General features: G+C 35.6%; 1 protein-coding gene, 1 long non-coding RNA gene and 3 pseudogenes across 2 annotated transcripts; 4 read left to right on the top strand and 1 right to left on the bottom strand.

The window, feature by feature from the left end:
- Window positions 1-4,501: 4,501 nt before the first annotated feature.
- On the top strand, window positions 4,502-8,551 carry LOC133791812 (uncharacterized; annotated as a pseudogene).
- Window positions 8,552-11,410: 2,859 nt separating this feature from the next.
- Window positions 11,411-12,861, top strand: LOC133791811 (ureide permease 1-like; annotated as a pseudogene).
- Window positions 12,862-19,224: 6,363 nt separating this feature from the next.
- On the top strand, window positions 19,225-20,389 carry LOC133791810 (uncharacterized). The gene is made up of 2 exons (XM_062229724.1): window positions 19,225-19,412; window positions 19,465-20,389. Exons 1-2 carry the CDS (start codon window positions 19,225-19,227, stop codon window positions 20,387-20,389), a joined length of 1,113 nt encoding a protein of 370 aa, XP_062085708.1.
- A 24,828-nt stretch (window positions 20,390-45,217) lies between these two features.
- Window positions 45,218-46,629, top strand: LOC133791809 (thioredoxin H1-like; annotated as a pseudogene).
- Window positions 46,630-49,154: 2,525 nt separating this feature from the next.
- LOC133789696 (uncharacterized) lies at window positions 49,155-50,766 on the bottom strand. Its single transcript, XR_009873663.1, has 3 exons — window positions 50,574-50,766; window positions 50,176-50,251; window positions 49,155-49,373 (listed from the first exon to the last, which is right to left on the bottom strand). It is a non-coding gene; the product is annotated as an uncharacterized LOC133789696 (long non-coding RNA).
- Between the last annotated feature and the right edge of the window lie 21,323 nt (window positions 50,767-72,089).

The following is a 72,089-nucleotide window of genomic DNA, read 5'->3' as shown; positions in this document are numbered from 1 at the left end:
CCCCAAGATTCCATGTCACGGCCCGCCTCAACCAGAAGCCCCAACCCCCAAAACAGGATATGTGCGTCGCAGCCCAATCTATGGTGTGACGCGACCCACCCTTCTTCCTCACCTCGTAAGTATTCTAGAGGGTCGCAGCTCAGCAAGAACAATGCCGCATCCCAACCCTTTGAACCCAGAAAAATCCTCCATTTTCACCACCAAAACCAAGCCAATTTACCCCAAAATTATTCCAACAATCCAATTCAATCACCACAGAAGTTCTAATATAGTCTCAGCAGCAAAACCTAACAAGAAGCTAGCTTAAAACTTCATCAAATCCCACACTAAATCTTCAACCTTAAAGACTTAATAAAACTAAAACCCAGCCAATAAGTTACAGAATTTAATGGTTAGAATCATAGTTTAAAGCTTACCTTAGCCTCTGCTTGAATCAACAAGTTGAAACTGAGCTAATCCCCAAGTTTAGAGCTCCAATTCCTAGCTTAATCTTCAGAGTTTCCCCTTGGTATAGTTTAGAGAAAATGAGAGAGAGATAAGTGTTTGGGTCGGTTTCCTAGTTTCTGAATGCTTCCTTAGTTTTGTCTTACTTAACCAAGTCACTTAAATTACCTTCAAGGCTCGGGGTACCAAAAATTTCCCCAAGGGAAAAATGGTAAATTTCCCCAATATTCCCTCCTAAACGTTCTAACTTCAAATATATCCCCAAATATTTATTTTCATAACCCGATAACCCCATAAAACATCTAATGCTCGGAATACCCCTTGACTCGCCCCGAGTCTGGTATTCGACCCCGTTGTGACTTTCTAGCTAAACCGCTCCCTAGGATTGTCCCGGATCGTGCAACATGAATATATTACAATATTCACAATTATTACATTTATGTCCTGAATGGGATAAAATTACAAATATGCCCCTAATAACCAAACGGGGCCCACATGCATATTTAATTTACCTAAGCATGCATTTCTAATCACATACTCATCAAATTCACACATTAACATAATAAACCACTTATTGCCCTCCTGGCACGCTAATCAAGGCCTTAAGCCTTATTAGCAAATTTGGGACGCTACAACTATCCCCTCCAGAAATTTTGTCCTCGAAATTACCTGAACAACTCGGGATACCGCTCCCGCATATCCGATTCAAGTTCCCACGTCGCCTCACCTCCTCAACCTTGTTGTTCCTCCACAACACTTTCACCAAGGCGATGGTCTTGCTCCGCAAAACTTTATCCTTACAGTCGAGAATTTAAACCGACTTCTCCTCATATGATAGATCCTGGTCCAGCTCCAAATTCTCATAACTCAGTACATGCGTCGAATCTGATACATACTTCCGGAGCATGGACACGTGAAAAACATCATGAACCCCTGATAAGGCTGGAGGCATCGCCAATCTATAAGGTACCTCTCCAACCAGTTCAGATTCTCAAAGGGGCCAACAAACCTAGGGCTAAGCTTGCCCCGAACACCAAACCGTTTAACTCCTCTCAAAGGTGAAACCCTAAGAAACACATGGTCACCGACTTGAAACTCTACGCTCCTGCGTTTCAAGTCTGAGTAACTCTTCTGGTGACTCTGGGAGGCAAGCATTCGAGCTCTAATCTTTTCAATCACCTCATTGGTCCTTTGAACCATCTCAGGACCTAAGTACCTCATCTCACCCGTCTCATCTCAATGGATAGGTGATCTGCACTTCCTCCCATATAGCATCTCATACGAAGCCACTCTGATAGTCGCCTGATAACTTTTATTATACGAAAACTGAATCAAAGGGAGATACTTACTCCAAGATCCCCCAAAATCTAGTACACAGGCTCGTAGCATGTCTTCCAGTATCTGAATCGTCCTCTTAGACTGTCCATCTGTCTGAGGATGATAAGTGGTACTAAACCGTAAATGCGTACCCATAGCCTTCTGCACACTCTCCCAAAACTTGGAGTTGAAGGTGGGGTCTCTGTCGGATACTATCGACCTCAGAGCCCCATGAAGTCGCACAATTTTCTTCACATACAACTCAGCATATCGATCCACAGTATAAGTCGTCCCGACAGGTAAAAAGTGGGCGGACTTGGCATACCTTTCCACAATCACCCACATTGAATCATTCTGTCCCACAGTCTTTGGCAAACCAACCACAAAGTCCATAGTGATATCCTCCCACTTCCCTCTGGAATCCCTAGAGGCTGCAATAACCCTGCCAGCCTTTGATGTTCAACCTTTACCTGCTGACAAGTTAAGCACTTGGCCACATAATCCACCACATCCCTCTTCATTCCCGAACACCAATACAAGGCTCTCAAATCTTGGTACATCTTCGTCGTACCTGGATGTAAAGAATAGGGAGTGGTATGAGATTCATCTAAGATCTCTCGCCGGATATCAGAATCCATCGGAACATAGATCTAACCCTTGTACATCAGTAATCCCATCCCTGAGAAAGAAAAATTTTGTTATAAACCTAATTTCGAAAGAAGGAAAAGAGGAGGGGACAGAAAAATCACACTTTTTTAGAGGACAATTTTGGAGAGCAAGGGATACATCGTGGAGCACCGCCAAATATTTTCAACAGTTCTTTTTCTTTTACCTTAGAATTCTATGTTATTTTCCATTGTTTATGTTTAGAATGATGATTATGGACTCAGTTTTTTATTAGGTATTTTAATTGAGTCACTGGAACTCCTATTATGATCTAATGCAAAGTTGATTTTCTTCTTAAATTTTTAAGTCTCTTTCCTATCTATGCTTATTGTTTGATATTTGATTGGCCATCTACTATCATAATCTACATGTTTTTGAATAAAAAATATGAAAAGTGAGATTTAAATATGCATTGATAGGTTAGACATATGCGTAATCATAGAATGAGAGTATCGTGATTGTTTATGTGACATATAAAGATTGTGAATGTTAATGCTTCCTAGTTGATGAATTTATCATAGAAATATAGAAAATTCTCATCTTGCTCGAGGTTTGTAATTCGTAACTTGATTATAAACTTCTTTTGACAAATTGTTATCTTGATAAGAAGGAGAAAAGAAAACTTGCATTAGTAATTGATAGGAGGAATAGTTGATGAGATTAAAACCCCTAATTATTTGATCTTGAATTAATTTCTTGTGTTGCTTTATCTTTCTTTATTCTTGAAATTTACAATAGTTTATGTTCTTGTTCTTTACAATATTGTTAACCAAATAGAATAAAAAAATATTAATTGTTTGGTAATTGATGATTCAGTCCTTGTGGGGCGATACTTGGTCTTACGAAGATTTATTACAAATCTGTAGCACTTCCTGGTTCTGGTTCTTATATTGTGCTGATTGGTTCTGGGGCCATGCTTTCTTTGTTTTGTTGCATCTAGTAGAAGCTTTGAATTAGTATGTGGATTACGTGATTATGTAAGGATGAGAATTTGGAACCCTATTTGTAACTTGTAAGAGATGGGTTAGATTATTGTGGGAAAAGATTCATTAGTTAACTTAATAGAGTTGGTTATGATCGAGTTTAATATGATCCTAGATATGGACTGGTTAGCCAAGTGTGGGGAAATGATAGATTGCAAGAAAAAGATGGTAACCCTTCGGCCTAAGGGTGAGGATCCCTTTGTATTTGTTAGCACTGTGCATGGACCCCGTAAACATATGATATCAGTATTAAGGGCTAGAGATCCATTGCAAGGTTGTTGCATATGATTCTTAGCTAATGTGGTGGATAACACTCAGGTCGTGCCAGTGGGAGTAGGACAGGCTAGATTAGTCTGAGAGATTGTGGATGTGTTTCTAAAGGATATGTCAGGGTTACCTCAGCACATCACTACACAAAATACCCATTTCCATAACACATCAATATAATACTAATAAAAAATTATTATGAAATAGTATTATATTGGGCAACTTACTGAAAAAAGGGCAGTAATATTTAGTCATCCCGCCACTTAGCTTTTTTTTTTTTTCATTTCCTTCAACATTTCTTCAACAAAGAACAGACCCATTTCCATCAACATTTTGACACAAAGAAGAGACCCATTTCTTTGGCTTGGTACGGTCTCCGAACTCCTCACTCTCTCAAATCTCCTCAAATCTCCTCCATCCCTCAAATCTCCTCTCTCTCTCTCTCTCTCTCTCTCTCTTTCGTCTTTCTCTATCTCTCTGTCAATTTGTTTCCAGTCATTGGGCTTCTTGGATTCATTCTTCTCTTCAGTCTTGGCAAGCCAGGTAAGTATTTAGTTGTAGATGTTAGATTTATCAGCTTGAATCTCATAGAATCTATAAAACCTGTGGTTTTCAAAATTAATTTTCGATTTTGCATATTGCTGGGGTTTTCTCAATCCGAGGCCTTGGTCTATCAGTCTCATTTCAAGCAACTCCGATGACATGCTTGCTATTTGACCCTTATTTTAAGGTATATATTGCTGCTCTTTTTTGGGAAACTTGTTTAAGTTAAGAACCTAAAATATTATCATTTTCTTTTTTAGTGTTCCTTGCTACCTCTTGAATCCATGATACCTAGGCATGGAATGCATCTGCCTCAACTTTGGCAGTCATGTTGGATGGACCTTCTTCAGTTTTTTTGCAGGTAGCAGAATACAAGGAACCTTCAAAATCTGTATCTTTCACAGCACTTTCAATTTCCTTGGGGCATATCTTGATGTAGTTGCATCCAGGTTTGAAAGAAAGAGCTCTTGGCCGTACACCATTTTCCTTAGTTTTTTAATTGGTCCAATAAACATCATCTTTAGATTCTCAAGTTTTAAATTACAATTTCCACATATTTCTGGTGTAGGTATTCTTTACTTGATTCAGCAGGAAATCCATGGTAGATTGCTGGTGTCCTTGTTCAAAATTCTCATGCTTTTGATATCATCCACACCGTATAATTCATTTCCTATTCACATTATTTTGTTTAAATACATGTCTTTTTTCTATCTTTTAACCTCCAAATCCAATGACAGGTTTACTATTATGCATTGCTTATTGAGCTGCTTAAGCTTGATGCCATTCAATTTTTTTAAATAAAATGTCTCTTGTTGCCTGGGTACCTGGCTACTATTACCGTCATTTAGGACATGAATTATACTATTATAAAAATTGGGAATTTAACAACTTGGTTAACTTAAGTTTAATTAAATTTCCACTCTATTTGCTAGCTATTTAGACACCAGGGAATAGTATTTAGAATGTTGCTATACCTGTAGGTTCAGGATGCTCTTGCTCAAAGTGACTTCCTGCTTTATCCTGCTTTTTTGTCTTTTCACTAAATCCTATCTTTACTTATTGCTATTTTGTATTACAGATATTCAAGAATGACTGCTGAATTGTTGCCAACAGTTATAACATCTATACAAAAAAGGATTGAAGTCGGTTTCCTATCAAAAATGACCAGACAGGTCTACTGGTATGATTCCCTCTCTGTTATAACAATTACATAATTTTATTCACTTCATTGCATGCCTCAGTCATTGCAATTGGATTTAGTTTTACAATTTATGAAAGATAAAATAGAAGCGAATAGAAGATTTGAGTAGTATATTGTCAAGCTTTTATTTATTAGACTAACAATGTGAAATATTTAATGTTGTCTTTGAGGAAACCATTTTGCTCTAAGCATTTATTCATATGCAATTTTACATTCATATTTGAAGATGCATTGAACTTTTCTCACAGTATGTACGAGTATCCAAATCTCTACTGAGGACATTGCGTGCGATGAAGCAGTTGACCATCAAGAATTTCTAGATGATGAAAAATCTCAGTCTCTGAATCAATCTTGTGATTCTACAATCGTGGGACAAATGGTAAATTTTTTTAATGAAAAGTGTTTACTTTTTATATGACATGCAGTCGTGGTCTATTATTATATATATTGTTTCATATGTGAGATCATTTTAAGTAAACAATTTTTTTGTATGAGCTTTTCAAATATAGAGAAAATTACATTGAACCACCTTACTTGTGCCAAAATTACAATAACACCTGCCGAAATACAACACCCTGTAAGATTAAAGGAAAAAATAATTCAAGCACTCTCGACAAGTCAGATTTGACTAATATTTCATTTTTGTTGTTTTTTTTATACAATTTTTTTTATTATGAACCACTTCTAATTAAACAATAATTATTCATTTAAATTAAAGAATGATATAGCTGAACAATTGGACACATTATTTAACATAATAACTAGAAAAAAGTTTATATATTTCTCTCTCTCTCTCTCTCTCTCTCTCTCTTATCAATGGTGGTTCTAATTTACTTTTGTACTTACGTATCAACACTTTTCCATTTATTGTAGGAGTCTAGCCATGCTTTACCACCACGAATGGAGACTATTTTTTCTCCTTATTTGGAGTCCATTGAAGTTCGTAGTGAAGCAAATAAGGACAGTGATGCAGGTTTGAGCATTCAATACTAACCAATTTCTTTAGAAGCAGTTGTAGAAGAAAAAAGAGAGTAAATGCATTCCAAACAATAGATATTCGTCCTAGCTATATTTTAGCTTAAAATTTATCAAACATAAAAAAACTGTTATTTTATGCTTCTTGTGTAAAGCTTATATTTGATTTGATGTTCTTTCATTTATCACCAGTATGTAGTGACAAGTATCCCAACATTTCTTGGTTAGAAGCAGATGAAAGTGATGATAATAGAAGTTCAAGTGACTATCAATATTGTGATGTGTCAGAATTCTACATTTCTGACATGATCGTGTCAGACTTTACCTTTGGCAGAACTGCATTCAATGATATTAGCGAATCAAATTGCTTTGCTAATTACGAGCATCCAGAGCCAAACATGTTGTTAGGTGTTGCTGAGCAATTTTGTGTTCTACCTTTACTAGAGGACTCTATTAGAAGCAGTAGTGCCAATGATGAGAAATCAGATGAACAAGCAATGATGGATCCAATTTCTAATCCATTTCATTGCCCAAGGAAACTTCAAGAAGGAAGCTTATAACTCTAGTACTTGATTTGGATGGTAAGTGGATTGAATTGCTTGTATCAAGTCATTACATTTATTATTCTGATTTCTGGAATGGTCATAATTTTCTAGTCAGTTTGTTAATTGATTTACTACTTCCACCATGTTATCATAATTCAGAAGTGTACATATTACTTGAAAAATATAGGTAATTTTGATGATAATTTTAGGTTCTTTATTGAATTAACCAAATTCAAGGTATCTATTATATATTGCAAGAGGTCCCTACATGGTCATGAACCATTGAAGGTGAAATAGTTGAAAGTAAGATAATTAAATTTGTTGTGGATTTACCATCCAAAGCCTATTAATTGGGCCATGTCATTGTTCATGAAGTTAATTTAATGGCTTAAATTAAAATACATATTAAAATTATAAATACATATATGACAGTTTTATTTCCTTTTTTTAACAAGTGTTAATTTTATGAAGGGGAACAACCTTTTTCCTATTGTTTTTACTTTCCCATAAAGGAATATCTGTTTGACTATATGATTGATATTTAACCTCCCATTTTCATACATGTAGAAACACTTGTCCATTCTACATTGGAACCTTGTGAAGATGCAGACTTCACCTTTACTATTTTTTTCAACATGAAAGAGCGCACTATGTATGTCAGAAAACGACCTCACGTCAAAATATTCTTAGAGCGAGTTGCTGAGATGTTTGAAGTTATTATTTTTACTGCCAGCCAAAGCATATATGCAGAACAGCTCCTTGATATTCTAGATCCAGATGGAAATATCATCTTTCGGCATGTATATCGTGAATCGTGCATCTTTTCTAATGCCAATTACACTAAAGATTTGATAGTTTTAGATATTGATCTTGCAAAAGTTTCTATAGTTGATAATTCTCCTCAAGTATATCTCATGATGAATTTGCAAAAAATCTCAAGCTTTGGTTCCTTCTTTAATTTAGATGTCTAACCTTATTTCAGTTGCATTTTATGCTATCCTTTTCATATTTGGTTACTGGGGTTTCAAGATTAGTTACACCATACATTTGATGTTAAATGTGCCTTAGGATAGAGCTATGAATTCAGCATTTTTGTAGGCTTATCATAAGTAGAACATGCCTTGTTTTAGAGCTACAAAGTCAGTGTGCTTTTAGTGAAACGAGCTTCTAAGAGTAGGCAATAGGATCCTGTATCGTACATTGATACGAGCTAATGTCTTAGTATTACTCAAAAATTTATTGTTCTTCCAACCTTGGTATTTGTAGGAAGTGGTAACAAATATTAATCTAATGAGAGAGAGGCAGGGGAGTTATAAGGAAATTTTATTGATAGAATTGAGGTAAATTGAGGAAGGAAACAATTTTTTTTTGCTCTATGTCATGTACTTTAATTCCTAAGCCTTGGTCTCTTTTAATCCTTTCAGGTGTTCCGCTTGCAAGTGAATAATGGGATTCCCATAAAGAGTTGGTTTGATGATCCATCGGACTGTGCACTAATTTCATTACTTCCTTTTTTAGAGACCCTTGTAGATGCAGATGATTTTCGCCCTATAATTGCCAAGAAATTTGGTAATGAGGCATTAGAGCCCTTGCGATTCTCATTTTCTTGAGTATAGCAGCTCCTTATCCCTTACCTATTTTTATCAAAATTTGGCATAATATATGTTTTTTTTTCTTCTTAGAGCTCTCTAGATATTAACTATATGAGCTATTATTTGCGTTGCTGTTAAGTTACTCTATTGCTACTTTCTCTTGTCGTCTCAGCTGGGAACTCTCCGGAATCCTCTCTCTAAGTGTTGTTCAAAGGTAATTTTAGGGATTGTCTTGTTAAATTAACATATACAATCAGGTTTTAAGACACTGATATGATTGCAGTATGAAATTTACTGTTGGTGTCTAAAGTAATACAATGACTTTTTCTGAAATAACATGTTGAATGCATTTTATAATTTAACGTATTTTTGTTTGTCTAATTATATGACATATTGAACCTTTTTTTTAACCTTTTGACCACATATATTTATTAGACATTATTTAACTTTGTTTGGAAAGCATCAGTATGTTTGTATTATAGCATTTAATTTATACAATTTCTCTTGCTTTTTCAACTATAACATGTGCTTTTTTTAATCTAGTTGAGAAGCCCTGTTTTAATATATAATAATTAGTTTTTAATAAAAATGAAAATAATATTAATAAGTAGTGATAATAATACAAATAAACAATTGTGGAAAAGGAAATCAGACTATAAGAAAATAAAAATAAAATTTCAAAAAAAAAAAGCTCCTATCCTTCATAGAATCTTTTACATCAATTAGCCAAAGAGCTAGTCTAAATTTAATTTTGGCATAAAAAATCCACATTGTCTTCAACATCTTTAAATTTTCTCTTATTTCTTTCTGGTCATTTTCTTGATTCTGAATGCATAAGAATATATGTGAACATGTTGAGTTTTGACACTTGAATTCAAGTATTCAACTTTTCTAATGTGCAAGTAAATACGTGTATATATTTTTACTTACCTTTAAATGCTCATAAAAGGAAAATCGTTCTTTTAGGACGTATGAGACTGTGCAGTGTCTTGTGCAAGTTTCTATATACTCTTGTATGTACCAATTTGCAGTTACATAAGAGAAAAAGAGATGGAAGAGGAGCTATTAATGCAAAGATGTGAAGAGGAGGGTAGAGGTAAAGAAAGACAAAAGGCTCTCTTGGAGAAGGAAGAACATAAATGGAAGGAGATAGAAGCTTCTCTCATATCCTCTATTCCTAATGCTGGAAGTAGGGAAGCAGCAGCCATGGCAACTGCTGTTCGTGCAGTAGGAGGTGATTCTGTTCTTGATGTTTCTAGCATTGCTCGCAGGATATTTTCAACTCAATTAGCTCGTCGAGCCCTTCAGGTTTGTTTATTATTATCACTATATAAAAGTGTTTAAGCTGTGTAAGACACTTGAGACTCTATAATTAGTAAGTTATACATCAGCCTCTCTAGCATGCTATTGCTTAAATTTTCATGTTTTAAATCAAACAAGATGTGGTTGCATTAAAGCTCATTATTTCTTTCTCGAATCCACATACTGTCCAATGGGGTTTGAATCTTAATTAGCCATCTCAATACTGACTTGAACAAATAAGCTCCAACATTTTTTTTTGGCCCTAAGAGCATGATAATCTCCAATCTTACCTTTGTTTTTAAGTTGCTGAAATATTGTTAAGAAAAATTTAAGGTGTGTGCTTTTGTTCTTACTTGGACTATGTGACAATTGGAAGATGTTTCGACTAGAAAAGCAAAGGTTTGAATTCAGTTTTCTTATGCTATTTTTCTGGCATGCATGTTAACTATCTTTTGGTTGAGACAATTTATTCTTCAAAAACAGAATTTGAGCATAAACATTATGTTATTTTAACCATTGCTATTATACCAACTTAATTTACACTTTTAAGCAGCAAACTTCCAGCTCAGATGCACCAAGAAATCACACCTAACATTAAAAAGAAAGAAAGAAAATACAACTTAAAGTTGCTTCAAATTTTACGATAAATATACAATCGAAAAAGTCTTTGACTATAGTATTAATCCTTCTATATTTGTAGGAAATAGAATATTTCCCACTTAAAGTAATTTACCTGAACAAAATACACTGAACAAATAGTTTACCTGTGGTAGTTGTACTTGACCTTTCATTTGGGCTTGCTTGATGTATTGTATTTGAGTACCTTAAATTTGTGCTTATTTGTGGCAATCATACTTGGTCCTTATGTGTATTTGGTACCTTGATATTTTTAGGAATGAAACGAATTGGGTCTCTTTCTAATTTTATTTGGTGCCTACTTTTGTAGAATTTAACATTCATGAGATTTCTAAATACTATGAGTTAACTATATTCATGTGGTTTTCAAATACTTTTGCACATGTAGTTAGTTAGCTCTAACTATAATATAGGTTCAACTATAGTTAGTAGATTAGTGTGGTTAGTTTCCTGTTAATCACTTCTTAGTTTCCAGCTCCTTTTTCCATCTCTTTGTATCTTTGCACTATTCAGCTATAAATAATAAAGTCCCATATCTTTGGTACATTTACAGAGATCATTTTATCCAATTCATTTTCTATTAAGTACTCATATGTGTGTGTGATGGTAGCGATCACACAGGGGGGCCTGTTTGGAAGTATGAAATGTTATTATTTAATCACAAAGGAACACTGATGATACCATGTAGTACAGTGTGATGGTGCTCCTTCCTATGATGATACCATCTAGATAATGACCACCATTGATTACTAAGGCATGCCAAAGGCTTTTGTCATATTTTTTTGGCCTATGTAATTTTCAGAGATTACCCCCAAAACAAAAGCTTCTGTTCTCCTTTTTATTTTTTTTTATTTTGTATTGTATTGTATTGTATGTATTTTGTTTCGATTCATGTTAGGGTCATTGGTGCAGGATAATTGGCCTTCTGTGATGTTTGTAATGGCAGGAGGGGTGGTACTTAGCCTTGGAAATCTCTCAACTCAGTATGCTTGGGCTTTTGTTGGCTTATCAGTCACAGAAGTGATCACTGCAAGCATAACAGTTGTTATAGGTCCTTTCTTTCATTCTCTCTCTCTCTCTCTGACAATTTCTAAATGTTGATGTTTGTCTGTGTTGCTCTTATAGATATTGAATTTTTTCCTTCTGTTGCGATCTTTAATGGTGACAAGAACAACCTTGAATTACTTTTTAGACAATAGAATTAGTAGAGTCGAGATCCTTTTCCCTGGCATTGGCTGCTTCTTGGTTGCAGTTTGCCTTGCTTCTACTATCCACTCATCTAATGCAGCTGATAATAAAGAAAAGCATGAAGGTTTTTCATCTAAAGAGGGGTATGTTTCATTCATTAAATGTTAAGGTTATCAAAGAATTATCTTGTTTTTATACATTTTTAAAAATAAAATCATCGAGCTTGTTGAGTGATGCAATTTTTACTTAATTGTTTTGTTTGATGGTGCACTTAAGGATAATGAGAATGAGCAGAAAACTAGTTGTACCACTATAGATGGCGCTGTAAAAGACAATAATTTTTAGTATGGAAAATCAATTAAAATTCTCACATTTAGATGAAAAGTGATAATCTTGTGTTGCAAAAATACTACACAACAAGACGTTCATCACCAAACATTCAAATCCAAACATCTCATATTCTCTATCACATTTAATAATTATAACTCTTGCTACAGGTGTTTGGGAAAAGCACTCTCATTGGACTGTCCATATGTTTCTTGGCTGGTGTTTGTTTTTCTCTATTCTTACCAGCATTCAACTTGGCAACAAATGATCAATGGCATACATTGAAAGATGGGGTTCCTCACTTGGTTGTCTACACTGCATTCTTTTACTTCTCAGTATCTTGTTTTGTCCTTGCTATAATCCTCACATCACATTCCTTTACTACCATGTGCTGGACTTACCCAAATCATCATTCAAGGCTTATATGAATGACTGGAATGGCAGAGGCTGGGCCTTAATGGCCGGTCTGCTCTGCGGGTTTGGCAATGGTCTCCAATTCACGGGAGGCCAAGCTGCAGGGTATGCTGCAATAGATGATGTTCAGGTTGGTTCAAATATATATTTTTTTCTTGATTCCAAACTTCTCTTTTGTGGGATAAACTTGTTTGTGAAAAATTTCAACTGAACCAAAATGTGCATCACATACTAATATGGACTTTTTTGGGGTGGTGATTGGCGAGCACTTCCACTAGTAAGCACTTTCTGGGGAATTCTTTTGTTTGGAGAATACAGAAAATCGTCAAGAAGAATATATATATTGCTAGTAAGTATGTTTTCTATGTTTATTGTGGTTGTTGTTGTTCTTATGGCATCATCAGGGCATCGAAAGTAGGAGTCAGCTGCATACACAGCCCTTTGCCTTTGTTTTTGGGTAGTGTTTTGTGTAAAGTAATAAGTTGGCCTGTGGTTTGATAATACCGATGAGGATGCATTAATAAACTATACGAGAAGCTGTTGTATCAATTTATAGTATTATGATAGTATTATTTGATTGATTTGATAGGGAAGATGAGAAAGACAAAATGATAATGGGGCCAATTTGAATTAATATTATGCTCATTACAAGTGTCCTCTCTTGTAAATAATTTTCATAGCATTTTTCTTGAAGTAATTTGTGATGCTAGATAATAACAATAAAATATTTCTTTGTTCATTTTATAGATGTGACAAGCGAAATAGAAAACGATACTTAATTTTGAAGGCTTTGTGTTGGGCAGTTGTAGAATATTTTGTGCTGAAAGTAGTAACTTTTCAATATGTTGAATATTTAAGATTACTTGAATACTTTAAGAACATTTTGTTGTTGATGACAGTGTTGAATGTTTTAAACTAATTTGTGGATTGTTAATATAATGTTGAATGTTTTTACTATTTGTTATTTGAAAATCAAGTTCATTTGATGATGCTAGTATATATTAGAAAGCTAATTTTAATTATATTAAAAAAAATTAAAATATAATAGAATAAATTAGTGTTATATAAATGAATATATAATGAGAATTTAAACTTATCTAAATATTAAAATAATACGAAAAATGTTTTATAATATCTATTACAATAACACTTTTTATAAGTAAAGAATTTTGTTATGCAAACTTCATTATATAACACAAATAATGTGTTATACTAAAGTGTATTATAACACAAATTTATAAGTATTGAAATGTGTTATATAATCAACTATAAATTATATAATTAAACACTTATCTATTTATTAAAATAACACAAAAAGTGTGTTATCGTTGACAATATAATAACACATCTGTATAACAATGATAAAGTGTTATGTAAAGTACTCTGACCTACGATAACATAGTCGGTCTTAACACATCAAAAAGTGTTATGGTATGTTTTGATAACACATTTTTGGTGTTATTAAAAGAATTTTTGTAGTGTAGGGAGATAGAGATGTGATTCTCTTGGTGCTAGGGATGGAACCAGTGCCTAGGGCATCGTATAGAATGACTCCAGCAGAGTTGAAAGAACTAAAGGTTCAGTTACAGGGTAAGACAGTATTCTCCAAGATGGATCTTTGATATGGTTATTACCAGCAGGGGATTGAGGAGAAGGATATACTAAAGGCTGCTTTTGTACCAGATTTGGGTACTATGAGTTCTTAATTATGTCATTTGGATTGACTAATGCCCTGGCAACACTTATGGATTTGATGAATAGAGTGTTCAAAGATTATCTAGATCGATTGTGATCATCTTTATCGACGATATGTTGGTATACTCTCAGTTAAGGATTGGCCAAGGCCAATCCTTAACTGAGAGTAGAGACACCTCGAAGAACAGGAGTTTCCTTGGATTGGTAGGGTACTACATTAGTTTTGTGGAAGAGTTCTCGAGGATCATTACCTCATTGATAGAACTGACACGCAAAAATATAATTAGAAGTTTGCATAGTTAGATGAGTGTGAGAACAGCTTCCAGAAGTTGAAGCAGTAATTGATCACAGCTTCAGTTCTGAGTCTTCCTACATATTAGAACAAGTTTATGGTTTATTGTGACGCCTCGAGACAGGGTTTAGTTTGTGTCCTTATGTAGACGGGAAAGGTGATTGCCTATGCATCACGTCACTTGAAGAATATGACAAGAGCTGGAATAGAGTTACTTGTGGGCCAGTTGGCCAACATTACACTTTAGTCTACTCTTTTAGAGAGGATCAAAGAAAAACAGTTGAGTAACCCACAGTTGGGAAAGATTAGAGGGGATGTCCTAGCTGGAATAGCTAAGGATATACAGTGTCAGGCTTGAGTTTATTGAGGTATAGGGATCGAATTTGTGTTCTGATGAATACTGGGTTCAGATGGGAGATTCCCTATGAATCTCATACTACCCCTTATTCTCTAAATCCAGGCACCATGAAGATATATTAGGATCTTAAAGCTTTATATTGGTGGCCTGGGATGAGGAGGGACGTGACCGAGTACGTGGCAAAGTGCCTAGCCTGTTAGCAGGTCAAGACAGGGTATCAAAAACCAGTAAGGCTACTACAACCTTTGGGTATGCCATAGTGGAAATGGGAGGACATCACGATGGATTTCGTGGTGGGGTTGCGCAAGATAGTGGGCCAGCATGATTCAGTATGGGTCACTATGGACCAATTTATGAAGTCAGCTCACTTTGTACTTGTGAGAACAAACAATATAGTTGACCATTATGCAGATCTCTATGTGAGAGAGATAGCACGCCTTTATGGGACTTCGAGGTCTATCCTGACGGATATGGACCCCATGTTTACTTCCATGTTTTGGGGAAGTTTATAGAGGGTAATGAGTACACAGCAAAAATTTAGTACAACTTATTATCCTCAGACTGATGGTAAATCAGAGAGGATTATCCAGATATTAGTAAGACATGCTGAGAATATGTATATTGGACTTTGAAGGGTTCTGGAATGAATATTCGTCGTTAATAGAGTTTTTCCTATAATGAAAACTACCAGTAGATTATTAGAGTGACACCTTATCAGATGTTGTATGGTAGAAAGGGTAGATCTCCCATTCACTAGGGATGGGAGGAAATATTTGGGTCCTGAGGTAGTTCAGAAGACCACTGAGGCTATTGAAAGGATTAGAGCTAAGATGCTCGCTTCTCAAAGTAGACATAAAATGTTATGCTAATTTGAAGCATAGGGACGTAGAGTTCCAAGTGGGAGACTATGTCTTCCTTAGAGGCTCACCATGGAAAGGAGTGAGGAGATTTGGAAAAAAAAAAAAGGGCGAGTTGAGCCCTAGATTTATATGACCATTTGGGATCCTGGAGAGGAACGGTCAGGTGGCCAATAGGATGGCCTTACCTTCGGCACTGTCGGCCGTACACAATGTAGTTCATATTTTCACCCTTCGGAAATATGTGTCAGACGTGACTCATGTATTGAATTACGAGGATCTCTCCTATAAGGAACAACCAGTCCAGATACTAGACAGAAAGGGCAAGGTTGTGAGGAACAAAACTATAACTTTGGTTAAGGTATTATAGAGGAACAACAAGGTCGAGGGAGCGAGCTGGAAACTGGAATCAGATATGCAAGATTAGTGTAATGTCCCAAAATCCCTAATGTGGTTTATGCTTGGATTAGGGGACCAGGAAGGCCATAATTGATTTATTATGCAATTATGTGATTAAATGCATTATTATGTAGAATATATGATGATGATAATTGCATATCTGTATATTTATGTGCATGTTTATGATTTATGGATGAGACCACATTATAATGTGGATATGTTCGAGCTATTTGACATGAGACGATCTTAGAACATAAATTAGGGGTTTGGTCATAACAGGATTAATTTCCAAGCTCGGGGTAAGTCTTGGGTAATTTGATGCTTAGTACATTATCGGGAATGAATGGGTAATGGGATATGATTTAATTATTATTTGATAATATTGTCAATAACGTGAATTGGAGGACTTTCATTATGATTATCGGGATAAGTAGGAAATGAATATTTTGCGCTTGGCTGGTTGTATAGGAATTAAATGGGCTTAGGGGCATTTTGATCTTTTGACCATGGGATATACTTAAGGTTAGTGGCTAGTTGTAGAAGGTTTAGGTAGCCAAAAACAGAGACTTTTTTCCTTCTTTCTCTCGATCATCTCTTTTTCTTCTTCTTGGCTTGAATTTTGAAGTGAGCTTGAGGATCAAAGCTTGGGAATCAAAGCTTGAGGTTTTAGGCTAGTGATTAGCCATTGTAGGGGATTCAAACCTGTGTTTAAGGTAAGATTTCAGCCATAGTTTTTTTGTTTGCTCTATTTTTGAGTTAGTTCTTGAGCTTTATAGTTTTGATCTTAGAAGTAGTTATTTGATGAGATTTTGAATGGTTCAAAGCTTGGGTTTTCCTGTTTAAATGATGGATATGTTGTGGTAATGCTTGGGTGTGATTTTGGGATTTATGAAGATTTGGGGTGGTTTGAATTGAGAAAATGGGCAGGGGAGCTGGGTTCGCTGGGTCAAGTCGCGACCAAGTTCATGCAAGTCACGACTTGGACCCAAGCCAGAGCCTCCCCTAGGCTCTGTTAGGCAGGCGCACTGCGACCCACTAGGCCAAGTCGCGGCCTGCCCCTGGTACCCCAGACAGATGCTCTCTATCTTGGGGGCGCGCTGCGACTCACTAGGCCAGGTCGCGACCCACCCTTTCCTTTAGTGCCAGGGAGGAGTTTTTTACGGGTTTAGGCTCGGGGTTTCATTTCCTAAGGCTCGCGATCAAATCTACTAACTGTTTTAGTACGATTCGATGCCCCGGGAGCAAGGTTTTAGATTATGAACCTTTATTATTTATTTTTATTGATGGGATTTCATATTTGTTATGACTAGGTGACCGCTAAGGAACTTAAAGACCTATCGTTCTCAAATGTTGTTCTTTTATTATTTCACGCTCGAACCAGAGGTAAGAAAACTACACCCAGTATGTGACATGCATGGTTATTGAGGAAGCATGTTGAGTCCTCTATATATTGATATTGATTGCCGATGGACCCAAAAGTGGGTATGTTTTCAATATGTAAATCGCAAGCACACGAATCGTTCATATAGAATAGTGATCGTGTAAGCAAGATGTCGAACCCAAAGGAGTTGTCTAAAATAAAAAAGGAAACTATTTTAAACCAAAATTAATAAATTCTAATCTAGCTCCAAAGAGTGATGAGATTTAATGTCATGAACATAAAATAAAAGATTTAAAATAAAGCTATTTAAGAGAATAAAAATAAATCAATTATGATTTGAAAATAAGTTGTAAAAGAAAGATTATTAAGATACTAGAATCCACAAAATGTAAGTTTAATAATACTTATTAGTATATTGATTCCCAAGTTTTAGTGATAGTTAAAGTAAGTCAAACTATCATTTTCCAAATAGATTTATAATTTTAAGCACAAATTATTTCTAAAGAGATAGGATTTTCCTTCACTTTTCAAAAAAAGTATAATTTCAAAGTATTTAATGTGAATCAACCTAATGAAACAACAAAAAATCAAATAACATTATTTATAAGGCAAAACATAATATTTTTGTTCTAAGCATTGGATGTGTACAATTTAATTACACATCTTACACAGAATATTATGTTTTGCAAAATGAAGAACAAAGTGCAATATTATCTAACAATCCAAAACATGAGATATTAAAGATGAAAGACATATATGAAGAAGAAAAATCCATAAACTTTGTTGCATTACAAGGGAAATCAACATACAACATAAATATTATCTAGTTACAAGTTGCTTCATCATGATCTTAATAATCTTATGAAAAATATTAGAAGCACATAACAAGAATAGAAATTACAAAATAAATAAAATACATACTTGAAAATGCTTCTTGAAAAACACTAAAATGGAAGAGAGAATGATAGAGAGAAATGGTAGAAAAGATGATGGTTACCCAAAAATTAAGCACACCCAAAATGCTCTTGAAATTACATATTTATAGACAATATGAGATTATTAAAATAATCAATTAAAATTAATTAAATTGATTAGATTAATTAAATTAATAATAATATGGCAAGTAGGGGTAAATTTGAGGGTGTCGTGATGAATTTTGTAGTGAAATGTGTAGAAAAATTGGGTCAAAAATGACATTTTAGGGACAAGGGGAAAAATTGGGCTCAAGAAGTGTGAGAAAGTGGCTAGTTGGCTACTGGTGGCAAGTGGGCCAAAGGCTGGAAATAGGCCCAGGCGTGAGGAGAAGGAAGCTGGGCCGTGGGGCTTGCTGGCAGCTGGGAGGCATGGGCCCAGGTGCTGGGCTGAGGAGCTTCGGGCTTGGCTGGAGGGGCAGGCGCTGTTGGGCCTGGAGGCATCGGGCCCAGGGGGTGGGAGAGGGCAGGCGGGCTGAGAGGGGTTTGGGGCAGCTGGGGTCTTCGGGGTAGGCCGTGGGGCTTGGGCAAGGTGCCATTTGTTTGCTTATTTCCTCTTAAAAATGCCATAATTTTCCTTTCATCACAACTTTATTTTCTTTTCTTTATTTTTCTTCTTCAAGCACCTTAAATGCAATAATTTTCCTACAAAATAAATTAAATCATTGTCAAATAATTTCAATTATAAAATAAGTCATAATAATTCTATGAAAATATTAATTAAAACTTAATTTACTTAAACATTTAAGCTCAAAAGTGAATCTTTTTACTTTTAACTTAACAATACTAATTTCAAATAATTAAACTATAACAAATTATAATAAAAAAAATATAGCAGAATAGAAGGCGTGCGACTGGTTTCTTGCTCTCGATGGCGAGGCGCAAGAAAATCATTCAGAAGCCTGGATCTAAATCATCTCCGATCGTGAGTAGTGCTAGTAAGGAAATTCTTGAAAGAGTGGAGGTTGAAGATGAGGTGAGGGGGGACCCCCTGGAGGAGATCTTTGCAGACACGTTGGACGTTTTTCAAGAGGTTGGGGAGGAGCAGTCTCTGGCTAAGTGCGATCAGGCCAAATCTGGAAATATTTCTGGTTCTTGGTCATGGGCGAAGGAAGCTGCAGAGCAAGATTTTTCAGGAATTGGCTAAAGAAAAATGGTCGAAATTTCAAGACTCCTTTGCTGCTCAGGGTGGTGTTCGACTCAATTATGAGGAACCATTGCTCCGTGAAGGTCAATTGATAGCTCAAGTTGATAAGGAAGAGATAGAAGTGGAAGCTTCTTTTTGGCAATCTGCAATGGTTTGTGTAGTTTTGGGTGCAAAACCTCCCTTAACTGTGTTTGAAGGTTTCATAAATCGCATATGGGGTAAATTGGGTATTGAAAGAATTGCTCGTATGAATGGGGGTTATACTCTAGTAAAATTTAGGGATGAAGCTACTAGAGACATGGTGTTAGAAGCTAGTGTGGTACACTTTGACAGAAAACCTGTTTTGTTGAGGCCTTGGTCGACCGAATTGGATAAATTGAGGATGGTGAAATCAGTTCCGGTCTGGGTTCGTCTACCAGATTTGGGTCTCCAGTATTGGGGCCTTAAAACTCTGAGTGTACTTGTTAGCACTATAGGTAAGCCTATGATGATGGATAAGGTAACCAAGGATAAATCAATGGTGAAATTTACTAGAGTACTAGTGGATGTTGAAATTTCTGATCGTATTCCTCATTGTATAAATTTTATAAATGAGCGGGGTCAATTGATGGAACAGGCTATAGAATTTGAATGGCTACCTACACGTTGTTCTTGTTGTAAGAATTTAGGTCATGTTGCTTCTAGTTGTAAACAGGCTCAGGAGGTTCATTGGAAGCCAAAGCAGAAAGCCTCTAAATCTGATAAAGGGGATCCTGGAGTTTCTACCAATTTGAATGAGCCAGCTCTTGAGGATAGGTCAATGGATCCTCACCTTGTAATAGCAGAAAAGGAGGTTCATCAGAATGTCAAGAGTGATCAGTTGGCTGTAACAAGAGAGTCGAAGGCATGAAAAGTTTTAGCTAAAGTTACCAGTTATTCTTCGAAAAGGCATGAGAAATCTTGGTCTACCCCAAAGAAAGTGGGAGGTGTCAAGCAAAATATTGCTGAAAACTTGACAGTGAGGGCAAATAAATTTAGTATTTTGCAGGAGAACAAGGAAGTGGTTGCAAAGAGGAGTTTACACGATATTCAGATATCTAATGGAGGGGTGTAACTTGCTTTGTTGGAATATTAGGGGTTTAAATAATAGGAATAAGCAAAGATCCCTTTTAGATTTTTGTACTATTAATAAAATAGGTTTGGGTGGTTTTCTTGAAACTAAGTTGAAAAACAATAAAATTGAGGAGATGATGAAGAATGTCTTCTTGGGATGGCATTTGTATAGCAGTGAGTCTGTGGAAGGAAGGATTCTTTTAGTTTGGAAGGATGATATAGTTCAAGTCAATGTAATTCAGGATATGGATCAGCTTATTTATTGTGAAGTTAAGATTAAGGGAGTTGTTAAGAAGGCTTTTTTGTCATTTGTTTATGGTAGAAATTCGATGGAGGAGAGAAAGGAGTTGTGGTCTCAACTAACAATTCCTCAGGCTTCAGTTGATCCTTGGCAGTTTATTGGGGACTTTAATGCTATCTTCGAATTTGATGATCGTATAGGGGGTCGAATGGTTACTGAAATGGAAGTAGAAGATAGTCGTCTTTGGAGGGCTAAAACTTTGCTGTCTGAATTGCGTTCTAATGGCTCTTTTTACACCTGGTCTAACAAACAACAAGCTGATACCAGAATCTACTCTAAGCTGGATAGGATTTTTATCAATGAGAAGTGGTCAGATTTATTTCCAGAGTCTGAAGCTCGTATCTATTGGGATACTATTTTCGATCACTGTTACTGTATTATTAAGACATTTCAATTTAATTAATCCGGGATTAGGCCTTTTAGATTTTATAATTTCTGGGTTAATCATGAGGAGTTCCGTAGTACAGTTATGGATAGCTGGTCTAAACCAGCTGGTGGTTATGGGTTACAACAAGTTATGCAGAAGCTAAAGAGGCTTAAACCTGTTTTGAGTCACTTCAATAAGAAACAGGTTGGTGATGTAGTCAAACAGTATACTGAAGCTAAGCTGAGGTATGAGAGAGCTCAATTCTTGTTGCAGCAGTCTCCTTATTCATATAATTTACATCAGGGGCTAATGATTTTGCTAGCAAGTCCAAAATGTAGGAGAGTTTTCTTCGTCAAAAGAGTAAAATTAATTGGCTGAGATTTGGAGATGAGAATACAACTTTCTTTCATGCCTCTCTTAAACAGAGGAGGAAGAGGAACAATATTTCTAGCTATATAAATGAAGAGGGTCATATTCTGGAAAATTATACTGAGGTAATTGCTCATTTTTATAATCATTTTAAAGGTTTTCTGGGTAAGAATAGTTCAGCTACTAGTCGGGTGGATTTGAACTGTTTCAAGCAGGGAAATGTCTTATCTTTGGAGCAACAACTTGATCTGATGCAACCTTTTACTCAGAAAGATGTTAAGAGAGCTTTATTTAGTATTCCCTCAATCAAGAGTCCTGGTCCTGATGGTTTTGGTTCGGGTTTTTTTAAAGCTCTTTGGAAGGATATAGGAGCTGAAATATCAGAAGCGATTTTGTTGTTCTTCGAGAATGGTGAGATTCCATCAGAGTTAAATGGGCCAATATTAACCCTAATTCCTAAGGTAGATTCTCCTACTATGGCTTCTGATTTTAGACCTATTGCCTGCTGTAACATTCTTTATAAATGCATTTCAAAGATGATTTATTTACGGTTGGCTAAGATTCTTCCTAGGATTATACACCAAAATCAAGGAGCTTTTATAAAAAATTAGACAACTTGCTCATAATATTTTAATCCTTCAAGATTTGCTTCATGGTTATTCTAGGAAGAATATTTCTCCCTGGTGCTTGATAAAGATTGATCTTAGTAAGGCATATGACTCTATTGATTGGGCTTTTTTGGAGGAGATTTTGACTGCATTTTACTTTCCTAGAAAATTTATTCATTGGATTATGATTTGTTTGACGGGTTCCTCCTATACTCTTTTATTGAATGGGAGATTACATAGTAGTTTTGAGGGGAGGATAGGTTTAAGACAAGGAGATCCTATCTCTCCTCTGCTTTTTGTGCTGGTTATGGAGTATCTCACTAGGCTCCTTAAGCTAAGTTCTAATCACAGAGAGTTTAGATATCACCCTATGTGCAAACACTTACAACTAGTGAACCTTTGCTTTGCGAATGACCTGATTTTGTTCTATAAAGGAAGCTTTAGATCAGTTCAGCTTATTTTTGAGGGATTTCTGAGTTTCTGTAGCAGTTCAGGGCTTGCTGCCAATCTGAACAAGTCCCAAGTTTTCTTTGGGGGAGTGACTACTGAAGAGGGAAGATTTCCTTTGAAATATCTGGGGGTCTCTTTGAGACCAACGAAATGGCAAGTTGCTGATTGTGGGGAGATTATTAAGAAAATTTAGGCTAGGCTTCATGTGTGGGCGAGTAGGCATTTATCATTTGCGGGGATAACTTAGTTGATATTTTCGGTTCTGCTTAGCATCCACAATTATTGGATGCATATTTTTATGCTTCCCTATAGTGTTATTCATGAAATAGACAGATTGTGTCAAAACTTCCTTTGGGGTTTATCTAACAACCGCAGCAAGTTCCATTTTACCTCTTGGTCTCAAGTTTGTCTCCCTAAAACTCTTGGAGGTCTGGGTTTTAAGGAAGGTTCAATTTGTAATAAAATCCTTATGGAAAAATTTATTTTGGCTTTGTCGTCAAAACAAGATGTGTTATGGGTGAAATAGATTGACGGGATTTATCTTAAGGGTCAATCTTTCTGGTCTTATCATCTAAAACCTGATGTGAGTTGGTACTGGCGTAAGCTTTGCTACCTGAGAGAGACTTTTCCTGAAGCTGTTTTGGTTGATTCGGCAGTGAATGGTAAGCTCAGACTGAATGTTCTACTCAGTAGAATTCTTCAGAAGAATAATGTTGATTATGCTAAGGCAGTTTGGTGATGCCTATCAGTCCCTAAGCAACGTTTTATGCTTTGGCAATCAGTGCTTGGTCACCTTCTTACTAGAGACAACTTGCTGAAGTGCCAGATCTCTGTTTCTTCTCTGTTATGTCCGGTTTGTGAGAGGGAAGAGGAATCTCATCAGCATTTGTTCTTTGACTGTTGTTTTTCGTAGCAGGTTTGGTTGTTGCTTAGAGATTGGTTGTGTTCTGGTATTTGGCCTATTCAGTTTGCTGGCTGGAAGGAGTGGTTAAAAGGGAAGCCTAAGAATATTTTGCACTGCATTTCAGTAGCATCACTGGCAGCTGCAGTTTATAGTGTTTGGTGCAATAGAAACTCTTGTATTTTTTCTTACTGTTCTTTTTCTCCTTTTCACATAGTGAGGTTGATTAAGCAGGCCCTGAAATTTAGATTAAGTGGTAGGCTGAGTCAAAAAGTCTTGAATAAGAATTGTATTTTTGCTGAAGTTGTTAGATGTTTGTAATCTGTTAAGCCTTTCGGTTGGTCCTTGAACTGGCTGTAGTTTGTTGTTTTGGTGCAATTTATTCTTTCTTTTCATCAAAAAAAAATTATAATAAAATATCTATAAAAACATATAAAAATCTAAAAAATTACAATAAGACTAATAAATTCAAAATTAGTTACAAAATTAATAAGTTACTTAAAAACTCAAAGATTAAGCAACAATTAGCATAAAAATGTGGTAAAATAACTCCATTTTGTAGAGTTATCAATTGCATAGTAAATGCATAGCAGCTTTGCTTATTTATGTATGGAAATGACTTATTAGTCAGGAAACGACAATGGTGTTTAGTATTGATCGTGAAGCTGTGACTTATCAGTCAAGTTCAGCGGTGATATGAGCACTGGTCGTATGGTATTGGATTAAGAGTCAATAACGACATTAATGTGTTTAACACAGGCCGAAATGATTAGATCTAATCACCATGAGCATGAAATGCTTGACCGACCCCAAGTTCGATGAAAACTAAAAGCGCCTGTCTAGTCTAAAGGCTAGTTATGTAGAGTCAGGGCCAAAAGGCTCAGGTGACTAAACATCACATGGCTTAGGGTGCAGAGCCCTAGAGATAGACTTATTAGTCATCTATTCAGAGTATGACTTAATAGTCACTTATCTGATTAGGGTGTGGAGCCCAAAGTGTGACTCACTATCTGATTAGGGCTGCAAGCCCCAAAATGATTACCGGAATCATTTATTGATATTACATACATGAAGTAATAAGTTTTCTTGTTGAGCCTTGGCTCACGGGTGCTATGCAGTAAAGGGAAAGAAAAGCTCACCTAGCCTTGAGTGGAAAGCTTAGGGGGCAATGTGTACATATGCGGCCGCTTGACCACCACGACCAAGGTGTTTCTCAGAGGAACTAGGGGTTAACCCTATTTTTGCCACTTACGTCAGCGGGTTGTAATTTTTACACTGTAATGACCATTTTGGATTGTAAATAACTTTATAAACACATTTATGGGCCAATGTACAATTTTATATTTTACCTTAGCCTATTAATAATAACTAGATGCACCTTTATAACCAAATGACTCGTTTAGCGAGTTAAGCATAATTTAAAGTTCACAGTAACAGTCTTGGAGTAACTAGGGCGTTACAATTAGTTTCCTGAGATTTTCAGAAAAACTTTCGATGACGAAATTCTTGTAAGGAGGGGATAGTTGTAACGTCCCAAATTACCTAATAAGGTTTAGGGCCTTGATTAGGAGGCCAGGATGGAAAATTATGGAAAATTATGTGATTATGTGTGAGTCATATTATAATATTACATGATATATATGTTTAGGTGTATTAAATATGCATGTGGGCCTATTTCTAATTAAAAGGGAAACTTTCGTAATTTGGCCCATTATGGGTATATTTGGCATATATGTGATATATGTGTGAGAACACATTATTATGTGGATATGTTTGGGTTACTCAGCACAAGGCGATCCTAGGGAGCAAGCAAGTGGTAAAGTCACAAAGGGACCAATACTTGACTCGGGATGAGTCAAGGGGTATTTTGGGTATTTAGTACATTAACGTGATATTGGGTATTGGGAATGAATATTTGAGGATATATTCAGAGTTTTGACTATTTTTCCCTCAGGGACGTTTTTGGGTACCCCTAGCCTTGGGATTTGCTTAAGATTACTTAGGCTCGAAGTAACCTCCACTACAACAAAAAAGGGCATTTGCGTCAGTTTATAACTGCCACTATTGATTTTTTGCGTCAGTTTAATATGTGACGCAATTGCCCATGACGCAAACCAGAGTGTCATTTGCGTCAGTGGGGCACTGTCACATAAAGTATTAACCAGGGAAATTGCAAATGTTTATGCCAATTTCCCTGGCCTATTTTGATAAAAAAAAATCAGCACCAGAAACAGAAAAACAGTAGTATGAAGTGAAAATTAGCAGTATGAACAGAAAAAACAACAGTATAAATTTTTTAAAACATTTATCTAGAGTTAACATTTGTGATCAAAACTATAAAAGTAATTCAGATATCAAAGTTAATATATGTAAACTTGTGTGTTCTAAATTTCTAAGTATTAAACCTACTTAAACTAAAATTTCCTCACCAACTTGCTCATTTGCTAATTGAGATACGCCATAATTAATTCAGTCCACTCATCCCGTATCTCGTTGATTTCGTCAGCCAAATATGGACTCGTATTCGTAAACTAATTAGAAAATATTTAAAATAATAAGTTAGAAATCATCCAAATAAAATTATGAACTATAATTTAAATGAAAATTAAAAAGTAAAACAATACCTCATTTTTCAAGTAGGCCTTCGGTCTAGGCTGTGAATTCAAGTCTCTAGCAAATTTCATAATGTAAAAGCCACACTCGGTTGGCCCAGTCTGGTTTCGACACTATTACAACATAGTTATCCAAAGTTAAGTATTATATTTAGTAAGTTATTATAAATATGTAAAAAAGTTGAATATGATAAGTAATATAATTTACTTACCTTAGGAACACAAACTTTTAGATTGATTGACTCTTTTAGTCTTTGGTGTGTATCATATTAATCCAACGCCCTACACACAATAGTAATATTTACCAATATATGAGTTTGAAATAAAATCATAAATTAATTAAGTAATATGAAAAACTTACATGATAATTATCTCCTTGATTTCCGGACGGAAATGTGCGTTTACAGGATCCAAAAAAGCCATCGAATGACTGTGTGGCTAAATTAATACTAACATCCAATGAAAGCTACAATAAAAAAACTTGTGTAAAATATTTATCAATAAACAAAATATATGAATATAAAATTAAGTTTACTTACTTGTTGTTCCAAGGACAAATTAGAAACTGCCTCTCTAGCTCCATCTGTAGAAACCGATCAAAGAGATTTTTAGCACGTATTTCATTGGTTCTTGCATTAATGGACACTAAAGCGAGATGCATGAAAGTGTACATGTGGTTCAATCCCTTCGTTTGCACCAAATCATCGAGGAAGCTACATATAAATAAAAAAGTTAATAAACTATTAAATTTCAAGTTAAACTAAATAAACTAAAAGATTATAAACACCATTGTACCTCATATATAATGCTAGCTCAGTCTATCCAATCATCTCATATTGTGATTCATATTGTGCATCATCAATCATTTTTGCAATATCATCAACTTCGTAATCAACAACAAAATACTTATTATTCTTAGATGGTCCTTCATCAGTGACTTTCATTCTTTCTCCGTGCAAAAACCATACTTTATAACTTTTGTCTATTCCATTCCTAAATAAGTGGTCTTTTATTTCAAAAATTGGCATCCTCACAACGTTACCACACTTAACACATGGACAAGGAATACTATTAGGAGATTGAGTATTTCTTGCACAAAATTCCAAGAAAAACTCAACTCCATTCTTATATTTCATGGATAACCTATCCGCTAACATCCAATCACAACAACAACAAAAAAACAAACAAAGCAACAAACATTAACAATTAAGTTCGTGGATTACTTAATTGACAAGTAAATAAAGGAAACAGTATGTCCAAAAAAATTGTGCAGCATTTCCCCTATTTCTATCACATTTCCCAAATTTAAAATGTGCATTTATACAGCACATGGTATACACAAAAATATCCAACTAATCAATCAAACATGCATAATTCTCAAATTACTAAATCCTAAAAAAAATTGGCCAGCATTTCCCCTATTTCTATCATATTTCCCAAAATTTAAATAAACCTATATTCTTCACATAAATACAACAAACCAATTAATCAATCAAACATGCATAATTCCCAAATTACTAAATCTTAAAAAAAAAAATTGGACAACATTTGTCATATTTCTATCATATTTTCCAAAATTTAAATAAACCTATATTCATCACATAAATACAACAAACCAATTAATCAATCAAATATGCATAATTCTCAAATTATTAAATCTTACAAAAAATTGGGCAGCATTTTCCCTATTTCTATCATATTTCCCAAAATTTAAATAAATCTATATTCATCACATAATTACAACAAATCAAGTAATCAATCAAACATGCACAATTACAGCCTTATATCACCGCAGCACATAGTCTCAGATCCTATCTCCACTATTTTACAATTCGTACATTCAACTAAGTTCAATATCTTAATTATACATTAAGGTTTAAAATATTACCTCTAATATAAAATCCTCAAAAGCTTGATCTCACCAACAAAGTTTTCAACAAAAAATGCCTACTCAAATATAACTATAAACAAAAAAATAATAAAAAAGTTAACAAAATATACAGAAAAATATATTAAAGATATATTGTAACTAAATAAACAATAAAGTGCTTAAAGAAAACAAATAATTTGGTATATGTACTCATTTATATATTAACCCGAAATGAATTTTTTTTTTTTTTAAAAAATTTTAACAAATCACATAAAGAAAAATCTACTATAAATATCCTAACTAAATCAATAATAAAATATAACTTAAAAAACAAACAATTTTAATATATACATATTTAACCAATTAAACCCAAAATTTAAAAATAAATTTAAAAAGTTAACAAAATATAAACAAAAATTTACTAATAATAATCAAACTAAACAATTAATAAAATGAAACTTATACAAAATATATACATTAATATATATATATGTATATATGATCATTTACATAAGTAAATTTGAAATTTAAATTAACAAAAGTTAATAAAAAATAAATATATTATAATAAAAAAATTCTAAAAAATAAAATATTAAAATGCAAAGTTTAAACCTAAATCAATTTCATAATCATTAATATAAAACTATCTAAAAATTAAAAATATGAAATATAGTCAATATATAAAAAAAAATCACAAAAATTAAATTTAAATCATACAAATTAATAAAATTACACTTACTTGTGTTAATTGAGCAATGTGAGTTCTTGAAGTAGAAAACCCCAAAAAACAAAGAAAGTTTATGGGTTTTCAAACTACAATCTTCAAAAATACAAAATCTATACAAAAAATTTTAAAAAAAAACTATATATAAGTTACATAAACATATATAAATCATTATTTATACATTAAAATTGAAAAAATTGATAAAAACGTACCTAAGTGAGCAAATGTGGAAGGAGGCGCCACTGGTGTGGAAGGAGGCGCCACTGGTTTTTTGGTTTTTCAAGCTTTTTCGTTTCAGAAACATTAGGTAAATGGGGTCTGTCTTGGGGACGATGGGGGTTTATTATGTATCGTCAGTGCCCCATTGACGCTGTTAACGACCCATTTGCGTTAGTGGGGCACTGACACAAACGACCCCATTAAACAGCGTCAGTGTATGTTATGACGCAATTGCCCCATCATTTGTGGCAGTGCCTAACTGTCACAAATGTTAATTTTTGGTCAACAGCGTCAGTCAACTGTGTTGACTGACGCGTTTGACTGACACAATTGCCTTTTTGTACTAGTGCTCTCAGAACTATAAAACTCAAAAAACAGTCTCGTTCTTTCTCCCATTCTGTCACTTGACGCTCGTTAGCGTTTTCGATGGGAACTCGAGTTTTAGAGCTCAGATTCAAGAAAGTTTGAGTCATGATGATTCTAGGAAAGATTAGAAGCTTGATAGCCAAAGGATTTAGCTGGAAAACAATCTAATCAGAGGTAATTTAACCTTTGAATTTCTGAGTTTAGGTTTCCTCTAGTTTCTTGACTTTTGATTTGAATTAGAGATTTGATGGAGGCTTTTGAGTGAGATGAGCTTGGGTTTTGATGGTGTTTATGTGTTGATAATGTTTGGGGGAGTTAATTCTAAGGTTTGGATTCGATTGGGTTGGATTTTGGGTGAAATTGGCTGAGAAAAACAGGGGAAATTCTTGGTTCACAGGGTCACGTTGTGGCCTTGTTCTTGGGGCACCACGACCCATGTGAACCCAGGGCCCAAGAGGGGTTCTGTTTCGGAGGTGGGCCGCGACTCTTAGGGGAAAATTACGGCAATTCCAAACAGGGCTCTCTATTCTAGGAGGCGTGCCATGACCTTTAGGGTCAAATCGCGGGTTGCCTGGGCAACTTTGGCCAGCTTAGGTTTTTTAGTAACGAGAACTCAAACCTAAGAGCTCGGGATCGATCCTACGACCCGGTTTAGTAGAGTTTGATGTCCTTGAGGCTAAGACTCGGTCTGGAAGCCTTTATTTACTCATTATTGATGGAATTCTATATTATTGTTGTGACTAGGCTATCGCTAGGAGATCGAAACCTGGATCTTGCTCGAGGGTCGTTCATGTGTAACCTGTTCTTGGACCAAAGTTAAGAAAACTGCAACCAATACGTGATATACGTGATTAGGTCTTGGCCTGAATGTTGAATATAATTTTGATTGGGCGTGGGCCCCCATAAATGTGCATGGGTATGATTATGCCTATGAATGATTGATTAAGCATGTTGAATGCTCTGTAGATAGATATTTGTTATATGATGAATGCTTGTTAGCATTATATAATTGAGAAAGGCTTGACTTATGAGTCAAGGACATTAATAGCACTAAGAGTTGGTCGTAGAGCATTAACTTCTAAGTCAAGGGCGGAATAACGTTGGTCGATATGGTTAGATCCAACCAAGAGCGCATCATACGCTTGTTCGACCCAATGGTCGTGGAAAACATAGTGCCAGGTACGCTAGGCCCGCTCCAAGACTGGTTATACCGAGAATAGGGAAAAGGGCCCTGGGGTGACTTATCAGTCCCATATCCTAGGGCTAGGCCTGGGACTTGACTTATGAGTCAAGAACGACATTAGCACGCTGAGTGCTGGTCGAAATGCATTGACTTATAAGTCAAGGATGGGAATAACATTGAGCGATGGTTGAAAAGCATTGACTTATAAGTAAAGGGCGGCAATAGCACAGAGCGCTAGTCGAAAAGCATTTACTTATAAGTCAAGGACGACAATAGCGCGGAGTGTTGATAAAAAATTATTGACTTATAAGTCAAGAGCGACAACAACGTGCTAAGCGCTGGTCGATGTGGTTATTCCTAACCAGGAGCGTGATATATGCTTAACCAACCCATTGGTCGTGCAAAACTACAGTGCCAAGTATGCTAGGCCAGCTCTAAGGCTGTGTTTTAAAGTGGATAGGGCAGTGGGCTCCGAGGTGACTTATTAGTCCCATATTCTAGGATGACAAGCCCCAGTATGATTCATTAATTATGTATTTTGGGTAAGTGGCCCATATAACACTCTAGTCATTTATATGGATAGTACGCATGCACGAGTAGGGTTATTACTGCTAGGCATGGTTATTTTTATTTGGAACATGTTATTAACAGGTTATGAGCATGTTTAAGTTTTCTTGCTGAGCCTTGGCTCATGGGTGCTTTGTGGTGCTGGTAAGGGGAAAAAAAGTTGGACCATCCTTGAGTTGGAGAGCTTATATGACGATGTGTACATATGCGGCTACTCGACCACCACAACTAAGGTTTTAAGGAGGAACTAGGGTCAAACTCTATTTTTCTTCTTAGGTCGGCTGGTTGTAACTTTTCAATTGTAGTGAACCTTTTTAAATGTATTTTGGGATCCCATGGATGGAAGTAAACGTTTTAGTGAAACGGTTGTACCTTCTGAACAAATTTTTTAACCCTAAACCATTTATCACGTTTAGTTACATGATTATGGCTAAATGACTTGTTTAGCAAGTTTATCACTATTTAAAATACACAGTGTAATGATCCCTGAGTAGTAGGGCGTTACAATTCTACTACCCATTTTAGTAGAATTCGACATCCTGAAGGCTAGAAATTTACCTTAAAGCTCTTATATAGTCCAATTCATTGATGGTTGTCTGTTATTGTGTTGTGACTAGATTATACCGCTAGGGCTCGGGAATAGGGATCGTGCTCGTGATCGCCATACACTATATGCTCGGGACTCGAGGAAAGAAAACTGCATGTGAGTTGTAATCAGAGCTTGGACCCCTGTATATGGATATGATAGTGGTTATAAATGTGATTATTCAATTAGGCATGCTTGTACATGATGGATATGATTGTGTATGATTCAATCTATATGTTTGGTTATATAAAATCTGAAAGTCTAGCTTAAAGGAGCTGGGGCCGACATCAAGGGTGCAGAATGCAACTCGGCCTAAGAGAGTCGGGGTCGGCAATAAGATCTGAGAGCTTGGCCTAAGAGAGCCAGGCCTGAACATCACCTAAATATTCAGAAGTGCCTATTGAACTTGTCTAACTCGTTGATTGCTAAATTGGATTCTTACTGCTAAGCTTGTTGCTTATATATTGTTGCTTATTTGAATCTGTTGATTTAAGTTTCTTGCTGAGCCTTGGCTCATGGGTGCTATGTGGTGCAGGTAAGGGGAAGGGAAAGCTGGACCAGCCATGAGTTGGAGAGCATTAGGGGTGGCGTGTACATTTGCAGTTGCTCGACCAACACCGAAGGATCAATAGGGTATAAAGACAAAACCTGATTATGCTGCTTTGGTCGGCTTATGTTGTAATTACTTTTGAAGTTGTAAATGCCTTGTAAACACTTACTTTTGGGATCCCATGTATAGACTCAAACTTTTTAATGAAAATAACTATTCCTATGATCAAAATCTTTAAACCCTAATCTGTTAATTATCCTTAGCTACACATTTATATTCAAATGACTTGATTAGCAAGTCCAACACCATTTAAAATACACAGTGTAATGTTATTGGCTATCCAGGGCATTACACGTTTCCTGTGGGAGGCAACGCATCACCTAGAACTGTCTGGAGGACAAAACCCCTAGTAGGCGACACATCGCATGGGCAGTACGTACGGGACCGTGCAATTATGTGATTTTCTCCAAATGATGTGTTTTAAAAGCTCTAATCCTATTGGTTAGACTTATTACGATGCCTACACTATAAATATGGGTTATTAGAGTTGTAAAGCCCTTATCACACTCTTCAACTCTATCTCTAATCTCTCTCTCGGTCTCAAAGACCAAAGTTTTCTCCAAGAATTTCATCAAGCATTGCTTGACTTGCATGAGTTTTAAGGCTTGTTTAATCTCAAATCTCATTCTACTTGGTTGAAGCTTCAAGCAATTAAGGAAGGCTTGTAATAGAGAATTTGGACAACAATATTCTTATTATGTATAAGCCTTATAAGTTCCCCAAGTTTGAAGATTCAAGTTGCTCAATACAAAATGTTGTATCTATCTAACATAAATTTTGTTTTGTGTCATTCTATTTTGTTTATATGTTGTTAAGGCCATCTCCAACCTATGCATCAAAACCATCTTCAACTTAAAAAATTCCAAATTTCCTTCTCTAACCTTTCACTAACTTTATCTTTAATTTGATGTTATTCCACTACGCAACATCAATTTCGATGTTGCACAATTTATTTGCTGCAAGGGGTAAAATTACCCATATATCCCTATGTTCAATCAATAATTGCATATGTATCATTTATTAAATATATTAATCTAATTAATCTTTTTTTAATTTTTTAGTTTTAAGTTTTAAAATATACACGAACATTATAAGAATAAATGAAAATTATACAACAACAAAATTAATTTATTTTTTGGAATACAATAATATTAAAAACATAAATTTTAAACACGAAATGAAATCAACAATAATTTGGAAAAAACAACAACAACAACAAATGGGAATACTTTTTTAATCGATACAAACAAATCAAAGATAAATAAGCTCATATTGCACTTCGAAATGTACTAATTGATCATTTGTGGAACGAATTTACTACTTTAAAAAATTAGTGCATAGTTATTATTTGTACTTTTTTATTTTTTTTATATTAAATGTAATGTTTAATTTTTATAATGTAGCAATTTAAGTTAAGTTCGTTAATAATTTTTATCTTTTTTTTATTGATATAAAATCATTACTTAATTATATATATTAATTTTAATATATAGGATTATTATTAGTTAAATATTTATTGATGATTAAAAAGAATTAAAAAAATGAATATTCTTTTTTTAAGTAAAAGTTGAAGTAGTGATTGGAGATGAAATAGTAATTTGAATTAACAATATGAAAAAAAGAAGTTAAAGTAGATTTAAAATGAAGTAAAGGTTGGAGATGGCCTAAGTATTGATTATTAAATGTTTCTAAGTTCATCATATAATCATTTAATCACTTAGTTTATTATTTTCAAGATTTGCATTTATACCATGAACATGGTTATTTGATTATCAAGATTTGCATTTACACTTTGAATAAGATTATTGATTAGCATCTAGGATTTGTATTACTGAACTATTCCCATCATTAATTGTTGATTTAGAAAGTGTAAAGTCATATATTCCCAACACAAAAGACCTATCGATTGCATTTTCTCCCAGGCTTAGAAAACTGAGTTGAACCTTGTTATTCTTGATCTTGAGTCTGAGACTTTCTTAATTAATAAAAGTGTAAGCGGACGTAGGTCATTACCAACTTTTGGGGGCGAACCACTATAAATTATGTGTGTCGTTTTACTTGATTTTAGCTCTTTAAATTATTTACTATCGTTCAAATTGACTTAGTGTCGTTGACCAAAATATTGGTCAACATTTTGGTGATTTTATTTAGAGCTAAAATCCAAGATCAAAGTCTACCTAATCCATCTGAATCAATGGCTATCACCGCTAAAAGCCAAAGCCAGAAACCACAAGGGGGAAACCCTACCACTGGACAATATGACCACCCTTCGAGCAGTCGAATTCCCCCTTTGCACCCTAGCCAGCAAGTTCCTCCACCTGGAGACCTGCCTTCACAGGGAGCATTTGGGCATGATGAGCCCTATATGGAATTGGGGAAGACCTCAACCTTGATATTGAATAGCTGAAAGAAGTCGTGGAAAAAATGTCGGAGCACTTTGTTGCCCTGCATGAGAAACAGGCAGCAGCCCAGGAAGTTGTATCTGAAGCCTTGAACAAGCAGAGACAATACTTTCAGCGTGGATGGATCAGCGACAGTGAGCCTTTGAAGCTCGTCAAGAAGCAGTTGATCGTCATAATATGGAGGCAGCAAGGCTGCTAGTCGTCATGCAACAAACTTAAGCTGTAAGACCTTGACCAATGAACCATCTACTTGCGAACACTGCCAGAGCAAGTGCTGAGGCTCAAAGGCCAGCTAGTCGAGCCCTAAAGCCTGCTCAACTAGCGAAGGTCCTGAGACCAAGTGGTTCCTTTTGGGCAAGCTCAAAGTCATAACTCGAATAGGGGAGCTCAACCAGGAGTACAAGGTCAACTCCACCAAGATGGACAAGTGCTACCCAATCGTGACCAAGGTGAAGGATGTGGTAGACAAGTGTCTAGAGTTGGAAGGCCTGTTGATGATGATGATGATGAAGAGGATATTCGATACTACCAACCCCACGACAATCAATACTATGACAATCATCATAATGACGGGCATCCAAGAGGACAATTTGTTCTGCCAAGGCCACCTGGGCCTCAAAACATCCCTGCTAGGGATAATGTGCAGCCTGAAAAACTGTTTGTCTCACCAAGGCCACATGAGTCAACAAATTGTCCTGCTAGACCACCTCTTGGTGCTCTTCGAGCAGATAGCCAAAATGTTTAGGGGAAACTAGAAGAAGTAGTGTCTTTAATAGACTTGGAAACCGGACGTGATTTGCAAGATGTCCTTAATCAGCTTCGGGAAGGCAATGGGTGTAATGTTGTGGGACCCATTGCACCAGTAAGCCCTCCAGCACCACTAAATGAAGCTGGAGCACTCCCAATCGCTGCCCCAGTAGTTGAGCCACTGGTCGCTCCAGCTATTCAAGCACAACTTGATGCCTTTACTCAGATGGTTTAGGAATTTATAACCTCCAAACTAAATGACATCGATTTAGAGATAAGGAAAGACTTTCCTTTCTCTAATTGAATCAATGCAATTACCATTCCTCCCAATTTCAAGATGCCAACTTGGAAGATTTACACTGGTAAGGAAGATCCAATGTCTAAAGTAAATAACTTTGAAATACAAATAGAACTTCAAGGAGTGGGTGATGATGTTCAATGCAGGATCTTCCATGATACTGTTGTTGACTCTGCCCAACAATGGTTCTTCAAACTAGAGCCTCAAACCATTAACTCTTGGAATGCATTTATGATACTCTTCTACAAAAATATTCTTTGTTGCTCGAACTTTACCAACCGAGCTTCCTTGTCGATATTAAACAAAGACCCAATGAACCCCTTAATGATTATGTGTATCATTTCATGCAAGAATATTCTCTCTTCAAGACAGTCAGCGATGATGGAAAATTTATGGCCATCATGTCTGGTATCATAATCAAAGTTCCACTTTGGACCGACCTTAGAATAAAGACCGTTTACTCGACCAGAGAGTTCCTTGATTGAGAAGACGAGTTTATAAAACTAGAGAAGCTATACAGAAAGTCGACCAAGCTAACCAAGCTGGAACTAGCACTACACCAACCGAGAACTCTAGTGCAAATAACAAGAACCAGACAACCAATGGTAATGGTAACAAGAATAACTGGAACAATGGTAAACGAAACAATTCTAGCAACAACAATAAGAACGAAAATAAACGAGCAAAGACTAATGATAATCCACGAGAACATGTGCCTCGTTTCACCACTTACTATACACTCTTAGGGTCACGAGTATAAGTTTTTCAAGCTACACAGGTTGAGGAGCCTTATTGGAAGCCAAATCCTATCAAGAAAGATATAAGTAAGAGAGACACCAAAAAATTATATCATTTCCATAACAACTATGGACATGACACTAATGAGTGTTACCAACTTAAAAATGAAATCGAGTTCCTCATTCGCCAAAATCATCAGGTCATGAGAAGATACATTTGACAACCCGCCGAATAGAATCTGGTTGCTACAGGAACTCTTGATGCACCAGCCTAATCAAAGTCGACCTCATATACATAAACACTCAAGTTCCGAATTGCACTATTGCTACGAGTTAATGTAAGGCTGGTCGTAAGGCATGATTTGCCCATTTTTTATGATTAACTATTTTTATTGGTTTTACTGGTTGTAAGGCACAAATTTCCTATTCTTTAAACAACTACTCGTCTTCTATTTTTCTAAATACTATGTTTACTCGTCGTAAGGCATGTTTTTTCCACTTTGTAAACGACCAGTAATTTGTCTATTTTATTGAAGGCACATTTTTCCCATTAACAACTAATCTTTTTATTTTCTTAAATTTACCGGTCATGAGGCACGATTTTGCCCATCATCACGCGACCAACTATTTCTCTCTTGTCTATGTTACTGATTGTAAGGCATGGTTTGCCCATTTTTAAACAATCAGTTATTTTTTCTATGGTCTAGACTTTGTAAAGTCAATTGTAAGGCACGACTTGCCAATTTTTAACTACCTGTCTTTTTTATTTTATAAGAATATGATTACTAATTGTAAATGATTAGTTATCTATATTTTTATTTTGTGTTTTATGGTCGTAAGGCAAGATTTTTCCCACATCAAAAAGGTTAGGAACGGTTCCTAGTGCGCAGCGAAAATTGCGATAATGGTATACAATAAAAAATTTCATATAAACAACTTTATATGAGGATCTTTTAATATGCAATATGTTAATCATTATATAATATGAAACGATTTACCTCTTGTAGCCTATCAAGAATCCTTGAATCTTTTCGTATGTATTTCAATCTTCCTATCCTTACTAGAGTACTCACACCTAGATCTTCCAAGACGTTCTCTACACCTCAAGATGTGGGTGGGAACATAGAGAACAAGGATAAATTTTGTGAATCAAAATTATTCTCAACACATGAGACTTTTGATTATATGCTAGAGAGAAAAAAGTTTTTTTTTTTTGCTTTTGTGAAAAAGATGATAGTTTTTCTTCTCTGTAAAAAACTTGTTGTTTCTAATTTCTATCATATATAATATATACATGCATTATTAGCATTATAATAATAATAATAATAATAATAATAATAATAATAAAATCAATCATCTTTTATAATAATAATAATAATAATAATAATAATAATAATAATAATAATAATAATGATGATGATGATGATGAGGATGATAATAGACAATTATCTAACATTCAATTTTAAAACCCCTTTTAAAAAATTTTATCAATTAATTAAAAATAAAAATAAAAAAAAACCAATATCTGATAAAATCAGATGTGCCATACGCATAGAGCAGTCTAAGCCCTATGTGTGTGGCCTATCCCTAAAAAATGGGATTTTGATTTTTTTCATGCGTTTTAATTTTAATTAATTTATAATTAGATATCGAAATAAGGTATCATCTTTTTTAAGGAAATAGATAACAATTTAAATATCAAAATTCAAAATTCAAAATTTCAATTTCTATTATCATCTTATTATTAATTAAATAAATATAATAATCAAAATCAAGTTTTACTATCCATATTTATCTATTCACACTTAAAAAAATAATTGATTAAAAATAATTCATTTTATTTCTACACAATTTAAAAAATTGCACAAATGCAATAAAAAATTGCGCAACTTCAATTATCACATAATTGCATATTTATCCTGAAGAATAAATATTCTCTCAAATAGCTCATTCACAGTATAACCCTTGTATCAACTCTTACCTTGATTAATGTTGATAGAGCCGTCGCGGAGACCTATGGACCAATAATTTCAAGCTCCAATAAATAAAAGATTATTAACCAAAACCCTTTGACTCAATAATCATATTTATTTATCTCATAATTATTCCACTATAAATATGAGACTGAACTCTGGAGAATTAAATACATATATTTACTGAGTACTTTATTGTAACCATAAAGTGTCCATTGATATTATAATTACATAAAAATTGATCCTCTATTGATGATTCCTAATTAAGTGGAAATAAAATTACCATTTAACCATTTTAATTACACTACAAGAAAAAATGCTTTTAATAACAACAAAAATGTGTTATCAAAACATACCATAACACTTTTTAATGTGTTAAGACTGACTATGTTATCGTAGGTTAGCGTACTTTACATAACACTTTATCATTGTTACACAGATGTGTTATTATGCTGTCAACGATAACACACTTTTGGTGTTATTTTAATAAATAGATAAGTGTTTAATTATATTATTTATAGTCGATTATATAACACATTTTAATACTTATAAATTTGTGTTAAACAGTATAACACATTTTTTGTGTTATACTACACTTTAGTATAACACATTATTTGTGTTATATAATGAAGTTTGCATAACAAAATTCTTTACATAAAAATTGTTATTGTAATAGATATTATAACACAATTTTCGTATTATTTTAATATTTAGACAAGTTTAAATTCTCGTTATATATTCATTTATGTAACACTAATTTATTCTATTATATTTTAATTTTTTTATATAATTAAAATTAGCTTTCTAATATATACTAGCATCATCAAATGAACTTGATTTTCAAATAACAAAAAGTAAAAACATTCAACATTGTATTAACAATCCACAAATTCGTTTAAAACATTCAACACTGTCATCAACAACAAAATGTTATTTAAGTATTCAAGTAGTCTTAAATATTCAACATATTAAAAAGTTACTACTTTCAGCACAAAATATTCTACAGCTGCCCAACACAAAGCCTTCAAAATTAAGTATCCTTTTCTCCTCCAATTGATGGAGAAAGAGACATTTTTCTCCTGCAATAGCAGATAAAAGGTAAGGTATATGCTTAAAAAAATTAAATAATATGAATCAAATAATAAAACTGTATACAATATAAGACCTAAGCAAGCAATACCAGGTGAGCATACTTTAAACACTACAACAAAATATGCATTTAATGGCTATATGGGGGAGACATTGTAGACATTTAATGTCTCCCCCTAGGGGAGACGTTGTTGCAGGAGCCATCTAAAGTGGCCCTATGACGTCTCCCAGGGGGAGACGTTGGATGTCTACAAAGTCTCCCCATGGGAGACGTTGTAGGTACCTATGACATCTCCCATGGGGAGACTTTGTAGACATTCAATGACTCATATAACGAGTCATCATTGGTTTTTGTATTTTTTTTTAAAAAAAATTAAATAATTATTTTCAGTATATTAATTAATAAAATTAAATATATTAATTTTTTTTGAAATAGAATTAAATATATTAATTAAAAAATCTAAATTATATGCAAATTTAAATTTTGAATTTTCATTAATAAAACCGAAATGTGTATCTAATATGTTTTTGCTAGCTAAATATACAAAATTGTAATATTTGTTGTTAAACATACAAAATTAACAAATATTACAGTAGCTAGCTAGACATATAGTAAGATAGAAAAAATAAACAATAAAAACCTATTTTTTGGGACGATGACTTTGAACTATCGGCACCATATCGTTCGCCCGCTGTTGTCGCATTTCATTAATCTGTGCTGGTGTATATGGCGGAGTGCTCAGCTACAAAAAATATAAAGTACAATATATTATTTAATTATATCTACTTTAATAATAAATAAACTGTAAAATTTTTATAAATTTATATATATACATACCTTTTTCTTCAAGTAACGTCTAGGTCTATCCATATCTTTTCCTATGTATATGAAAAATTAAACAATAAAACTATATAAGCATACGAAAAATTGGCCAGTATTTCCCTTATATTAGTAACATAAACATCTGTGAATCTAATCAAATAAGCACAACACAATACAAATATAATAATAGAATACATAATTCTAGACAAAATCGAGCAGCATTTCCCCTATAATAGTGATCTAACCATCTGTGAACAATAAGCCAAACAAATCAAACAACACACAATAAGTTTCTTCCTTATAGCTCCGCAGCACATAAACATATTTTCCAGAACCTACTTCACTAAAACACACAATTCTCAACCTTCTGTTATCACTGCAACACACAATTTTAATCTCAGAACCTACTTCACTATGGATGAATATTTAAGATATTCAAACTCTTCTAACAAAAGTTTAATAATACTAAAACAAAAAATAAGATAATGTAATTACCTCTTGCAATTAATAGTCCTTGCTAGCAAATTTACTTCACTTTTGCAATGCGCGCACTATGTTATTAATTAAATAATAAAATATTAGTAAATCAATAAAAAAATATAACTATATATAAATAACCTACTTAAATGTTAATAAAAATTACAAATATATATAATTTTCTAATTAAAAAATAATATAAATTAAAAAAATTTATAAACATATTAACTTGAATTATTATTTAGTATGTAAAATAAATTTTTTTTATTTTAGAAAAAATTATTAAATACATTTTAACAAAACATATTTACATATATATACTTAACAAACATTAAAAATTAATTAAAAATATATAATTTTCGGAATAAATAGTAAATAATGTGGTAACATGTTAAAATTAAACAATGTAATATCTCAAATATACATAAAAAGTATTTTTCATACTTTAAATCCACTTTGATGAGCCAAAAATCACCCAAAACCGCAACTATCATAAACCCTAAAATCTCAATATCAATCCCTTAATATTTAGAGAAAATAAGCATAAAAATTATCCTAACTATTATACAACACTTATAAATGATAAAATCATACCTCAAATGGAATTTTATGGCCTAAAATTGGCCAAAATCATCAAAGAGAACTTGAAAAATTGCCTGAAAACGCCTCCTCTCCGCCTCTCTGTTTCGTGCGTATGCTCTCGGGGAAGAAGAAGAGAAAGAGCTAAGTAATATAGTAGGGGAGGCCTTTAACGTCTCCCCTGGGAAGACGTGCTTAGCCTCTAACGTCTCCCCTTGGGAGACATCCGATGTGGCACGTCTTCCTAGGGGAGACGTTAGAGGCTAGGCACGTCTTCCCAGGGGAGACGTTAAAAGTCTTCCTTTATTTATATTCGGCCCAATTTCTGATATTTAAAAAAAATAAAAAATTAAATCATATTTTTAAGTATAACGTCTCCCACCATTTTTTATGACTTACCTAGCTAGTCATCGACAAAAACTTTTAATGACTTACACCTCTAGACTTTAAATATCACTGAATACTTTTAATGACTTACACCATTGGTGTAATTCATTATAGAGAGTCATTAAATGTCAATTTTGTTGTAGTGAAAATTCAAAATAATGCTATCACACAGTGAATACATACATATTACAGTAAACAAACATTAACATTTTCAGGTTAAAGGGGCCTCAATTTCACCCTAAAGACATCTCTGGTTCAGGTGCTTAATTACTAAGACAACATGTTAAAAGTTTGGGAGATTTGAGTTACAAAAGCATTTATAATGATACTATTATTTCTAGGGTAGATCCATCGAATCTCATATCTCATTTAAAGGAGAGGTGTAATAGAATATGGAGCTCAAACAGGTACTAAACTCTAGACCTTAAGTTATTTGGGCACTAACAAGTAATTACAAAACAGTGATACATATTCACAGTCAATTACGCTGATATAATACAGTGTAGTGTTTACAAACGTACAGAAATTACTGTAGAATCCTCAACCCAATGCAAAGAAATATGAAAAGACTTTCAGTTACTAGAAACTATGAGTTTCATTTGTATTAAAAGCCATGATTGATACCAAAAAAATTGATACACACTAAAGATATGCCAATGTCCAATATAAATGTTTTCTGTGGAAGAAATCACTTCATCGTGTCTCTTTGGGTTTCCTCGACCAAATAATTTAGGGACTGCCCCTTCTTTTTGTATCTACCATTACTAGATAGTGTGCTTCAATATATATTGCCTTCCTTTAGCTAGGCGGAGGAAGCATAGTTCTATTTTCTTCCTCTTAAATAAATAATCTTAGCTTATTTATTAATATATACATATACACATATACAATTTACATGCACAATCCACAAAATGTTGGTTATGAACGAATGTGTGAGTCTAAACTGAGAAAATCAGAAGACCAAAAAGGAAAAAGAACACCAACAAAGTAAAAGAATCTTTAATTGATGTTGTTAAATGCATAACAGGTAAAGAAGGTCCTCAAATAAGAGGAAACAACATAATATGAAAAAGGTTTTCAGTTCAAGCATCGAGAGAATCTTTATAGGATTGCGAAAATAAGATACCAAGGAGACAACAACAAAGAATTGCATGAATATTTTTATATTTTTTTTAAAGAAACGAAATTTTGTATTACTTGTTAAAATAAAATACAAAGTAAAAGAAAAATGTTAACATCAGTTGGATATGAAATAGAAATATTATGAAATCAAAACCAAAGAGATCGCTAGAAAAAGCTAATAAAGAAACTTACACACATTCTGCTGGCCAAGTTCCTTCAGATAGGGATGATAAGAGGCGAATAAGTTCCACAGTCCTGAAGGAAAATTCACCTTCTAGGCTACAAAGAAGACACAGAATAGAACCATCAACAAAACTTTCTCTGTCCAAAAACTGACTGCAAAGTGATTCCTGAAAAATTTAAAGTAATAAATCCAATAAAAAAACTACGAAGGAAAAGAAGAATGTCAACTTTAATAGAACCACCAATGGAAAATCAACAAAATAATCAATAAATGACCCTGAAAGACAATCATTATGCAGCCAAACCTCTCCCTGATAAACTTTGCAAAGAATATCCAATATCAAATTAAGGGTACTGTCTTCCAGCTGCTTAGACAAAACAGAAAATATTAATATAAATAAAATAAACAACTTGAGGTCATTCAAGATATTTAATCTAATTAGCTGAATATTGATCTCATAAGATGCAATAACTGTAGAAATAAAAGTTCTCAATACACTTCGATAACCAGCAACATGACCCTAAGGAAACAAACAAATTGAGAAAAGATCACAGACTTGAAACTAATATTAAACTAATAAAGTGAGGGAAAAAAAAAAAGAATTCGCATATTAGGTAACTAACATAGTTCAACTTATTACATAAGAACCTAGATAAACTAAAATAACTTACATCTGACTCATTTAATAAGTCACTCTCAAGGATCTCAAGAAAAAATCTCAAAGATGCAGCTTTAGAAGCTTGACGAACATAGCTAATATGATCAATCTCCTGCATATACAATGTTAATTAAATGCTGTAACAGTATAGTGCAGGGGGGAAAAGAAAAAGCCAAACTGAAATGCATACCATTAGAACATTATTTTCTTCTGTTCCCGGAAGTGATGAAATCAGACAAAGAAACACTGCCCATGTTAGAATTATTTTGTCTTAAAAATCAGTCTTTTTGACCTTATATAGGATAGACCAGGCCCTAGCTCCTTAAAATTTTCTCTAATCAAGTTTACAAATCTATAAGTCACTACTACAAAACTGGGCTTTCCCGACACCCAACCACGACAGTCAACTCTGTTGACTGTCGTAATTGCTTAGCGGGACTCTACGCCGACAGTTAAAAACTGTAGGCATAGAGACCAACGCCGACAGCTAATAACTGTCACCATTGCTTTTGAGTGTCGCTATTGACCCCAACACCGACAGTTAATTTAAGACCAATGCCGACAGTTAAAATGTGTTGCTATTGACCCCAACGCCGACAGTCATAAAATGTCGCCAAAATTCAAATAAAAAATTATAATTAATGAATAATAAATTTTTAAAAATAAACTAAATTATGTAAATATGTATTTATTAAAATTATGTATTTATTACAAAATTTTAAAATTAAATTTTTTTTGTTTCTAAATTTTTCTTAATATTAACTTTTATATTTATAATAATTTTTATATCAAATTTTAAATTAATTATGATATTAAGAGTAACAATACTTTAATTTAATTTTATAAAAAAATATTAATTACTAAATTGTAATACTAAAGTCTTAGTTAAAAAAATTTATTTGAAAAATTTGTGAAACTTTTTAATGATATTAAATAGTACACATATAATATTTAAATTTTGATTTTTAAAAAAAATAATATATAATGGAGCAAGCAAGTTTCGAACCTCCACCCTCCAAATCAGGTAATCTTTACCACTACACCAACACATTTTATTAAACAAAAAGGAATATAAAAAGATTTATATAGGTGTCCAATTTTATTTTTTGGCTTCACCTCTAATATCATAATAGACACAATCCTAGGTCATTTTTTCTCAGCAGCACAAAAGCAAAAGAAGAATAAAAGGAGAAGGTGGTCGACGGCGGCAAGGGGGTCGGGGTCGTGCTGTACAGCGGCAGGGGGCTCGGGGCTGGGCTCGATGGCAACGATTGGTGGCTCGGGGGCTGGGATCGACGGCAAGTGGCGGGTCTCGGGTCTGGGCTCGATGGCGAAGGGGGTCGAGGTTGGGCTGTATAGTGGCAGGGGACTTAGGGCAGGGCTCGACGGCGGGTGGGGGTCTCGGGTCTGGGCTTGATGGTACAGGGGGGTTGGGGGCTAGGACCGACGGCAGGTGGGGGGTCTCGGGTCTGGGCTCGATGGCGAAGGGGGTCGGGGTTGGGCTGTACAGCGGCAGGGGGCTCAGGGCAGGGCTCGACGGCGGGTGGGGGTCTCAGGTCTGGGCTCGATGGCACAGGGGGGTCGGGGTCGGGGCTCGACCATTTTCAGAAGGGAAAGGACTCCAAGAAACTGGTAATGAAAAAAAAAATTAAAGCTTTACTTTGGTTTTGCCTTTTGATATTATTACTTTTCTTATGTTATTCTTTCTGTTTGTGTGAGTTGAGTTTTTTTTTTTTAAGAAATGCTTAGAACTCTGTTACGATATTACCCATAAAATTTTCGATTAAGGTTGTCCCATCCTTCTTTGTTATCTCTGAAAGTTCAAAACTTGTGCTTGATTTATTCTGCGGTGATATAATTTGGTGGATTTGGGTTTACCTATTTTAAGGTTTATGTATATGCTCTGTTTTGATATGTAAATTTTGAGTAGAATATACAAAAGTTCTTGCCGATTTTTCTTATTTGTGCTCTTAACTTCTTTTATTCTTTACAGGTAGTGGTTGATTTCACTGCATCATGGTGATGATCTTGCCGTGTCATTGCCCCAATCCTCACCGACTTAAGAAGAATTCAAGTGTCATATTCCTGAAAGTTGATGATGATGAGATGCAGGTATTAATCTACAACTTTTTTTTTATACTAACAAAGGAGTTAAGATGAGGCCTCTCATTATTAGTAGTCTCTATGATAATTTGTTCATACACAATTATGGTTTAGGTTTGATTTTTGGGGTTTAGATGATATTTAGAAAAGAGAAAAGATAATATGATGACATTTGTGCCTTTTATATTGTTATATGCATGTAGGATGTTGCTAAGGAGTGGGAAATCGAGGCAATGCCAACCCTTTTGTTCCTTCAATAAGGGAAAATTATTGACAAGATTGCGGGAGCTAAGAAGGATGAGCTTATTGATAAAGTTGCAAAGCATGCAGCTGTGGCTGCTGCTTGACTTTGATTAGCGTTTGGGACTAAATAAAGATCGGTAGCATGAGGCTATCCAATTTGATAAGAAAAATACAACTTTTTATATAAATCATTCATCCTTTTTATTTCTTCTGCACCCTCAAGTTCTCTATTTATTTTAGTTTTGGTTTGACTTTAATGGTGTTTATTCAGTATTGTAGGCTAAAACTCTACTTGGATATTTAAGAGAACCAAGAAAATTATATAAGAGAACCAAGGCAACAAGAAATTCTTCAAGTTGTTGGGTAATATTTTATTTTTTTCTTGTAAGAATTATGTACATTGAGGATTTGATGTATTATTTACATTGAGAATAATGAATTTTTATTAAGAATTATAATGAATTTTTATTGAGAATTATTTAGCCTCATGTGGATTTGATGTTTTATATACATCTCAATTGTATGAATAAATTTTGTATGCATATGAATTTTTATTATGATAAATATAATTTTTTTTTACAAGTTATGGTAATAATAATTACTTATGTGAGTAATTTTTTTATTTAAATTTATATCAAACTTCAATTGTTAAAAATATAATTAAAAAATTTCAAAAATATATATCGAAAAATTATTATATATAAATTTAATGTTACAGCGACACATATTAACTGTCGGCATTACCAGCAACGGCGACACGTATTAACTGTCGGCGTTACTAGCAACGACGACACCTATTAACTGTCGGCGTAGCTACCCTTACACCGGCATAGGCAATTACGACAGTTAGTCGAATGTCGTCATTGCTCAATAGCGACAGTTAAAAACTGCCGGGAAAGCCTGTTTTTGTAGTAGTGAGTGATGCTCTCCAATGAAGAACATCTCATTTAGTCAAAGACATGCCTAAGATACAAGTTTGAACCTTGTCTTTTTAAAGTATAGGAGATAAATGAAGCTAGAATAGTTTAATTCTCTGATACCATATTATGAAAGAAAATGAAATTGTATTGAATTGAATGAATACAGAATACAAGTGGCACCAATATATACATGCCACAAAGAAGAATCAAGAAAAGTACGATACAGTTCCATACTTAAATAAACTATCTGTTTCAACTAATTTAGGCATATAAGGTCCAGTACTAAGCTCAAAATTACTCTCAACAACTTAACTAAACTAACTGATTTAACTAAATTATATATATAAGGTCTAGTGCTAAGATTAAAGTATGTGTTATACTTACTAATGGTGACTTTTTACTGTACAGGCATTACAGTCTCAGACCCCAAATGAAACTCTAAAAGCTCCAAGCCAGAGTATAAACAGTCAACTAGAAAAAATTGAAGAAAGACATTTTCCCATGTTAATAGTTAGAAAAGGAATATTATTACATGGTTTTTTAAGATGTCTACGTTCGAGAAATCTAGCTTGAAATCATAGTCTGTGTACCTAGTATAAGAGGATGATATTGAAAGTGATTGAACCCTTTAATAACTTGCCAAGAACACTAACAAAATGAACTAGAAAAAAGAACAAACACAAACAAGAAATAATGCCAGAAACAGAAACAAATCACAAACTTTAATGAATGATAGAAATAGTAGTCAAAAGAACACCACAATATACATGGTTCAGTGGAATTGGCCTACGTGAGTTTTCACTATGATCAATCTAGAATAATTACAAGGCTTCAGTACAAAGAGAAAAGCTCTCAGCTTTAGCTTTCTTTACCAAAAAAGAGTTTCTGAAATCCCTCAACATCTGGGTTAATGATTCCAGCAACTGAGGGTGTCTCCCTCCCTACGTACACAAGAATATAAAAAAAATATAAAACTACTAGAGCTAAAACATAATTAATATTAAGAAAACAAACTAGCACAATTATCATGTACATGTTATTTTCAAAATTGGGTTGTCAATTTTCATGGCTAGCAAAGCAAGTTCTATCTGCTAAAAATCTCACTAACAAATACAAAACCTATTAAAAAATTTGGTAAAGTAACAAATAATACACAATAATAATAGAATCCAAAACAAAAATAACAATCTTTATTCATTTTTATCAAAAGTGTGCAAGTCCAATAAATATTAAAAACTAAATGAGTGATCCTTTGGTCAGAAATTACCATAAACCAATTTTAGTTTTCTAGATCCATTAATAATGGTATAAATGGCTTATTATTGATCACCAAAGGCATGCCTTCCAATGTATGTTGGTTTGTTCTGCAACCAATTCAACAAACCCAAATTTGAGACTAAGTGGCATGGAAGAGAAGATGTAGAAAGATCATGTAAAATCTTGCTATAGAACCAGTGAAGTTCTTTTCTTTTCTGAGTTCAATATGAGGCAAGCATTTATAATCAAATAATAAAACTAAACACAATAAATGAAACAAAATATGGCCTAATATAAGACAAGCACTTTCAACTTACAAGCATCTTAAATCTAGGCTTCCTTGGCAATATTTTTATCATATAAAGTATATTTCCGCCACTAGTTAAACCTCTGTTTCGAAAACAAAAATATTGAGCATAACAATACATTTTGGATATTTTGATTAACAAACAATCACTTTTTCATAGAATAGTTGCAGCTGTGAAATTTGAATTTTTTTTGCATGAACTCAAAAAATGTAACCAGTCCAGGACAGAGAAAAAAGAGCTAAACTGAGTGTAATGGGATGAGACAAAAACACACTAAAATAAAAACTATTGCATGATCATAATTATTATGGTAACCTAATAAAGTTCATTCATATATCATAGCTACAAATAAAAATATATCTGATTTATTAAAAATAATTCATTCAACAACACGATTATATATGCAACTAGCTACACAGAGAACATAGGACAAAAGATACAATAAGAAAGTGGAGATAAAAAGGGTAATGAAAGCAAAAGACAGATTCAAGTCCAAAATTCAAGCCTTATCATATTAAACCATTCACAACCCCTTAATGAAAGTTTATAGTCCCTAAACACAGATTAAAACTATATAAAACGCCCCACAAATTCATAGCCATCCTAAGAAATGAAAACGAAAAATCGGAATCGTAAACTACTAAGGAAATCTATGAATTTGTACCTCTTACTGTGTCTGGTTCTTGGTGGTTCCTTCTTCTCCTCAACTTAGTCCACAAGGCTATGAAGAAACACTTTTTCCTTACAAACATAAAGAAATCAAATTAAACTTGAAGAAAAACAAGATAATATAAATATTTTTTATTAGTTTCATGAATAGAATTACAATAATTAGTCTTTTATCTTAAAAATTATAATACTAAATACATTCCACTCATTTAGAATTCTATTATCACTGAATATGTAACAAGTGTACAAAGTTAGAGAAATAAATTATATAATTCTTTTTTATAATGGCTGGCTATTGGGCTTTTTCATTTTTGTTGGTTTATGTATATACATATATATATATGCACACACATTTATGTTAATATATATTTATATGATAGTTTTATTACTTGATCTGAAATGATCGACTATTACTGAGAATGAAAAATGTTGAAGGATGAAAAATGCGGAAGGTTGACAAATATATTGAAGATATAGGCTTAAACATAAGATATAATTTATATTATGTTTTAACCAATAAGCTTTTGGCTCATAATTTACTTCATAAAACGTTAATCTAGGCCACTTATATTGAAAACACGAACCAAGACATAACTGCTCATAATGATCAACCCAAACCTTCAATTATATTGAAACATACTATACAGGGCATTAATCAGTATTATTCATCGACAATTAAAATGAAAATAATAACAGTTTAATTCTTATGAATGCTTTGAGCAACCTGTAGTGATCTAATCTCATCTAGTTGGAGAGCATTGATACTGAACAAATATTGATAATTAAAGAGTATGTGAAACTAAAGAATAAAAAACTTAAAAGTAAATAATAACACTAATCAATATCCTTATAAGAATGTGAAATAGAATCTCACCTATAATGGTAGAACCTTTAAGGTTGGCCACACTTTAAAATTGCAACACCGTTTCTTTTAGTAATTTAATCCAGTCCTAAAACCACATCAATTTATCATAAACCAATGATAAATAAACTGAGAACTTTTGATATTGAAAAACACAAATAAAATTTTACAGCTTTACAAGACTTACTGATCATTTCATGACAATCTATTTTAATACTTATCTATAAATATACACATGTAAGACATGAATTATACTAAGGAAAAAATAAAGATAAAGGTAATAACCACTCAATGATGATAAGGCAACCACTACACCACATCTGCCTATTCACCATATAACCAAAACATTATGCAAGGAACAAGAAGTGCATAAACAACTTACAGAACTGAGGTAAAGCAATTACACTCACATGCATAGTCACATTGTGAAGCTGACAAATTAAATGTGGTGGCAAGTTGGGGTAATTGGGTATATGAGCATCGACTTCCTTGTTAGTGAAGCAGCAACCTGCAACCTGTCTAGAAGACTTGAATTAATAACAGTTACTCACAACATCAAGGAATAGGGAGATGAAAAGTACAATACACCCAAGGAAAATAAGCACCACTTTTTAAGAAACTAAAACTGGAGATCTTATATACAACAAAAGAAGGCATCAATAATTTTTGAAGAAACTAATTAGAAAATATAGTTTAATTTTAATTAATTAGTAAGAAGATATAATTAGGTATACAAGTAACAAAGAACAATAGAGAATAAATACATAATTATTTAATGATCATTAGGATCTGCATTTTTCCTAACTTGTGAAGATGAAAGAAATAACAATAATGCATATTCTTCATCTTGAAAAGTGACTGAAACTATTCTAAAGTTAGATAAAAAAAAATAACGTGTTTTACTTTGAGCGGGCTTTCCCTGAAAAGATGCCGCCTTTTTATTTAGTTTCCCTCTTTTTCATTACCGATTTTTTTACTTTACTTATTAGTTATTATAATACTTTTTCAATAAAGTTATATTCTTGTGTTGTAAAAAGGGTTATTTGTTGTAGTTCCTAGTGTACCATTGACTTTACTAGTGAAGGTTAATTCATAATTTGATTATGAATTTGACGCCAATAACCTTTTCAGCTCCAAAAAATAACCCAATAGGGAATCATCATTCAATCTATAAGAAGGTATAGATTCGATATCTGTTAAGCTATGTCCCCAGCCATACACATCATTGAGTCCCCAAAACAATTGTTCTTAGCCTGATTATTCAAACAAACCGTAACACATGAATCAAAGGATCAAATGACATATATAGGAGTTCATAATAACTTCAGGATTAAGACCAATTTGTATATGATCATCAGTTGATGTGTTTTATAATACTACGAAACGATATTTAAACAAGTATTATTAAATCACATCTGGTCCAGTTCTACATACTCTCAGAATGCAAAGTACCTCCACTAAAGTGTTCTACTACACTAGTAACCTGGATCTAGGTCACATGTATTCATAATACTAGTGGACCGTACTAACAGCAATTAATCTAAAGATTCCATAACTTTATTTTACTGCGAAATATTTATGTTCATTATCTGAATCTCGATCCTCTTATACAAATATGAGATTGAGACGACATAGATGAAATTGGGAAATTTTTTATATTTAGTTAATATTATTAGCAATAATATAGTACATAAGCTACATATATACAATAATTCAACTCATTCATTTAAACCATTGTCTACAAAAATTTCTTCAATAGCACAATTCCCAACAAAAACGACCATATATTTATCATATTTACTAAACTGGTCGAAAGACAGGATTGTCCATTTTATATCGACCAATTATTTTTATGATTGTTAACTGATCAAAAGGAATGATTTTTCAATTTTAAAATGATCAGTTATTTATAAGGCCAAAACCAATTATTGGTTGCTCATCAGACACAATTTTGTCCAATTTATTACGAGTTATCTACAAGGGAGTGTGCTAGTACATTCAATTTTCCAACTATTGTGATTATCACAAGTATTGCTTAACGTGTATGGTTCCACTATCTCTGTATTTTTTCTATATGATATGTTCCGAATAGCTGGGTTAAGTTCAAAGGTGGTTTAGTTATTTGGCAAGTGACCGAGGTTAACCTCCTCGATCACTTGGGGGGCACATAGGGTATACACCACCATAACTTAAGCGAAAGAGTAAAAAGCATGTCTGAGTAGTATGAAGATTTTTTTTAAAAAAATCTATAAAGTGTTGGTGCTTCATTTTTTTGCTCAAACACTGAAGAGGAAAAAATGACAAGTATGACATGAAAATGTTGTACCTAGGAAAACACACATAGCATGAACATGTTATATCTAGGAAAAATCATACGAGCAACATAATTGTATTTGCATCACATGAAAGATGCCTAAAAAATATTACAATAGGAGATTCAAAGCTGCTTGGTCAACCAATGTTTTTGCACCACGAACCTTATGGCTTGAGTGTCCAGAATATGAAAAGAAAAAAAAATAATAAACATCACTGGTCGACCACAACATCCTCGACCTGCTCTAGCCCCTGATTATTGTCAGGATTGAGAGAGACTTCTACACCATGTGTCTCAGGGGAAGCAGCCACAACAACCTCGACCTCCTCATTAGCAACACACTTAACAATATCCATTTCTCAAACATTCGCAAGCAAATATTCAAAATTATCCTCCTTAATGTTTTTCCAAAACATGTAAAACAATTAGAGGCGACATTTTTGAAGCTAGACATGTCCGTGTAATGATTCTCTTTTTGTTGGGCAACTTCTTCTTCGAACCTCTTTAGTTGCTCCTCGTTGTCCATTTGCCTATGCAGTTCCTCCTTGAGCTACTTTATTCTCTTATCGAAACTCTTCTATTTCTGCTCGTGCTCCTTGAGGAGACGAGTCTTCCTCATTTTCTTCTCCAGGAGTTCCTTGATCGATCTTCCTCTTCAGGTGCTCATCGAGCTCTTTGGCTGCCTTATTGTTTATTTTATTGGCTTCCTTGAATTTCTCCAAAGTCTCCCTTGTCTATTTTAGCTCATCGGCATAGCATTTGCTCGAGACCTGGTATGAGCGAACGTCATCATACCATTAAATATTGGAAAATTCAGATTCAAGCAAAAAACTTAGACAAAACACACAAATAGTAAAAGAAAAATGAGGAGTTGTTGATATTAAAAGTGTAAATCAGAGATACGTAGCAGAATGAGTTTTTAAAAAGAATTATTAATACCAGGGAGGATCATACATATATATATATTAACTCACATACAAATATATTAGAAATTACCTCTTGAAGCCTATCAAGTATCCACGAACCTTTTGTATAAATCAACGATCTTCCAATCCAGATTCTGAAAGCTCACACCTTAATCTTCCAGACCAATCCTCAAACACACAAGGACGTGTGTGGGCACATAGGATTCAAAATGTTAATTTAGGATTCTCTAGATGTACTCAACACATGAGATTTAGAGAGGTTTGATAGAGAGAAAATGTATTGCATAGTTTTTCAGGTATAGGAAAAACTATCGCTTACTTTTTAGAGAGAGAGTCTGATAGTCAAATGAAAAACTATTTCTTGAAAAATATCGCTTCTTTTCACGTTTATAAAGATAATTAACATTTATTTTATTTAAAATAAAACTAATCAGTTACAACCTATTTAAATCATATTTAAAAAAGAATAATTAAATAAAAAAATTATTTGAAACTCGAAATTCAAATCCCAGGGATAAGAAATATCCCTGTGTGGCGCCACTCGCTGTGCAATACAGTGAGTGGCGTGAGCATACATTAGAGTTTTGTCTAATTTTCTCATTTGTTTATTTAATATTTAAGATAATATATTTATCCAAAAATAAATATCAATTAATTCATAATTAACTTTATCTTAAAATATAATCTTTAAATAAATAAATAAATATCTTATTGTAAATAAGATCATTATTAATCTCTCTTTATATTAATGAAAATAAAAACTATATAGTTAAATAATTAATTAATTTTCCATAATTATTTCCTTGCCCAAGAAAATTAATTCCTTTGCAATTAGGTCATTCTCTCTACAAATCTTTCTTTTGACATCCTCACCCTTGAAAGTGTTGAACTAAGGTGATATGGGGACCATAAACCTATAATACGAAGCTCCAATAAACTAGATTATTAATTAAAATTTTTAGTATAATAATCTTATTTATTAATTAAATGATTACTCCACTATAAATATGGAATTTCACTCTAAGTATTTATAGAATTATATTTACGGAGTTTTCTCTTGTAGTACATTGATATAATCAATAAATGTAGTTATGTCCTCCATTTATTGGTTCATTAATTAGAGTGAGTCAAGATTACCGTTTTACCCTCCTAATTACCTATTGATCCTTAAGTACCATTAATTCACTAGCGAATAATTAATGTAAATCAAAATATAAATTTGATCTCAATAACTATTCAGTTTTAGAATTAACCCTTAAGGGAAACAATATTCGACTGTTAGGAAAGTATGGATTCCATTATTGTAAATCATGTTCTCAGCCATTAATGATATTGAATCTCCAAAACAAAAGTCATTAGCCTCATTATACTAGAGAACCTTAACGAGTGAATCAAAAGAACCAGTAAACACAAACAAGAGTTCATGAATACTCAGGATTTAGAATGATCTACAAATGATCATCTATTATGATAAGAATTAAATCTTTATGTCAAACGAAAAGTTTATAATGATGATTAATTCTCATCGGTCCTGTCATATATAATCTTTATTATATACAAAACCTTTACTAAGATGTCTACCCATATAAGTAATCCGAATCTAGATCACTTGCATCCCGTATGCTTAGTAAACCGTATTACTAACCATTCATTAATGATTCCTTATTTGAATATGTGACTGACTATTTTATTCATTATATATGATCTTAATTCTCTCATAATAGGGGTGTTCATATAAACCGGAAACTACGGTTTGGAACCCAAACCGTACCACACCAAACTGCCAAAAATCACAACCAGTGAAACCAATTTCGATTGTTTAGTTTAACCGAACTGCTGAACTTTAATGGTTTGGTCACGATTTCTAATTTTTGAAAACCAATTAGACCGGACCGTGATTTTTTCTAAAAAATAGCTTTTAGAAATGAGGGTGCAAATGTTTGAACCCCTACACTTAAGTTAATATAGAGTTTACCAAACCATCGAAGCCAAACAATTTAATTGTTTAGAATATGATTTTAGTAGTATATAATACATGCACAAGTTTCCAAAACTAAAAAAAGAGAAATTTAAAGTCTCACATTGTATAGAAAGTAAACATTTATTTTTCACACTTCTATAAAATGATTTAAAATACATACACTTACAACAACAAAGACAATCGGCTTCTTGTAGACTTTTACAATAAAATTATTATTATTTAAATAAAAAAAAAAATATTTTATAATAAAAAAAATTAATTTAATAATTTGGTTATACGGTTAAAACCGAACCAAACCACACTAAACCGTTTATTTATGGTTTGGTTTGGTTTCAAAATTCTTCTAAACTGCACCAAACCAAACCGTGTACACCCATATCTTGTACTGTTACAAGATCATATTCTCATGAATGAATAAAGAATTTTCTTGATATTATTATATAATTAATTCAAACAATAATTATAACAATAAAATAAAATAAAATTGTACTTTTATTTAATTAATAAAATATCTTTACATGCTTTTAGGGCATTAATCCTAACAGGTGCTTACCGAGAGAACCTGTAACGTCCCAAATTTGCTAATAAAGCTCAGTTACTTGATTAGTGTGCCAAGAAGGCATAATTGAGTGTTTATGTGTTAGTATGATTTAATTGTGATTATCTATGTGAATTTTAGGATTTGTATTATGATATGCCTGCTTATGCATGTTTTAGTGTATTAAATATGATTGCGGGGCCATTTTTGTTAAAAATGGTATTTTCGTAATGTTGACCCACTGAGGGTATATATGTAATTATATGTGCTTGTGATTGGGACCACATTATCATGTGGATATATTTGAGATGTGTGGCACAAGGCGATCCTATTGAGTAATTTCGCATAAAAGTATTATCGGGGTTTAATACCCAGCTCGGGGTGAGCCTAGGGGTATTTTAGTAATTTGGTGAATTGTCGGGGATTATAACAAGGGAGAAATACTTGTATTTGGAGGATTAGTGGATTTAATTTGGAATCTTAAGTGAAATTTGAGGTTTAGTTGGAATTGGTGTCAAATGACCTTTCTGTCCTTAGTGGACTTTGGTGGGGGACTTTATAGGCAGGGGTAAATAGGTATTTTTCTTTTTTTTTTTTTTCAGCTAAAAGGCACCAGCTGCCCTCACTCTCACGTTCTCTCCCCCTTGCCCCCGATCTCTCTCCTTCTTCCTTTGTTCCAAGAAAGAAACCTTGGAGTCTTGATTCTAGAAGAGATCTAGTTGGGATTTAAAGCTTGTCACTGGGAATTGGAGGCTGCTAGGATTGTTATCTGCCAAGGGATTTGAGTTTTCATAGAGCAATTCAGAGGTAAGATCCCTGTTTTTGTAGTTTTTGTGTTAATTTTGGTGAGTCCTTAAGTTTGGGATTCAATGGTGTTCTTGGGACTTTTTTTGCTGTTTGTTGGGTGTTTAAGTTCCTATATATGTTTTGTGATCAGATTTATGTTGGGAAGTTGTTAATTGGGTTTTGGGGGTGAGTTTAGGTCAGTTGCGATTTCTAAAAATAGCAGAAATTTTTGGGTTCGGAGGGTTGTGTCGTGGCACTGTTCTTGGAGTGCCGCAGCCTACATGAACTCATAAGCGTTGGGGTTCCTCTAAACTGCCTTAGCACCACGACACATTTTCTGTGCCTTTGTGGTTCGGGGCTCTCTACCTAAAGGCCGCGACTCTAATTGGGGAAAGTGGCCAAATGAGGTTTTTAGTTGCAGGATCCAAACCAAAGGGCTCGAGAATGATTCTACAACCCAGTTTTGTAGAATTCTAGGTCTCGGAGGCTAGGACTAATCTTGAAGCTCTTAATTGGTTTAGTTCTTGATGGATATATGTTAATATGTTGTGAATAGGGGTACCACAAGGCTCGAAAGGAAAGGATCATGCTCATTGTTGCTTCACCCTATCGCTAAGGACATGAGGTAAGAAAACTGATACTTGCACCGAGTGTAGGGTGTGCGCCCCAATTATAGGGTACGAGACCATGTCATGAATCCATTTATAGTTAAATGTCTGCTTTGTACGAATCTATGTTGATATAACTGTTTGTACTAATCTCTCGATCATGAGACCGTTATCTGAATTACATTCGTAATGTATGTCGTAGTGGCGGGGCCATAACACGGATGCAATATCCACCATAGTGGTGGGGCCATTGTGAGGATGCAATATCCGCCATAGTGGTGAGGCCATTGAGAAGGTGTGATATCCATCTTCTCGACATGAGTCATGCATTGATTTGAAAATGTATGTCAACATGTGTGGTTATATAGTATGTCACTCATGTTAATGTCTATTTGGATATATGCTTGATTTGTTTGGGTTTTCTTGCTGAGCCTTGGCTCACGGGTGCTTCGTGGTGCAGGTAAGGGCAAATGAAAGCCGGACTATAAGGGCGGCATGTACATACTCAGCCTACTCGGCCACCACAATCGAGATATTTTGAGGAGGAGTCATTTGTTGAAATTTTCTGCTTAGGTTGCTTAAGTCTGTAATTTTGATAAAATTGTATTTTATTTAGAAACTTTTGGGATCCCTTGTAACTATTCAACCATTTTTAATGAAAAGTTCAACTTACCAACCAAAAAACTTTTAATACCTAAACATTCGTTTAACCTTAACTACACTTCTAAGTCTAAATGTCTCGCTTAACGAGTTAAGCACTATTTTTAACACACGGTGTAACGGTCTTGACTATTCAGGGCATTACATAACCTCTCACATGGCCCGACAAAAGGCCTGGTCTACAGTGGCCTCCTTAAGAGCAACGAATGCATCAACACTTGGGCGGCCCAGAGAAAGCTTGAGCATCCTATTACATATCACCTCTCTAGAGGCCTTGAGGTGTTGAATTATTACCAGGGAAGTGGTTTGGTTAGCCACTGAAGCTACTGGAGAGCTGCTCGAGGGAGGAGGAGTCCGGTTGGATGGAGGAGTCTTCTCAGGAGAGGCCTGGCTTGGTGCAAGAAAAGTTGCTGGGGCAGGAGGATTCTGCTTAGCCAGCTTAGCTAGAAGCTAGTTCTTGCTTGGCCGAACACCAAATTTATCCTTTCTTTTGAATGGTTTCTTGGTCCACATCGTCATCAGAAGAAGAAAATGGCACATTGATGAGATCTTCATCCTCGACCAGCACATGTTTCCCCTTCCCTTTAGCTTCATGAGGTGCTGGAGCTCTGGTTCGAGGAGCATCTTCCTGCCCCCTTATACTATTCCCGCTTGTCCTCCTCCTTGTTGGAGTAGGGGTCACTTGGGGCTGCTTAGTTTTCCCGATCTCCTTACTACCTTCCTACTTGACTGCTCTTCCACCAATCGCACTTTCAGTGGTGTCGTCATTATTGGTCTGGTTGGCCTAGAGCAGGCCAATCAACCTAAGGTTGGTGCTGTTTACTAACAGCATACAACTTTTCTTGTTGTGAGAAAGGTTGCCTAACGTAGCTGCGCAAGTGAGCATGCCCGAAGTAGGATGATTCCTTTCCCATGGGCCTAAAATGGCAAAGTAAAATAAGCTATGTATTAGTTAATAAGAGAAATGAAAATGAAAAAGATAAGGAATAGCTCATTATCTCCTTGCTAGAAGGAGAGATTTTATGTGACCATGTTAGTCATCTGAAAGTATTCTTTGAAGTAAGCCCCCACATTGCTCCTAAATGTGGGGTCAGTATTGAACACATGGCCTGTCTCTTTGCTCGTGTCCATATGACAGAAATACAAGAATCCAATACCATGTTGGCCTGGATTGGATTTTAGATCGAAAATGTAGTGGACCTAGTGGGGAGTTGGTTTCTTTGCCAAGGTATGTAATGAATTAGATATGTAGAAGCCCATCTTACCGAGTGTTATGATTGGTGAAGAAAGCAATGCCTTTTAGAAGCGCTTCGAATATTAGGGCCTACCTACAATCTATTTGTTGTGGTAAGTAGGCTATGAGCTGTAGGACTGCACTGAGATGCCAGATGAGAGATAGTGGAAAACTAGTACGAAGATAATAAAGGACATATAACGCTGAAAGCTCCACAAGGCAGGTTAGCGCACTCGTCGACCTGAGGAGTTACCATGCTAATTCTCCTGATGCTGAATTTTTTAGGGTAACCTTCCAAAGCACTGCTCGAAAGAGTGCTGGCTGGGACGACGTGCCATGATACATGTTTATTCTTTCAAGGCTTGAGCTTTGCATAGAGCCTTAGGGTGTTGGTCACCACCATAGCTAGTGCAGCCACTGCAGGCTACTTGTTTCGCCTTTGTTTCTGCCCATTGTTCCCACTGGTTGCTTGCCTTGAAACCTGTGGGTCCGCAACTTCTCATGGCCTAGTTGTTTGCTTTACTTTGGCCATATATGGAGAACAGAAAGCAAAAGTTACATCCTCTTCAAAAAATGAAGACTTGCTCGTTGCCCTACCATAGGTCAAGATTCCAACCGGGACTGTATCAACAAAGTTAGGATGGATAGCATAGGTCCAATCTTTTGGAAGGAATTTCCTTATTCCTCGGTGCAACTCATCAACATTACAGTGATACTCTTGGTTGGGGATATATTGAAAGTCATGCTGGTGGGAGTGCTCCCGAGATTGAGCAGGAGTTTCAGGAGTATCGCGGTTGAGATCAATGTCTGGTTAGTTTCGATCTACTTCATCGGCCAGCATTCAGAGTAAATCTAGGTCAAGTGAATCATCACTTCCCTAGTGATCACGAGCATACATCTAGTGATAGACAGAGGGGAAGTGAGTTATTCGATCAACATATGTGTGCCTAAAGTATTGTGCTGCTCGAATAAACACAATGGTATATTCGAGCAAGGTTCTGGATGAATCCAAAAGGCAGTTAAAGAGTTTTTCACAAAACGTTTAACTTACCTTTTTGAGGGCAAATTCCTCCTATTTTTCCAGAGATCACAAATTAAAATTCTTCTTGATTTTGTGAATTTCTTAGTAGTCAACATGCACACAAGCATACATGAAGCCTAAGAGTTCATTTTCTTACTTCCCAAACACCTTTTTCCCAGAAAATCAATAAATTTTCAAGAAAAAAATAAATTTTTCTACGATTTTCTCAAGAACACCAAGAACACGAAAGTCTTAAAAAATCACAACAACCACAGATTTTGAAAGAAGTTATAAAAGGAAACTAAAAGGCAAAAAAAATATGAGTATGAGATCATAAACATACTATATTATTGATTTTGAAGAAGAATCTAAGTATGAATGAGTTTGAGAACCAGAAAGTGAAGAACAAAGCTTTGGCGAGAAAGAGTTCTTGAGAGTAAGAAAGCTTGAAAATTTTGGAGAAGGTAAAGAATGAAGAGGAAGAGGCAAGGCTTCTTATAGCCTCATGGCTCGCACACGAACAACAGAAGTCATCAAAGGAAATTCATCATGAATTTTTTGGGATGATGTGATGTCAGTTGCCTTGGTAAATGAGCCATTGCCACCTTTTTCCAAAAAGTACCATCATTGCTGCCTAAAACGTGATGTTAGACTGCCTCAAGAATACACAACCGTCGATTTCTTTTTCAAAAAATATCATCATAACCTATAAAAGTGATACTACGATTTTTAGTGTGTCAAAATTTGAAAATGGAACTAGCTTGGTCGAAGCATTCATGTTTATCCAGTGTTGGTTGTACCAAGAAAAAATTTGGAGGCAAATGTTTAACCCAAAATCGGACATGATGATGTGGCGTTTGAAGATGACACGTGGCACTAAATGATATAATAACTCTCAAGAGCTGGTCGAGACAAAGAGCTGCTCGAGTAAACTTCATCAACATAAAGGTTGTTGTCTACCTTGCAGGGGATTGAGAGCCCACGAAGCTTGCTGCTCGAAGGGAAGGATGCTAGTCGAAGGCTTAGTCACCTTATGAAGTTGCTCGAAAAGAGACCTGCTTGATAGACAAGCCATTCAAATAGAATGATCCAGATTTCATGAGATATTTATGTAACTGATATTTGAATGTATCTTTTGTATTATTTTGAATATGTTATCAATTGTAACAATCCCACACTACACATGTATGACCTAGATCATGTTGTAGGACCCATAGCTCATTAAGAGACATCTCACAATCATTCTTTTGGGGGGAAGCGCACTTTACATACAAAATCATTATCAATTATATTTTCTCTCAGGCCTAGAAAACTCAGTTGAACCTTGTTCTTCTTGATCTTGAGTCTGAGACTTTATTGATTAAAAAAAGTGTAAGTGGTCGTAGATCATTAACAACTCTTGGGGTTGAACCACTATAAATTCCTTGTGTCGTTTGACTGGTTTTTAGCTCTTTAAATTATTTACTGTCATTCAAATTGAATCAATGTCATTGACCAAAACGTTGGTCAACAAGTACTTCTACTAATTAGCACTCCACTTCTAATTGCACTCCTTATTAAAATTTAAAAAAATTATTTTCACACACCTTTTTAATCTTCATTTAGTGCAAGAGTACCATTTCATAAAGAAATTGAAAAAATAGTAAAAAAATCTTTTTACACCCATATTTAATTAAAATAATAAGAAAAAATTGATATATCTCCATATTAAAAAAAATTCTATTGCAAAATTAATTTTTATTCCCTTAATAAAAAAATAAGAATAAATAATATTAAAATTAAAAAAAATTAAATTACAATATATTTGTCTTTCATATTTGTGATTAAAAATATTACAATATGTAAAATATATATATATTTTATATTTTAACATTTATAATGTGTTGACCCTTGATTTGGCCAACGACACGGAGTCAAAAATACGACAAAAGGTAAAACGGCAAGTAAGAAAGATAATCTAATGAAAGAGAAGAAAACACCAAGGATTTATAGTGGTTCGGCCCCAAAAGATGGTAATGACCTACGTCCACTTAGTGTTATTATTAAGATTGAATCTCAAAGCAGTGATCAAAGAACTAGGGTTCTTGAGTTTCACAAATCGTCGAACAAATACAATAAAACAATGGATAATTGCACTATAGCTCTCTTTCTCCCTCTATCTTAGCAAAGAAATTCAGGGATCAAAAGTCCCTTCCTTGTGCTATTTCATGTATATTTATAGGCTCAAGGAGGGTTACATGGGCCAACTGGCCATATCTTTCCTTAATAATCGCGTACCAAGGTCATAATGAGGAAATATTCAATGTATTAATTATAAGATTACAGTTTAAGAAGGAAACAAATCAAGTTATACGACCAGCCTGGTCGTATCTAAATGTTAAGCCTCGACGAAGCGACGTGCTTCTGGTCGATAGTCGAGCAATACTTTGGCCTCGTGTGAGAAATCCCTGCCACATCATCAACATCCATTTTTAGGGTAAACATTTACCCCCCAAGTTTATTTATTGCGACTAGCAATAAGTAAACTTAGGAAACTGACTCTCCGAATACCCCACAAAATATGTCAGAGCCGCCCATGCTTTCTCAAAAAAGGGTGATCAATCATGTCCAATCAAGTCTTTTCAGTTTCCCGATAACTTTTCTGATGGTCATTACACTTCCCCATGTTTTGAAAAGTTACCCTTTATGATTACCTTGGTAACCGCTCCTCGGCTAATACAAATAACCCTTAAGAATCTGTTTTTTACTTTTTACGCTTTTAACTTTATCCTCAAGAAAACTGAAGAACCGGGAGCTATATTTCCATAAACCTAGAAACTCAGACAGATCACGAAGCTCCTACCTAACCGGATCAACTCTGCACCTCAGAACTTTACTCCCTCTTTCATACAAGTACGTTTCTTCAAACCTTTCAGTTGTTGATACGCCATGCAACACTTGTTTATCTCTATTTCTAATTGCTGAGTTCTTGGAGATTTTTTACTGTTCTTGACTGAAACTGTTTTGAGGAAATTGGGAATAATAACCGATGCTTGAAAGGGTGACAAAATAACATCTTGTAGGAGTTAAGAGCCAGTTTGGTAGTCGAGATTGTATATTTAGGGCGTAAAACCGAAGTAAAATTTTGATTTTTAGGCTAGCTGAAAAACTAAGTTTTTTCCGCCCCTTCGGAGTTGAAAAAGCTTTTTTCCCGAAAAACTTTTTACTTCTGCTTTTCAATCTGTTTTTCAAAGTGCTCGTATAGAACTTGGTGTTTTCGCTAGAATGTTGCTGGCCGTATAAAAGCTTATCTTTTATACGCGAGCAACGTTATTCTAACTCGCAACACAGATTTCTAGGCTTTACGTTCTCACCTCCCCCTTTCTCTGTTCACAGATTTTCATTCAAGATCTGTGGGGAGGTGAAAGGCCTATCGACGACAACTTGCTTGCCCAATTACTTGAAGACGAGGTGCATCCATTGTTGCTGATATCAGAGATTCCTTTTTCTCGAACCCCACCCAATAGACCTCAGATAAACCTTCCAGCCATGGGTAGAGTAAAATCCACTGCCCATAAAAAGAAATCTTCCAAACCTTCAGACCAGCCTGCTCCTCAGGCTGGAATTCCCTCGACCAGTGGTCGTGAAAGAAATATCCCTGACCCTAACATTCAAACTCGCGCTCAGCCTTGAAATGCCATTCAACCAGATGTACGTCGCCCCTGTCAGCCAGGTAACGATCAGGATGATCGCTAATTATATAAAAAAGTATGGTCTTCCTGGGGTGACACTAGTCCAATCCACTCAAGATCAACGGGCGAACTTGCCTAGAGGCGCTTTCAGCGCCTGGTCGAGATACCACATCGAGGCAAGAACGACCCTGCCTCTTCATCCTTTTTTCTAAGGGGTGGCCAATTACTTCGGGGTCGCCCCTTTTCAAATAACTCCCAACGGATATAGAATTCTTGCCACACTCTATATCCTCTATAGCCATAAGAAATGGCCCGTCCCTATTCCACGCGAGGTCAACTTCCTGTTTGACCTAAAATCTAACCCCAACAAAGAAAACACAGGGTTTTTCCACTTCTGTCATCAGAAAATAGGTCGCACTTTCCTGACTGACACCACTTATATCTCAAACGTGGGGAAGTACCATCTAGAGTATTTCCTGACGACTAACATGGCCGCGAACAACTTGGCCTTCACACAAGGAGGTAAAGTCTTTGTACCACAGGTCGTTTATCTTTCTTCAATTTTTTGCTGCATTTCCCTGAGAAATTTAATGCGTTTCAGGCCCATGGTTTCGACCAGACCCTACTCCAGACATGGAGATGTGATCATCCCTCCTGGCCAGCATGACTGACATAGAGAAAAATGTCAAACAGCTGGTCACAGAGGCTAATCTGAGAGTGGTCGACCTTTTGGCCCCTCATCAGGATGTGAGGGAGTCAACAGCAGGGAGTGCCACTGGCGGAGAGGTTCCCGAGCAGCACCCAGACGTGTTACAATCCCCTCCGAGGAGGGCCACTGGAGTGACAATCAGGGAACCCTCCAGCACCCAGCGGGCTGCTGCTCCCCCGCCCCAACGGGAAAGGGAAAAAAGAAAGCTACCGAAACTCTCGAGCCCCTCGACGAGTCTTCGGATGAGAACGGTACTGATCTCTCGCTCTTAGATAGTTTGCGTTTTCCCTATTACTTATTTGATGGGGACGGCAATTTTAAGTACGCTCCAAATTTAGATTTAGACTTCTTCATGCCAGAGAGTGAGTGTAACACTAGTAGAGTATATAATGTAGCGACCAGTAATGATAGCTCGGGTATTTCACTTACAATTTTCTTTGTTTCTTTTTCTTTTCATAACATACTCAATTGTTTATACTATCTCACTGTTCATGTATTTTCTTTCCTTACAGACATGGACTCTGAGAATGTGTTCGGCATATACAGTGCCCCCGAGGCTCCTGAAGCTCCCTCGACCAAGAAGAAAATGAGCAAGTGGCACCCTGGGGAAAGCAGTAAAGAGCCTCTGGTAAAGAAATTTCGCACTGCAGACCCTCCAGCAGCTGGGCCGTCAACAAGTGTAACGCCACCTCCTTCTCCTCTCAAGCAGCAAACTCCTCCTACTCCTGTCGGGTCGACCCCTTCTCCACTGGCCCCACCCGACCAGACTCAGTAGGCTACTCCTGCTCCCACAGGGGGCGACATAACAAGTCGTGCCTTAAGATCAGTCAAAGATAGGGTGGCCAAAATTTCGAAGCACGAATGTTGCCGAGAGGCGATGGACGTCGACCAGATCTTAACCCGTGCCTTAAATGAGTTTGCCAGTGTGAGTTATCATTTTCTATGGAGACAACCCTTTTATATTCTACAGTCATTTTAACTTTCGCTCTGATCGCAGGCCATGCTGACCCTTACTGCCGACCGGCTCCGCTCGGGTGCTATCACCGAGCAGTCTAGGGCTTCGGAGCAACGGTACGTTGAGGAACTCAAAGCTTCCGAAGCGAAATACTATGAACAACTTGAGGCAGTGCTTGGGGAGAAGAACAAACTAGTTAAGGAGCTAAGGGAGAAGCAGACTGCTTTTGATAAGGCCATCGAGCAAAAAGACAACTTCAAGGAGTCTAACCGTATCAACTATCGCGAGGCTAAAAAGCTCGAGCAGGAATTGGTTGCGAGTAGACAAGAGACTACAACCTTGGAGGGCTGGATCGAGAAGCTTGAACAAGCCAACGCCAGCAATTTGGAAAGGTACAAGAACGCCATGGTTAAGTGTTTCTATGACTTCTGGAAACACAACCAGGGGGTGATTTCAGCATCTTCCCGAGCACGCAAGGCATGCCGAGATAGCCCGCTGCGTTGCTCGACTGGCAAAAGAAGAGAGAGCAAGGGTACCTGCCTCACCCAAAATTTCCTTGGCCACTGGCGTGGACAAGGCGGACAATGAAGATACAACTATCGACGACTAGGGCACCCCTCAAGATCCTCCAGCTTTGTAGTCTGCTATTTTTCTCTCTTTAATTTTTTATATACACGGCCTACGGTTCGTGATGTAAAAACACTTACTTTTTAGTTGAATTTTTATTGCTGCACGGGCAGCTTTTACTTTTAATTAAACAATTACATCTGAGCAGCAACTGCTCGCGGTGTAAAATGATCCACTTTGACATTATAATATATTTGCATCTTATTATAACATCTGTTCTCTTGACCGAACTTAGCATAGTACTTTGTTTTGATTAACAAATACAAAATTTTGAAAAATACTCTAAGTACCCTAGCATGCTTTCACTTATTTTGCTCATGTCTTTAGATACCTTTCAATATGCTTTGCTTACTAGATACCTTGTGTGCCCCCCAAGTGATCGAGGAGCTTTAGGTCCTTGGTCACTTGCCTTGACCAATACCTATTCGAACAATACTGCTCGGATCAAAATAATTAAAATTGTAATACAGCAAAACAACACACGTAATGAGCAAATACTTGTATAAAATACAATAGTTGGCAAGAATGACTGGTTGCGCACAGTCCGTTATATTTCTCGTAATAAATGGACAAAACGTGTCTGTACGAGTGATCAAAAAGATCTTACACTTATAAGCGATTAGTCACATAAAATGACCAACCCTTTTTCATAACTTGTAAAAAGTAAAATTAATACAAGCCAATCCTTTAAGAAGGATTGTTCATTGATAGTACTTGCGCAAGTGTTCTCCATTCAAATAGCGAGGAATGAGATCTCCATTTAGGCGAGCAATTTTATAGGTGCCTGGATGGAGGACTTCTTTAATCTGGTAAGGCCCTTCCCAATTAGGTCTGAGTACTCCAGCGGCTTGGTCGCGGGTGTTTAGGAAAACTCTTCGAAGTACTAGATCTTAGACAATTAATTTCCTTTCGCACACTTTAGAATTGAAATACTGAGCAACTTTTTGCTGGTACGCAGCTACTCGGAGTTGGGCTTGCTCATGCCTCTCATCGACGAAGTCTAGGGATTCCATCAGTAGTTGGTTGTTCGAGCCTTGATTGTACGTTATTATGCGATGCGAAGGCGGATCTAACTCAACAAGCTACATAGCCTCATATCCATAAGCTAAAGAGAATGGAGTATGGCCTATTGATGTTCGATGGGAAGTTCTGTACGACCAAAGGACTTCAGGGAATTGTTCTGGCCACGCCCCCTTAGCTTCTTCTAGTCTTTTCTTCAGTGTATCCTTTAGCATTTTGTTGACTGCTTCGACTTGTCCATTTTCTTGGGGATGAGTGACTGAAGAAAAGCTCTTGATAATACCATGTCATTCGCAAAAATCCGTGAATAAATCACTATCAAACTGGGTGTCGTTATCTGAGACGATTTTCCTTGGCAACCCATAGCGACAAACGATGTTTTTTATCACGAAATCCATCACCTTTTTGGTTGTTATGGTTACGAGCGGCTCGGCTTCCACCCATTTAATGAAGTAGTCGACGGCAACCACAACATACTTGACACTGCCCTTTCCTGTGGGCAAAGATCCGATTAGATCTATGCCCCAAACTGTAAACGGCCACAGACTTTGCATCTGTTTAAGCTCATTAGGGGCTACTCGTGGGATTTTGGAGAACCTCTGGCACTTGTCGCACCTCCGCACAAACTCCATCGAGTCTTCATTCATCATGGGTTAGAAGAATCCTTGCCTCAGGATCTTTTTTGACAAGCTTTGCCCCCAGCGTGGTCTCCACAAAAGCCTTCGTGTACCTCTTTCATTAATTCTTTGGCCTTTTCTTTTGAGATACATCTGAGGACTGGCATTGAGTATCCCCTTCGATACAAGATTCCATCGACCAGGATATACCTAGCAGCTTGCCGCTGAAGGGTCCTAGCTTTGTTTCTGTCCGCTGGTAACACGCCTTGTGTCAGATACTCTATATATGGTGTCATCCATGTATCTGCCATCTGGATTACCATAGTGGTATCCTCTTCTTGGATGCTTGGCATTCGGTACTATATTCAGAGTATCTGCATCCTTCTCACTTGCTAACTTAGCCAAAGCATCAGCATTGGAATTCTGGTCGCGAGGTACTTGCTGGAGGGTGTATTTGTCGAACTAAGCTAATAGATCTCTTGTTTTGTTTAAGTAGGCAACCATATTTAACCCCCGCGCTTGGTATTCTCCTGTGACTTGATTCACCACTAGCTGAGAATCGTTGTAGATGTCGAGCACCTTTATATTCATGTCCCTGGATAAACACAACCCAGCGAGTAATGCTTCATACTCAGCCTCGTTGTTAGAAGCAGTGAAGTCAAACCTGATTGCGTAGTGAAATCGATGCCCTTCCGGCGTTATCAATATCACTCCTACTCTGGCGTGGCACATATTAGAAGAACCATCTGTAAATAATTTCCATGAGGGAGTTAGGTTTTGAGACTCAGGAACATTAGGCTTTTCAGTCTGCTTGTTATCTGTAGGTTCAGTGAACTCTGCAATGAAGTCAGCCAAGGCTTGTCCTTTTATCGATGCTCGTGGCAAGTAAGATATATCGAACTGCCCAAGTTCGACTGCCTATTTTAACAATCTACCCGCAGCCTCTGGTTTTTGCAGGACTTGTCGTAGAGGCTGGTCGGTCAAAACCGTGATTGGGTGAGCCTGAAAGTAAGGCCACAACTTCCTGGAGGCCAAAATTAGGCAATAGGCTAGCTTCTCGATGGGTGGGTACCTCTACTCTGCTCTGATTAGCCTTTTGCTCACATAGTATACAGCCTTCTGCACGCCTTCTTCACCCCTTACTAAAACGGCACTAGCGGCATATTCTGTGATCGCTAGGTAGATGAACAAAGTTTCCTTATCGACCGACTTTGATAGGATGGGTGGTTGTGCCATATGAGTTTTTAATGCTTGAAAAGCCTGTTCGCACTCCTCTGTCCATTCAAACTTCTTGTTGCCTCTAAGTAGATTAAAAAATGGGACGCACATGTCCGTTGACTTCGAAATGAATCTACTGAGAGCGGCAATGCTTCCTATTAAACTTTGAACATCCTTAATCTTCGTTGGCGATTTCATATCGACCAGGGCTTTAATTTTCTCAGGATTGTCCTCAATTCCTCTCGAGTTAACTATAAATCCCAAGAACTTTCCTGATCCTACTTTGAAGGAGCATTTAAGGGGATTCAACTTCATCTGATATTTTTTCAAGACGTTGAAGCACTCCTGCAAATCCTTTATATGCCCTTCTGCCTTCTTCAACTTGACCAGCATGTCGTCGAAGTAGACCTCCATGTTTGCACCGATCAGCTCTTTAAACATGTGGTTGACTAGTCGCTGGTAAGTCACACCATCATTTTTCAAACCGAAAGGCATTACTTTGTAACAGTAAAGCCTTGTATCAGTCTGAAAGCTAGTGTGATCCTCATCAGGGGGATGCATACTAATTTGATTATACCTGGAGTATGCATTCATGAAGGAGAGAATCTCATGCTCTGCAGTGGCGTCCACCAGCTAGTCGATTCTTGGGAGTGGGAAACAATCTTTGGGGCAAGCTTTATTAAGGTCTATGAAATCCACGCACGTGCGCCGCTTTCCATTCGGCTTCGGAACTAGCACGGGATTAGAGACCCACGATGGATAAAATGCCACCCTAATGAACCCATTCTCCTTCAGCTTTTTGACTTCTTCTTTTAAGGCCTTTGATCTATCTTTGTCGAGCAGCCTTCTTTTTTGTTGCACCGGTGGAAAAATTTTGTCGATGTTCAAGACATGGCTGATGACTGTAGGATCTATCCCGACCATGTATTTGTGCGACCAGGAAAAGATTTCCTGGTTTCTCCTTAAAAACTCCACCAGTGCTTGTTTTGTTGTTGTCTCTAAGTTTTTACCGACTTTCACAACCCTGGTCGGATTTTCTTCATCGAGTTGGACCTCTTCAAGGTCCTTAATGGGTCCAATTTCTTCTTCAAAATCCCCAAAGCGAGGATCAAAGTCTCTATCCTCCATTGGGCAATGCCCTATTTGGTGACATTATCACCTGAGTGGGTCTGAGCATCAATTGCCACTTGCAACTCCTTTCCGGCAACATATCTCGATACACCCTTCTTTGCCTTAGTGATCGAGGCGTTGTAGCACTCCCTTGCTTCCTGCTAATTTCCCAATATGCATCCTACCCCTGCATCCGTCGGAAATTTCATGGCAAGGTGCCATATTGAAGCGATGGCCCGTAGGTCGACCAAAATTCGCCTCCCAATTACAGCATTGTATGCTGAAGGACAATCAAATACTATGAAAGTAGTGAGTAAAGTCCTATTAGAAGGTGCAGTACCTTCTGTAACTGGAAGCCTAATCGATCCTGTTGGGGCAAGCCCTTCACCGGAAAAACCATAAATTGTTTGGTTGCATGGCTCCAAGTCTTTGACAGACAGCTTCATTCTTTTCGGCAATGACTTGTATAGGATGTTGATTGAACTTCCTGTGTCGACCAACACCCTCTTAACCATCATGTTGGAAATTTGTACGTCTACGACCAGCAGATCGAAGTGCGGGAATCGCACATGCTGGGCATCGTCTTTGGAGAAGGTTATCAATTCCTCCTTCGTTTGAGCCTTTTTCGGTGCTCGATCCTCCACACTCATCATCTTGATGTCCTGGTCATGGCGTAGGGTCCGAGCGTATCGTTCCCTTGCCTTCCCACTATCTCCTGCAAGATGTGGGCATCCCCAGATGGTGAGTAAAGTGCCTGCCACAGGAGCTGGCTGTAGAGGTGGCGAGCATTGGCGTGCAGGCGCCTGCACGTTGCCACCTTGAGCCTCTCACTGAGACCCTCCTGCGGCTCGCACATATCTTCTTAAATGTCCCTGCCTGATCAGGAACTCAATCTCATCTTTCAACTGGTTACATTCATTGGTGTCGTGCCCGTAGTCGTTGTGAAAATGACAGAACTTTGTCGTATCTCTCTTGGAGATATCTTTCCTTATAGCTGCGGGTCGTTTGTAAGGCACGCTTGAGCTGGTCGCTTGGTAGAATTCAGCTCGGCTTTCGACAAGGGACGTGTAGTTGGTGAATCTCGGCTCGTATCGATTGCCTTTGGCGCGTTTACTTTCAGAAACTGAGGGTTCATTGTTCGCCCGTTTTCCACCATTCCTACCATTTCCATTCCCGTTGCCATTGCCATTGGGCTTTTCCAACCCATTGGCGGCCTTGGCGGGTTCTTCCTTGTGCCCTTTGTCTTTTGTTGGCGATTTCCCTTCGTTGGCAATCGCGTCTTCGAGCTTAATGTATCGATCAGCCTAATCCAAAAACTCTTGGGTACTTCTTACCCCATTCTTTCTGAGGCTACTCCAGAGGAGTGAATGGCGCCTAACCCCAGCAGTTAGAGCCATCATCTTACCTTCATTGCCCACTATCATGGCTCCAGCTGCCGCTGGCATGAAGTGTTGGACATATTCTTTTAAGGGCTCTCCCTCTTTCTGGCATATCTCGACTAGCTGGTTGACCTCTGTTGGCTGTACGCGACCTGCATAAAACTGTTCGTAAAATTCCTTCACGAGCATCTCCTAAGATACTATACTAGCAGGAGGGAACTTGAAGAACCACTCCTAGGCGGTGTCAGATAGTGTTGCAAGGAAGATCCGGCAGCGGGCATCTTCTAACACTTTTTGTATATCCATTTGTATCTTGAACTTATTAACGTGAGATACCGGGTCTCTGTACTCGTCAAAGTTTGGAAATGTTGGCATCTTGAACTTACTGGGGGTTTCAGCCGCAGCAATTCTTTGTACAAAGGGAGTGCCTCTCCTCCTATCGTACTCGATATGGGACATTCGCCCCCGACCAGTTGTTGTACGGCCTAGTTCAGAGCGTCAATCTGAGCCTGAATAGCTTCTGGGACTGCTGGGGAGGCCGGTGCCGGGGGA

This window comes from Humulus lupulus, chromosome 7 (genome assembly GCF_963169125.1).
Source record: "Humulus lupulus chromosome 7, drHumLupu1.1, whole genome shotgun sequence".
NCBI lineage: Eukaryota > Viridiplantae > Streptophyta > Magnoliopsida > Rosales > Cannabaceae > Humulus > Humulus lupulus.
This window is presented reverse-complemented; position numbering and strand designations above follow the sequence as displayed.

Excerpts from the sequence above, each read along its gene's own strand:
- LOC133791810 (XM_062229724.1), top strand. The coding sequence starts at position 19,225 with ATGGCGAGGCGCAAGAAAATCATTCAGAAGCCTGGATCTAAATCATCT. Across the intron at positions 19,413-19,464 it reads GAGGAGCAGTCTCTGGCTAA|GAAGCTGCAGAGCAAGATTT; the intron begins GTGCGATCAGGC and ends TCATGGGCGAAG.